The 60,528-nt window shown below is 38.2% G+C and overlaps 2 protein-coding genes across 3 annotated transcripts in view; both read right to left on the bottom strand.

Annotated features, from left to right (window-relative positions):
• Positions 1–998, bottom strand: part of LOC147179308 (putative glutamate receptor) — a 9,152-nt gene extending 8,154 nt beyond the window's left edge. The window contains exons 1-2 of the mRNA XM_086069944.1: positions 853–998; positions 695–770 (exon numbers count right to left, since the gene is read on the bottom strand). Coding sequence (XP_085926070.1) covers positions 695–758 — 64 coding nt within the window. The 5' untranslated portion in view covers positions 759–770; positions 853–998. The remainder of the gene's footprint in view (positions 1–694; positions 771–852) is intronic.
• A 3,030-nt stretch (positions 999–4,028) lies between these two features.
• plch2a (phospholipase C, eta 2a) lies at positions 4,029–49,493 on the bottom strand. Of its 2 annotated transcripts, none has more exons than XM_086068204.1 (23): positions 48,803–49,493; positions 42,755–42,901; positions 39,981–40,224; positions 39,667–39,796; positions 31,965–32,135; positions 29,106–29,199; positions 28,059–28,262; positions 27,049–27,169; positions 22,542–22,713; positions 19,994–20,101; positions 19,132–19,284; positions 18,677–18,775; positions 17,833–17,933; positions 16,742–16,830; positions 16,138–16,320; positions 15,741–15,848; positions 15,308–15,432; positions 15,101–15,185; positions 13,610–13,756; positions 13,429–13,508; positions 12,810–12,887; positions 10,037–10,410; positions 4,029–6,593 (listed from the first exon to the last, which is right to left on the bottom strand). In XM_086068204.1, the coding sequence occupies exons 1-23, from the start codon at positions 49,029–49,031 to the stop codon at positions 5,054–5,056; spliced, it is 4,782 nt and encodes a 1,593-aa protein (XP_085924330.1). In that variant the 5' UTR covers positions 49,032–49,493; the 3' UTR covers positions 4,029–5,053. The 2 variants fall into 2 exon arrangements, with proteins under 2 accessions (XP_085924330.1, XP_085924331.1); XM_086068205.1 differs by having other exon boundaries at positions 4,029–6,582; positions 10,038–10,410.
• Between the last annotated feature and the right edge of the window lie 11,035 nt (positions 49,494–60,528).

Here is a 60,528-nt window from a genome sequence, read left to right as displayed (position 1 = left end):
AGCAAGTGAGCTTCGAGTGTCACAAAGTGTCATCAGCATAAAAGTGGGAAAATATTGGTATTTTCATGGATCAAATTGTTGTGAATTCTGCCATTTAGTTCCTTGTTCAGGAACAAGTTTTGCAAAAAAAAAGTACTTAAAGATCTAAAACAATAATAGAGATAAGTGTGTTGCAAAGTTTATAGAAGGTCAAATTAGGTCCTATGAAAGTTAGAGGGCATTTTGAGGCACATAATAATAATAATAGTGCATCAGATTTATATCGCACTTTTCTAGACACTCAAAGACGCTTTACATTGGATACATTATTCATGCACTCACACATTCACACTGTGGTGGTGTCAAGCTACTTAATTAGCCACAGCTGCCCTGGGGCAGGCTGACAGGAGCGAGGCTGCCGGTGTGCGCCTACAGCCCCTCCAACCACCACCAAACATTCGCACCTTCCATACACTAGCGTGGGTAGCACTGGAGGCAATGTTTGTTCAACCATTAACATTGCATTATCAAAGAGAGCAAGCCATTTTCAATACTTTTGTCAATAATTTGTAAAAATGAAACCCACGTTTGGACCAACCAAAAGCATAGATTGAAAATTAAAGAATTTTGCCAAATTGTGACTTCTGATGTTTCGGCCCGATGCCAGCAATATATAGTTTTCATGGCAACACAGCATTATGAGCACGGGTCTTACCTGCAGCGAACGCCCATCTACAAAGGGCTGCCATGCCGAAAACAACAGCTATGCAGCCTTTCATTCTGACAAAAGCCTGAAAATCACACTTGCATATCATTTCAACATGACATTTGAAAAAAATACTTTTTTCTTTGTGTTATTCATTTTATACTCACCTATGACGCGAGGATTTAACAACAATAAAAAAGAAATCACCAACAAGGAGAAGAACAAGAAGTGTTATGCACAACAGACGGGAGTGGGCGAGTTTAAATGTGGGAGGACAGAGGGAGGGCCTACATAGGGGAAACCTCAAACGTGTTTGTTGAGACAGAGGCTGAACAAAATCTCAAGACAAATGTCGGTGTCTAGTATGGGAATGGGATTATTCGGAAGGGGGATCTGATTTTCAGGCATTCTTGTTTAAAAAAACAAACAAACAAAACTTTCCTTAGGAATGCTTAGGAACCCTGATCTAATGTTGGATTGTTGATAATGTAAACATTATTCAACATTTTTACTATAATAGACATTCAAAGTATATTTTTCCCCCCAACAAATTCAAGGGAGGTCAACCCCCAAAATTTCTTGACAATATTATGTTGTTGTATGTGCCTCCCACTAGTTTAAACGAGATAAGATATGAGTTAAGCAGCAAAATCCACCATTTTTAAAATCTTAGAGGGCGGCCATTTTGCCAGTTGCTGTCAACTAAATATGACATCAGAGTTGCTAAGGGCTCAGATAACCACCAATCATGGCTCTGCTCTTTTCTGAAGTGGAGTCGTGATTGGTCGTTACCTGAGCAACTGTGATGTCATTTTCAGCAGACAGCAAGTGGCAAAATGGCTGCCTCCTGAGAAAGATAAATAAAATAAAAAGGACACAAACAATAATAATTATAATGCTGTGTTTGGACTAGTAATAAAAGACAATTTTGGGGTTGACTTCCCATTTAACAAATCGAACAATCACAGTGTACTTAAATATTCGATTGGCATGATTCTCTATGACTCTTGAAAAAAACAAGTGACTTCTTAAGAGTGTAATCCTGTTTCTCATTTTAAGTACCATTGGTGAAATGTTGCTTTATCACGTCCCGTGAAAGCGATCTTGTTTTTGCTGTGGGTTTTGGCACCGCCCAACAAGTTGATGGCGCTTTAACAATAAGTAGTGACTTTCATCGCGGAGGAGGGGTTGCATTCATTTTTTAAAGACAAAACATTCTGTTCGGCCTGAACCGAAGCGGCAAACAATGAAGGAGGCTTAAATTGAGAACAAGTCACACCAGGCGGTCTCGATAAATACATCCTTAAAAGAGTGTCTGGGATTGTCTAGGAATCCTAATGAAGCTGTCTTTTGTATTTCTTTGCTGGCTGGAATGGAGTCTGCAGCGCTTAAACGAGCATGTTGTGCTTCGCTAAGTCTCTGAGAGCTGAAGAAGAGGCCCGGCAGAATGTGACAGCGAGCCAGAGGAGGCCGACAGCTTTGGAAAGCACAAAGTGACAATAGAGCAGGCTTTGAAGAATCAGTGTCGTGAGAAAGCATCAAGTGGCTCCGTGCCTTTCGGGATGTGAAGATTGAAGCTTCGAGTTGGGTTGGAATTGTTTTTCGGTGCAATGCAGATTGTGATCACACTCATTACAAAAAGGATTTCAAAGGGATTGTCAAAGAGCAGTTAAAATTGATTCGTAAACAATCTGTTTATCTGTGTGTTCAAAAGATTTCCAACTGAGAGCTTTCTCCTTAAAAAAAATTAAAATAACTTCGGGATCATGAGGCAGTGGTTGACGTTGACATCTATTGGGCAGCCCAATGTCTTTATAAAACTAAACAAAAAACATCTCCGCTTCAGTAGGGGGTCTGATGGGTTTTTGCCAAAGGGGGCTTCTGGTAAACGCAACACAGCAGACTTGATAATTAGAGCAGAAAGCACACAAACCAAATCCAAGGTCAAATCCTTTCACATGTCACTTTGCGTAAGGCTCAATTTCAGCTGAGCCTCTGAAGTCGAATGCCCCAGCAGTCCCTCAATCCAAACAAAACTTTTTTTTAGCTGCAAAGTCTCGTGACGCTTCAGCTCTGGAACACCGCAAGTGTGTTCAACAGTTTTTGGAAGCCACCGGAGGTTATCTTCACTAGGGACGGGCAGAGTAGCCAAAAATTTTACTCAAGTAAGAGTAGCGTTACTTCAAAATAATATTACTCAAGTAAAAGTAATCATTAAAAAAAATCACTCAAGTACAAGTAAAAAAGTATTCGCTGAAAAGAATACTCAAGTACTGAGTGACTGCTTGAACATGAAGTCTGATTTATTTAATTTTTTTAAACAATGTCATCAGATAGACAAAAACATAAAATGATGTGCAAATGCTGGCATCTTCAAATCATAAAATAAAAACATAACTTTTTGAGCTTGTTGTGTTCTAACTTCTGCCATGGTGCTAAAGCAGGCATGCGCAATAAGCAGTGTCCTCGTTTGTTCCCCTTTTTTGCTTGTTTCAGAGCTTAGCGACCCACTTACAAGTTAATTGTTTGATTGACGCTAATAAGTGAAGATGACGCTCCCTTCAAAAGCGAACGATGGCAAGGGGGGTGGGGGTTAGGGGATTGAACGGGTCTCTATAAAAACCCGGTTCCCATCATCACGTTGAAGAGCCGCTCAAAAGACTTGATTTGTTCATAGTGTCCTGCTTAATGGTTAACAGTTGAACCTGTATTATTTTATACTTCAATTTATGTTGAACAAAGCCCACAACTTTATTTTGCACTATTATTTATTTATTATCAATGAATCCTAAATTAGAATGAGTTGTTTTATTTTGATTGTAAATTCTTAACTGCAGTGTGACTGTTCTGCCTTTTTTGGAAATAAAGCGAAGGTCTTTCTTTAAAATTATCGGACACTGCTATAAGATACATTTTATGAAAAGTATCTTTTACTTGGCATCGGTATCGGTGAGTACTCAAGAGTCCGAGTTGTTGAGTACTCGTACTGGTATGGGTGTGGAAAAAATAAAATTGGTATCAAACATCCCCAACTTTGACCATGAATGGCACTGGAGAGAAAGTGGTAACTGGCTGCTCAGTACAATCTGGTAGGTCAGCATCAATAAAATACGGAACTACACAATTGAATTTCATTTTCAGAACAGTTAAAGTTAAACGGTTATATGACATCCATTTGGCTCTGCAATAGATTTGAGAATTTCAAAAATGGAAAAAGATCAATTCAAACATTTCAGTTGCCAACCAGTATCATGGGTCACAATTTGTTCACACTCAAAGGTTTCATTTTTTCTTTCCTTTCCGAGTTAGTCACTCATCGGTACTCAATGAATTAAACGTTAAATTATTGTTTGTAATTTATTTGTTTAATTACACATTGTTAAATTAAATATTGCCCCTAAAATGTCTGCACAAGTAACTGACATGTCAGTACAAACAATACAACAGGCCAACAAATAAACGTGCTTTGTTTTAGTATCATGGATTATGCAGAAGAACAAATTACAAAGTGATTCTCTTGGAAACACCAATAAAGTGTCCTACAAAAAGTTCGGGACATTAAACGTCATGATTTAAAAAAACAAAACAAAAAAACAACATCTTAGTAAAATAAAGCTCATCCAAGGGATAAATATAATTATACAGTGCATATAACACATGCAGTCACCTAAAAGGGGCTAAAAAGGAGTAGTTCTCTTAGTGCTGTGACATGCTACAGGTCAAAATCATGAGCAGAAAATTGGCAGCTTGGTTGCATTACAATAAATCACTACACAAACTAATTGTATCAATGAAAACTTGTAAATATATGAACATAATTTGTTTTCTCAGCAGGTAAAGACATTAGCTCATCGTTTAGCATAAAGCTGCACGTTATGTTTCACATGATAACAATGCCATCGCTCTTATAATATTGCTTGATGGATGGATGGGCTACAAATAATAATGATAATAATATGCAGATAAGAATCTCACCGTTATGTTCCTAAAATTCAGATTATACATTTCTGGGTAAAGATTAAGAAGAGATGGCCCTACTTTACATATTGCTACTGGATGTTTTTCCTCCTAAAATACAGAGTATTAGATCAAAGTCATAAAGAGCCATTTAAAAAAAAAAAAAGAAGAAGAAGAAAAAAAAAAGTTAATTTTCACTAAATACATTATATCTATCATTTGCTGCAGATTTACAGGGCTTTTCAATGATTGCTTTGGGAAGAGAAATGTAGTTTCGTATGTCATGATAATGTTTCTGAATCCAGAATCTGAACAAAGCTACCTTTTCGGAACTAAAATAAATAAAAACACTTTTTGGAACTTTTTGAAAAAGTAGATCACTCTGCGTGTGTTCTTTTCAATGTATCCAAGTTAGTAAAGTGGAAGTTTGTAAAGGACCTCCCTGTTTCCAGACTGTGGGGAGGCAGGGAAGTGTCTTGAAGATGTGGCCAGACTGATCATGTTTGGGTTGGCACAGGGACTCCTCGCGATGCAACATGCCCCTTCAGGATTTCCCCTCTCCTCAATGGGGCAAGCACTACTTGCGTTGATGTGATCAGTATAGCCAAAGCTTGAATAGCCTCGACTCAAGCTCTGGAGCCTTTGCCTTTCCTGGGCCTTCTTGGCTCGATTGGCAATGTATCGCACCCTGCTTTGGCTCCTGGAAGATGACCTCCGAATTGTTTGCGGCTCATCAACAGATTCTTCTTGATCTTCACTCGGTGTGTTTGCATGAGCAAAGTCACTCGCCTTAAGTGGCTCCACGTCAGTCAACTTCCGCAGCTGCTCTGTCAGGTCACTGTTAGGTCGGGCTTTTGCCGGGCTGCCCTTTCGAAGATGGCCCCTCGTTGGTGTGACGATGAAGCTCCGACTGATGCCACGGTACTTGCTGTCAAAGTTACAAGAAATATCATCGGATGTGAGATCCCCGAGGCTTTTGGATAGCGACGCGGGCGTTGCGCTTGGAGCAGTTGGTGAAGTCCTGGCCGATGACTGCTTGAGCCCTTCCATGAAGAGCCGGCTCCAGGTATGCCGCCTTTGAGGGAGTCTGTTAGTCAGGGCAACAGGAAATACCGGGCCAGGGGACGCGAGTGGATCTTTGGAACGCGCACTCTGCGGAAGATTTGGGTTCGACTTGCTTCTGTTGACTTGTAGGCTATCGAAGGACATGAGCGCTGAATGGCGACAGTGGGAGGGGACACTTGTTTTGGGAAGATTCTTCCTGGCCAGGTTACTTAGGGACGAGTCAATGACGGTGTCACTAGAAGAGATGCTGGAGGACGAGGACATGCTGTCTCGATGGCTACCCGCCTCCAGCTTGCTCCAAAGGCGGTCGTTCAATGTAGCATCTGTGCACACTTCTGGTACGACCGACTGGGCCCTCGCTCGAACGTGACCTTCGCTTTTTGTTCTTCTTATTGGTATGTATGATGACAGAGTGCTGTCGGTTTGAGATACACCTGCAGGAGTCTCCACATGCATTTCTAATCTAGCCTCAGACTTCACCGCCGCTACATTGTTTGTCTCGTCTGTGAGTGCTTGCAGGTTTTCACTCCGGCTTTTGGTGTGCTCCAAGGATGATCGAGTACTTTGGAATGTTTGGGGATCCTGGGTGCATTCCATCTGGATATTTTGTTCAGCGGAGGTCACCGGGAGAGACAGTGTCCGAGTAAATGTTTGGGGGGTTTTGTTTTCTCGATTCACTGGTTTAGGACTGCCGGCCAATGGATTTGAGTTAACTGTCAAGTGGGATTCAGTTTTTGCTGGAGAGGAGGGTGACCGCAGCAATGTTGAGGAGTGCTGTAAAGAAAATTTGTCCTCAGGAATGGTGACAGAGCAGATGGAATGTGTCTTTGTAGCCTCCCTGGAATTCGGTGGAAGTGGAGCAGTTGGGCTTTGTACTGTGGAACACAAAGAACACAACTGTAAACTTGATTATTTGAATATTCTTTGCAATTATTTGAACTTACTTTAAGTGATCAAGTGCATTTACCTGTGCAGATCAAATATGCTAAATACATTCCACTCTCAAACTATTGGAATAGTGCGGCTTATTGGCTTGCAACAAAACACCATAAATGTAGGTATTTAGCACTGGAATAGAAATAAATAGATTCCAGTGAATACGATTTAATATTTTGTTGCAATTTGTTTTGCAATCGCTGCATCAGGCCTGTGACATCCTGTCATCACCAATCTTTTACATAGTGCTTTTGTAAGCTCTTGCTCGGCTTTCCTCTATGTCTTTATCCGTTGTTGTTTTTTTAATTTTATTTTATTTTGGACACCCCTTTCATCACCTCTTTAGCAGGTAAAATACATGCTCTATATCTAAAGGGTTTGGGGTTCCACAAACCTTCTTCTTTTGCCTGCTTAACGGTTTGTTATTTTATTTTCGTTATTTTGCTTCTTCATGCATTGTGCGTGCAGAAACGTACAGTTTCTGTACACTAAATTCTCAATAACGATATGCATATTTCTAAATAGAACACATATTTTAAAAACGAGACTCCTCTGACATACAATGAAATAGGTTGGATGGACAATGGCATGTCGTCACATATTGCAACAACACCAAAAAACATCACAAGGGATGTTTACAGAAGGCGTTGTGTTGCTTTTATTTGATTGATTTCAATGTCTCCAAATGGCCGAGAAAGATGTCACTTTAACCTAACTTCGGTTTTGATACTAGTCTAAACTATATCTTGTCACAACTGTGGTCTTGTGGTGTGGCTATTGTATTTTGTGCACTGTGATTTTGGGTTGTGCAGCATTGAATATGTGAAAACTAAGATAATTTTTTTTTTTCAAACTCAACTAAACCGTGACAAAGAAAAGCACAAAAGACACTTAAAAGTGAATGGTGGACAGGAGAAAAAAGGTGGGCAAGATGGAGAGAAATATGGGTGAAGATGCACATGAATAGTATATACAGTATTTGAGTTTGTGTGCATTCAGCAGGTTTACCTGGCTCTGGTCATCCCCTCAATTCTGCACTAGGAACAGAGAGAGCGTGCAAAGGGAAAAACAGGGAAAAGGAGTTCAGCAAAAACTGGAAAGAAAAGGAGATGGGGGCTAGGGAACTTCCAGAGAAAAGCATTGATTGATAGAGGTAACAAACTGATCCCAAACAGGGTCGTTCCATACAAAACCACCCAGAAACATCTGAAAATTTGAACCAAGCGGATTTATATTTTAATGAAACTTGGTGTACTTGTTGACAGTGATGAAACAAAAATAAACTTAAAATGTGTGGTTAATTGGAGCATGGTTTTGGGAGCTATGGCCCGCCGAATTTGACATTTTTGGTAAAAAAAAAAAGGGGCGTGCCCTCCTTTGAACTTTTATATCTCAGGAACTACTGGGTCAATCTTCATAAAACAATAGTTGTTGGAAAGGGAATTCAACAAAGGATCCAAATCGGCAATCGTTTAGAAGATTAGTGCATATTTTAGTAACTTGACCTTTTGACCTATAGCTTGACCTTAAAATTGACCTTGTGGATCCACGTGATGTTCTCTAAAACATAAAAGTTTCTGAATTTTCTTGTTTGTTTAGCAGCAGTAAGGAGTCAAAGTATCCATACCCTCCCAACTTTCAGTGAATATTCGATGAATATCTGAGGGAATGGATACATCTTTGAAACTTTTGAAAAAAAAAAAAGACTCAAGGTCACGTGATCCCCAAAGTCAAATTCTAAATGATTACAGATTTGGAATCCTTGTTTCCAACAATTCCTATTTTGTCAAGATTGACCCAGTATTGTAGTTTCTGAAACATAAGGGTTCAAAGGAAAGCGGCCATGCCCATTTTTCATCAAACCCGTGCTCCAATTGACCTTAAAATGTGAGATTTAGTAGTGTCCCATCACTATTAACAAGCACACCAAGTTTCATTAAAATCTAAATCTGCTTGGTTAAACCCACTGGGTGATTTGGTATTGAATGGAAATTAATTTAACAATCATTCAACATTGAAAAGAGATAGTTGCCTGCAAAAGTATAACCCCAAAGCATGTCAAACTTCCCTAAAAAGCTTCCAGAAAACACAATACGGTCACAAAAACTAAGCTAAAAGCAAAATTTAACTCAGACGGCTGCACTGAGATGACCTCTATTCATAATGAATTTAAAACTTACCAGTTGTGTTATCTGTTAGATGTGGGAAGTGTCAGATTGCACATTTTGGGCAAAGACAAACAATATTTGAATCAAATATTTGTGTTGAGTAGGGATTCAGTCACTTTTTTGGACACACTTTAGGAGAAAGCATTTAAATAGATCATTGTTAAAGGGAACTAAAAGGATATGAAATATCAATTTGGACACAGGAATGTGAGGTTTTTGCTTACTATGAGTGCAAACAGAATGATTACAGTACTATTGCCAAAGACACAGGGGGTGGTCTGGGAGGATCTGGGAACTCAAAAATGATCTTCTACACTACTGTATATAGGGCAACTACACACCATCCAAGTGTACACTAGGCCTCACCCAAATCTTACCAGCGAAGAAGAGGGGTGATTTATGACGCAACTCTTCCATTTTCTGGGCGAACAGGGCATTCATCTCCCGCTGAAGCGTGCCTACCGCCCTCTTGCGGCTGTCAAGGACAGAACTTTGAGGCAGCACTGGGAGTGAGTCGAAGCTGCTCAGGCTGCTAAAGCTGTCACAGCTGCTGCTGTCATCACTGAGTGCGAGTCTCTGATTCCCATCGGCGCTTGCGACTGGTATGAAGCCAGGGCCGCACACCGTACCGTATTTGGGTACTGTCGCCTGATGCCAACGGAGGTAGGACCGACAATCTGGTGTGAGGCTCTGCACTGGTGTGACAGCGTTGGGAAAGCGTCTACGGGAAATGTTGCAAGACAGGGCGTTCCTCTGCGATGCATCGGGCAGAGACTGGATGTGCTGGGCAGCCAGCATTTGCCTAGCTTTGGATCTGGGGAATGGCTTGGGTCGTAGGAAAGCCTGAGATGAGTACTGAAATTGGGCCTCCTTAGAGAGGGGAAGTGACTGTGAACATGGCGGAGAAGCTTTTGGCTGGCAATGAGCTGCAGGCTGCGGCTGAACGATTTTCTCGGTTGAACAATTATTTCTTTCCTGGTCGTCTGACAATTTGGACTTTGATTCCTGCCTTTCCTCAACACGACCCTTTCTTTCCGCGTCCAGACTCTCCTTGGAGCCGATCACACATGTGATACAGTTAGAAGACATTCCCAACCGACTCGAGCTGTTAAGCGAGACTCGCGCAAAAACCCCCGGCTTCATATCTGGATCGTGAAAACGTGGTCGGCTGGCACGTTTCAAAGGCTCACTCAAAGGACGGCGATGAGCAAAACGAGGGCTCTTACCTTTACCCTCAGTGTGAAAAGTCCCATTAGTGTCAGGATGTTCCCATTGGCCCTTGGCTTGGCGGGATGCCAGTGAATCGCCATTGCGGAGTTGTGGTGGTGTTGGCTGGTGAGAGGAAGAAGCGGAGGCCTTGTCCTCAGACTCTCGGTCCTCACTTGTGCCTTCCGAGTTGCAGTCTTTGGTGTTAATGGTGACCTCATCGAGGCCCTTCTTGACTTTGGGCTGGCCTTTGGTCGGTGCGCTGGCGGTGCGCCGCAGGAGGTGGGCACCAAACGGCTGCTTACGGCTGTGCTGTGCAGCAGCATGGCTGTCGAGAGAGGCCTGCTTTGGATTTCTGTGAAACAGGCCTTTTATGCCGCTGGCTGCTTTGGCCTGATGAAAGCACAACAAACAAAACTGTCAAACACACGGTGAATTACCAAGTCAAAGAGGATACGGCAAAAATAAATGCTGCCATAATGCAGATAACGCCGGTACGCTGCATTATTGTATAACACACAGTGTTACAAAAGAGTAAACATGCTCATTTAAGGAGTAACTGAAAACATAACATCCACATGTACTTAACTGGGACACAAAACTTCTCACTTTCATTTGTACGACATGCTTCCTCACAGTGAAATGAAATTACAAGTGACGCACAACAACAGTTAACACGCTGTAAAAATGGGGAGTGATTTACTTGAAAAAGATAGTAAAGCGGAAACAGAGAAATATACTTTTTTTTTTTCCTGATGAAAGAAGAGACTATAACCTTTCCATGTTTTATAGCAATAGAACACAATAGTATGTGGGCCTTGCAAAATCAGTCAAAATCCAGTAAAACAGCCAGGAGCGAAGGGGGTTGCTTTAGTGAAAATAGCTGGGAGTGAATGAGTGAATAGAATTATACATTTACATAGCAGCTCTATATGATTGTCAATTTCTCAGCCTTTTGTTGATCCACCTAATGAGCAATGGATACTTAAAGCAATGCATGAAACACTATATTGCATTTGGTGCAAAATGTTACTCTAAAGCCTATGTACAATATAACAATTCTATCAAGTTTGTATATAAAGCAAAGCATTGAACACTTTTTTTTCTCTCCAAATTAATACTTCAGTTGCTAATATTGCACAGTAATTCAGTACAATGTCCTTGAAATTTAAATGTGTGGATGTTTCCTGGGCCTACTAGATGCACAATAAGGTTAAAAAATAACAATGACAAGACTCTCGATAACATTGGGACAATGTGACGACTGTGAAGGTATGCTTACGTCCAATATCAAACAGAATCATTCCAAAGTAAACACTGATGCAAATGAACTTTAAAATCATGTGGGAAGTAGATCCAAGTAGTCCAAGTGTTGACACTGAGGTGACAGTAACAGTGATGAACAAACAACAGGGAAGAAAACAAGTCATATAAGAAATAACTAAGTGACCTAAATGATCTGAATCGAAAGAGTAAGGTTCTTTCAATTTATATAACTTTACCTGGTGGAAACACCTACAGTATGCAAATGATGACTCGGGTATTTTTGTAGGTGATCTTAAAGGGTCTATGAATGCAAGCTGGTCCATTTTTCACTCCCAAACTCAAAACTGTATTTGTTGCTCAGGAAAATGAAATTGGCATTCATTTCCAATTATTTCAATACATTTTGAGCTAATCTGTAAAAAAAAAAAGATAACTGCCCTTTTTTCTTCGGCAATATCGCTACAACATCCCAAGCGTCAAGAAAAGAAAGGCTCCAGCCGGAACACAAAAGTTGTGCCCTTGCATGTACCCACGATACAACGCCAATCGACAAGTTGCATTAAGCTTGCTTGGTACTTGCATTTTCTTTTCTTTTGCTCAATTCTTCAACTTTCACAAGAAAATAACACAAACAACCGAGGAAATAATCACAATCGGCCGGCATTGACGTCAAGTTCAAGTTAATGCATTTTTTAATCTAAAAGTGGTCGTTCCAAATCGGTGACAAAAAAAGACAAAACAAAAAAACACTACAAAAATAACCTAAAACCACAACTGAGTCTTTTTGAGTAAATTCTTACTGCAGACCTAATTTTTAAGTCCAGAGCTAATGCAAGTGGCAGCATTACAGGTGCCCTTTAAAAAGGAAAGGTCAAGTAAGCCATCTAACGAGAAAGAAAAAGAAAAAGAAAAAATAACTCCATATGCTGTTATTTGACAGCTTCACTGTGAGAAACACAGTTTTTTTCCTCTCTACTTTTTTCCCCTGAATGCAAAATTAAATTGAGTATGACGAAGAAAAGGAGAAACTATTATATGGCTATTAGGCTTTTTTTTCATAAATGAATGTATTAAACTGGATAAGTGTAACAAATATCAACGCTTATTAGAGGTTATATGAAACATGGAAACTTATGGGCCTTATATATATATGCAAGCTTTATTCTAAATAAATTGTCAGAGTCAAGTCTATAATGTGACTATTCATTTAAAATAATACGGTATAACATTTGTTTTAATATACCAGATGGATTTAAAATGATGGAATAATCCAATTCGATAGAGAAAAAAAAGAGATGGAAGCTGGCCAGATTTCCGAATTAACTTTTCTGTTCTGAATCAGCTTTAGATGTTTGAGTTAAATACATTGGATCTACTTGATGGATCACGGAAAGTGCAGATAGGTCAAACCTTCAATAACTCATGCGAGGCATGAGTTGCTCTTATGTAAAGCGGACGAGTGGGATATGTGCAGGGCGAGTGTGTCAATTGGGCTCATGCAAGGTGCCGACTGGGTGTCACTACACCTGAGCTTTGAGCGGCAGCTTCAACGTCCCTAAAAATGTCCTGCTTCGAAATGAATGGTTTGGTAAAAGAGTAGTCCACTGGAATTACACACAGACAGAGTGGGGGAGAAAGAGAGAATCAGACGGGAAGAGATGAAAAAGAAATGCAACACGGGCGTGGTGTGAAGTAAGATATAAAGCACAACAAAAAGTACAAAAGTTCTTGGAAAGACAAGGTTCAAACAAAGAACAGTTTTACACGTGACTGGAAACGGCTGAGTGCACTGAAACAGAGGAAGCAACACAATTGTTTTATAGCAACAGCTACATTCTTTCTCCAAATTGAAATTCCAACAACAATACCCGCTGGCCCTGCTGCAAGCCTCCTTGAAAATACATCCAGAACAGTGAGATGTGAACATCAACTATACTTTTATTTCTATGTGTAGTTTATAAAATACATCTGTATGGTTTTAATCTGTACATGAGGCATACAACCCAGGTGGGTAATCAGATCCGATCCACTTGTCCCCATGTCATCCGACAGGGACATTTAAAATCCTCATTTATTAACTTTCAATTGTTTCATTAGGGGGAGGGGAGTTTTAGCAACCTACATGGCTTTCGCAACAATACCTACCTTACCAGTGATGTCATGTACAGCTACATGAACAAAGATGGAAGCCTCCTCCATACCTTCTAAGTACACATGGCGATAACCTGCAACAAACAAAAGTCATTTAGAGAGATTCTCAATACAAACAATACTCAACTCCCAGAAAGACAATTTATACAACAAGCAGGTGATGAGTAAGTCTCACCTGGCATCATGCTGTTGAAGGCGATGGTACGCTGCCCAATGAAGTCTTGACCAATGGGGTCGTGATCCCACACGAGGAAACGTAAGAGGGTCAACTCCGGCATGTGGACTGTAAACACCAGAGTTTCCTCCCACATCGGGTTGAAACCTGCAAGCGAGATTTTGGGTGTTGAAGACACAACAGGAGAGTAAAAGTCAGAAATGAAAAGTTAATAATAAAAATACAGACAAGCGATATAGGGCGGGGAAAGTACAGTCAGGAGAATCCACAGAATACTGTGTAGAGTGGAACACAGCACAGCAGGGATCAATTATTCAGGGTGTGTGTTTTTGTGTGTAGACGCAGGTGAGTCAACTCATCAATAATACATCAGAAGCCATACAAGCAGCCCAACGATGTACTTTTAACGTGCAATAATATAAATTATGATTTCTATTACGTTTCAATTGTCTCTTAGGATTCAGTGAGCAAACATCAGAACAAAAATGTGACATCTCACTTAGCCAAGAGTGAACTTTTGCTGGATGTGTTATTTTGCAGTAGTCTGGCCTGCTTTACAAACAAAACTTCCCCAACTGATGATAAAGTGTGAAAAGGTTTAAGTGGATAACTGTACTTCCCATAAACCAGGGGTCAGCAATCTTTACTCTCTTTAGAGCCATTTTAGGCCAAATAAACAACTACAATAGAAAATATGCACCATCTAATACGTAGAGATTCATTTTCTTCTAACGTTCATCTTCCGTTTTTGGATTTTTTTTATGGAGGGGGGGGGGGGGTTCCCCCCCAAAAAATTAACTTAGTTTTTCATACATTCTTACACTTTTCTGCCTTTCTGCCAAATTTCTGACATGTTTGACAATTTTATAAACACATTATGGTCATTTTCTGCCTCTCTTTTTTTAATTTTTTTTTGCCTTTTTTCTTTTTACATTTGTTTCTGCATTTTTTTATTAATTATTTTGTATATCACGTTTTTGGCAATTTTGTGGACATTTTATGTCAATTTTTGGGATTTCTTCTTGTTATTGGACATTTTATAGATCATTTTAGATTTTTTTCTGCCTTTTAAAAAAAAAAAAATCTGACTTTTTGGACAATTTTGTATACATTACATATTAATTATCTGCTTTTCCTCTCTAACTTGTTTGTTTTTATAATTGTTTTAAACCTTTTTTATTTTTTCATCTACCTTTGATCTCTTTCTGACAACTTACAAATATGGCCTCTGACATTTTTTTTATATTTAACAAAAAAAAAATAATCTAAATAATGTATTAGTTATTTATTTAAAGAATATGTTGTCTAAAAATATATTATATTATGTTAGAATATGTTATCTAAAAAATTTAAATAAATGTGTAAAAAAACAACAACTAATTTCTACATTAAAATTCTTTTTTTTATAGAGATTTACAGGGAGCCACATGAGAGGGACTAAAGAGATGTGGTTTTAGAGCCGCAAGTTGCAGACCCGTGCCCTAAACTCACCATTATCATCCACCACTCGAGTTTGCTCCTTAGCGCAGTCCACGGGAAGGCCAATGATCTCTACTTCCACAAAGGGATCAATGATCTGACATGAGACAGGAACATAATATAATAATTATGTCATTTCAATGTATTACCTAATTGACTGAATGCCACCCCACTACTGATGCAAGCTTAATGTGAACTTATGTATGAAAATATCTCTACCTCTCCTCTGTCCCCCAACATAGAGTCTTTGGGTTTGGGCAGCTGCTGTCCACTGATGATCTTCAGCACCAGTTGTTTCTTCATCTGACCTGGCAGTGGATCTTCCGAATTTGGATTAAAGGCACCTGAAATGTATGTTAAAAAGGGGGGGGGGACTATATAAATATTTATCCTCTTTGCTGAGAAAGCAATTTTCACTAATGCTACCTTGATCCCATCAACTCTACTTCATTGAATCTGCAATGCTGTTTTTTTGCTTTCTGCGTGTATCGCAAAAGATTAAATGCAGAGGTCCGGTTCAATACAGGCAATTGTGCATATGAAAATGAACATATGTATGTGCATAGTCTCTTTTGCTGACTCTCCTCCCACCCCCAACTACACTATGAAAAAAATACTAACATATAAAATATTCCAATGTATGCATGCTCACCTTCACACATGCATCTGGGTTTGAGGATGAAGCCACAGTTGCCATTGCTGTAAAACTTGGCTCTGTTGAGCTGAAGGACTCGACCCTCGGACTGGTAGTTGAGTGCAACTGTAATTCAAATGATTCAATTACTGCTCTTAACGGGATACTCCACAATGTGTAATGATGCCAGTGTTATCATGATTTTCATTTATTACAGCTTCAATTTTAAGATAAGACCATAACATGCCTTTAACTTTTGAATACAGTAATCTGATTGTTAATTGGTGATGGTATGACTTTCATTGGTTGTATACCTGTACAGCCCAATGATGAATCTCATCACAGATGTGAGGTGTAATATTTAATTGTGAGAAGTGTGACTAACAATCTGAAAAATGAAATTAAAAGAGCATACCAAGTTGGCAGCCTGCGTTCCAGAAGGGCTGAGGGTTGAAGTTTGAAGAGTCCACACGATAAGACGAGGGGTAGATGCGTGCGAGCTGCCGCTGGTTAAAGTGGTTGAAGGAGCTGGCTTTCTGCTGCATCACCTGATGGGCTTTCGTTTCACTCAGGGACGAAACCTGCCAGCTGCAGTTGGCTACCATTGATGACACACAACAAATACGTAAACAAAAAAGCTATTTAGGAAGATTGTCCAGTTATAAGCAGCGATTAATTTAATGCTATTGCTTGCAGCATTTTTCACCCCCCAAAAAATCTTCTGGCCACTATAGAATAGTATAGTATTGTGTTCCGACTACTACAGTACTACTATATACTGTAGCATAGTATACTATACTATATAACATATTTTCAAAAATGTTTTAAGGCCAAATAGTGTTGTTTTTCTTTTTTATATTTTTTAATGATTCAATTAGGATTCTGTCTAGGAAGCATTGTTTACTGCATTATGTTAAATGAGATGATATATGATTGGTTTAATATAGGTCAATCAAACAACTGGCATTGTCTGAGTCGAACCAGTAATCTGAGTGTATGAGCAAAAGTAATGAACACACCTTGTGCTTCAATATCATAGAGGCCCACAGAGCATGTGTATTTGACCAGGTCAGACAGGGCTCTGGATAACTTCATGGTTTTCTTCTTTCTAGAGGGTTAGAAATTGGACATAAATGATAAATCAGACATATTTTAATCATGTACAGTATATGCTTGTCTACAACGTAGGAACAATATCTTATGTCATTTTGGCAAAACCTGTTGCGACTCCCTACATTTGAAAGTATATCTGTATGGCCTATTCATTACTTTGTCAGTCATTCATCATTACTTACTGGGTTTGAGATATTTGATTGATTGATTGATTGATTGATTGAGATATTGTGGATTTATAAGGCAGAACGTGACACAAGGAGTATGTAAAACGATTATGTAACCGTTTTGAAGAAACAAGACGTATCCCCATCCCCAAAATTCTCCAGCGATATTGAGAGAGTGCATGTGCTGTGTCACTGAATAATAATTCATGTTTTTGTCTCAATGTTTATGTGTGTGTGTGTGTGTGTGTGCTTTTGTCTTTGCTAGATTGTGGGGCCCATACACCCGTGTTTTTCCAGGTTTAACTACCATTGTGGGGACTGACTTGAAATTGTGGAGACAATTTGGTGGTCCCCACAAGTTCAGACCTTTTTTTGAGGATCAAGACTTGGTTTTAGAGTTTAGGTTTGAATTGGGTTATGGTTGAGGTTAGGGTAAGGAATAGGGGTAAGCAATCAATTTTGATGGTTGGGTTTAGGGGAAGGGGCTAGGGCTAGGAAATGCATCATGTCAATGAGCGGTCCCCACGATGATACAAAGACGGTGTGTGTGTGTGGCCAGAATTTCAGGATTTTACAGAGTTGTGGGGCCCACCCGTCCATGTGGGGCTATTTTGCTGGGCCCCACAATTTTAGACCTCTTTTTGAGGGTCAAGACTTGGTTTTAGAGTTTAGGTTTGAATTGGGTTATGGTTGAGGTTCGGGTAAGGAATGGGGGTGGGCAATCATTTTTGATAGTTCGGGTTAGGGGAAATGGCTAGAAAATGCATTAAGTCAATGAGTTGGCCCCACAAAGATAGTGAAACAAACCTGGGTGTGCGTGCGCGCCTTACTTGTTGTGATGTAGAGGTGCTCGTGATGCACTACTGGAGCTTTCTTGGTCCGTATCTGTGTCTTCCAAGCTTGAGGTCTTCTTCAGCTTTGTTACTTTTTTCTGTTGTGGGAACATAACAGCACAGACTGTGGATGGTCTTCCTTCAACTCATTCATAGTAAACATTTGGTACAGTGAAGCATTTGGCATTTGCCTAGTTGCAGACTTTTTGGGAGTGCGAGCGGAACCTATTCTTTGTTATTTGCTGAAAAGTTAAACTCTTTGTTGTTTTTGTGCTAAGGCCAAAGCCATATATAATATGAAAAAACGGCTTTTGCTCCACGCTCCCCAAAAAATAGGCACTTCAAACCACTCACCTCAAGAGTCATTCATCTTTGAACATACGTTAACAATTGAAAACATGTATTGATGTGTGAAAACGTACATTATACACTTAAATTACATTAACATGATGGCTGAAATATCTTTTTAAAGTGCATCTCGTGGCATCTTGGTGCCAAGCAACTATGTTGAACTGAGGGGTGGAGCTTAATTTTGTCAGATCATAGCCTTATCTATTGTTGAGTAGTTTATTTAGTGTAATATCAGACATCTTTTTTTATATGCCAAAGAGTTTCAGTTAGGCACATATCTGACTTGAGAGACTCAATTAGATGTTGTTGATTCCTCCTCGTATCCTCACATTCTTTTTCAAACATAGTGTTTGAAAAGGATTTCTCATTACAAAGACCACACAGGTGTCACTTTCAATCTTCCAAAATGCTTCATGTCTTCACGTTTGGTTCCTTTGTGAGGGAAGAACAAACACCACTAGAAAAACACTGGAACAGACAAAAAGCAAACCTTGCGTTTTGAGAAGCTGCCCATGAACGAGTGGCCAGTGCGCTTATTGCTGCTGCTGTTAGCCTCGTCAGATGTCACTGCTCCGTCATGCCCTTTGGCCTGTCAGAAGAAGGGAGTGACTCACATTTTTTAACATGGCTTTCGTTTGACATTCATCAGTGCTACTTTCTGAGAGGTGTAATTTCATGAATCACGAATGATGAGTTAACTGCTAATTACTTAATAAAGCTCCAACATGCATTAACTGATAAGCATGTCTTACGGTAATTTAATATGTCTTTATTTGCAAAGTAATAATACACATCATTTTATGCTTGGTTAAAAACAGTTTATTTATTAATGAATTGCATTGTTTTAGTACATTGTTGTTGATGTTTATTTATGTTGTGTAATTCCAATTTAGCCTCGATTTTACCATCTGCCGTAAAACGAGATATTATTTTCATCAGACATACCTCCGGGTCATTTTGATCTAAATGCCTAGTCGGCGGGAGTGCAGCGATGGTGAAACTGTCTGGGTCTTCTCTGTCTCGAATCTTGGACTCCTTCATCAGGTTGTCCAGCTTTTTTTTAGCCATGTTCTCCACTTGCTTCCTGTTGGCAGACATCTGCAGGAGAAGTGAAGACACATAATGAAACAAAAAAAGCAATGATGAAAAAATAGGAAACAACTGTTAGAGCGCTTAATGGGGTCGCTATACTTATATATAGAAATTATAATAGAATTGTTCCTGGATTCAACATAGATGAAGGTGCTTAAAAACACATGCACAGATGACTAGTAACAGATTAAGACATGTTCAAGTGGTTAAAATGCAGTTCTTGTTGTGCGCTATAGACAGATAAATATATACAGTGCATTATATTGATAAGAGACTTCAAGCGGTTTTAATTTAAATACAACAGTGACTGACTAACCTTCCCAAAATATGCCCATGCTGATTGCAGCCACATGATGGCAGAGTTGATCTATAAACCAACTGATTCAAATGTTGAGCCATACTGTACTGCATGTGCTTCAAGTAAACAGGGTGGGTCCGTTTGTAGCATTAATGAATGTATTCAACTCATTGTTACCTAATAAATGTTATATTGCATTAGCAGGTGAATGAACAAGTGGGGTTTCAGAATGTTTTTCACCTTCAACAAAATTAATGCACCGTGTAATACACATGAATTGAACATTAGCACCTTCCATATTCATAAAAGCAAGTACCATTGAAGCGGAACCAGACAATAAAGTTTAAATTCCAGTGTCTCAACCTCCCTCTATTAAACCAAGAAATGAAAAAAAAAAAAGGCATCAGGAAAACATACATCTCCATTCATCAGCTTGCAGTCATCCTCCATCTCATCTGCACTGTCTTCGTCCGACACGTCACCCTCCTCTGCGTTTTCATCGATGTTTGGAGGCAACTTTTTACCCTGATTGAGAAAATGTGATATTTAGAAAATAGTAACGAGAACAAAGTAATAGTATCCTTGCCAAGTGCCATTTTTGTTACTGCAGTAAATACAAATTAGCATCTGGTCAGTGAAAAATAAATAAATAAATAAACTAACCCCAAGAGTAGAGAAATATGAGGAAACATTTAAAACATGTCATCAATAAAATATCACTTCTTGGTTGTGTTTAGGAGGCCATCTTTAACATCCTCATGCTTCCCTTTGGATTTCTTTGTGTGGATTTCAATAATGCACAGTATGTGCTGGATGTACGGAAGTAGCATTTCTCGGAAAAACTTTATGATGCATGCTGAAGAGAACTTCGATACTGCAGCCTCATCACGAAATTTGGGGAATTTTCCCAAGTGCTCTCACACTGATACCGTTACTACTTTTTAATCCTGCTGACTGGACACACACGTAGTGGTTCTGGTGCAGCAGTGGGTTGAGACATTTATTTCATGCCACGTATTGGCACCAAGTCTTCTCTTGACTGCCAAGCATTTGGTGGCAGAGCAGCTTTATTTACTTCAACACGTTACATCTGTGCCCCGTCAGCAGAGGGCTGTTATTTACGATCAAGATCTTTAAAGAGCGTGCTTTGGATCTATTATTTAAGATTTACATTGACAAACGCTACTGCCATTGTGTGGAACTTTTAAATTAAATTAAACCGAAAATACATCCATTGATTGAAATTAACTTAATGACGTTTGATGTGCTACGGGGCAGCACGTTTGCCTGTTCTCAAATGTTGGTTACCGCCTTCCTGTGTGGAGTTTTGCACGTTCTAGCGTCTGTTCTCTCCAGCTACTCTGGTGTCCTTCCAAGTTCCCAAATTATGATAGTTACATTCATGAAAGAGTCTAAATTGACGACAAGAGTGAATGTGAGTGAGAATGTTGTTTGACTTATTTGATTTATGACTGACCACCAGTACAGGGTTTACCCTGCCTCACATCCATAGTCAGCTAAAATAGGATGGATGTAGCAGTGCCAAAAGTTGTAAAAGTGCAGATACTGTGTATGAAAAAAAAACAAAAAACAAGACTGGTAAAAGTATAAGTACTGGATGAACTCCTCACTTAAAGCTGCTCAATGTAGAAATTTGCCCCAAAAATATTTGTACAATAGCCTTCTTCTTTAATCCTTTTCTGACTAAAGCATCTTCTAATTAGCAGTTCACAATGGGTACTCCTGCAGTTTCATTTTTCGGCTACGCGTGGCAGTACAATTCGAAAATCTGTTTGAGCAGCTTTACGTAAAAACAAAAAAATAAATGAAAAAAAAAAAAGACTGAAATGTACAGTACTTGAGTACAAAAGCAAAAAGTAAAAAAAAAAAAATAATGTTTACAGTACGGTTAATTATCTATAATATCCATTTTAATATCTTGGTAAAATGGGAGGGGGCCTCTGCACACACAATAGTTTCCCTCTTATAGGAACTTCACAGCGTTCATAGCGAGAAGGGAAAAAAATTAAGTTACATGTTGCATGCTTTTGTATAACAGCTAGCATTAGCTTTGAATGTTACCATAGCTTTGCTTGAGCTAAGAAACAAAAAAACAAAACAAAAAACAAATCCTAAATTAGCTATTATGAGTTATATGTGCAGCTTGTATGTGTTTGGCTATGAGACTTTTGGGACGTCAGGATGAATGCTCTTAATGTCTGACAAGACAACACATTTGCCAAGAATTGCTCGTGGAGCTGACTACACCAAAACATTCTCTTAAATGACTCAACTTAACTTTATTTATAAAGCTTTAAAACAACCATCGCTGCATACAAAGTGCTGTACATGGAATAAAAATCAGTCATGCAATAAAGACTCTACAATAAAGAATCTGTTGTCGTTGTAGTTAATGCTCCCTCGTTCACATTTCTCCATGTCACTACTGTCCCTGTTTTTTCCTCCCTCCTTACACAGTTAGACCCTAAACTCTCAATAAATCAAATTCAAGTGGCAAGATTATGTTTGGATGAAATAAGGAGCAAAAGTAAAAAGTTGTCAAAAAAATTAAGTACAGATACCTGAAAAATTCTACTTTAGTAGAGTAGAATAGCAAAGTATTTTTACTTTTACTACAACTATCAGGGTTGGTTTTCAGCATCAAAATGAACGAAGAACATACATACGAAGATTTTGTCAGGCACTGAAGATACTATTTATAAAGTGTTGTTCACACAACTTTGCTGGAGGCTTGGGTGTATGATGTGTCTCACTAAAATTATCGATTAATATTGCAATTAACTGTACCTTTTTTTTATTCAAGTAAATTGACTCTTCACAAACTTGACCAATTTGACCAACTTCACTGCTCAGAATCCCCGACCTTTGAAGTGTAGGTTGAAACAGCAAGTTCTGACACTTTCAGGTTGAAGTGCGTTACACTTCACCAACAGACTCGACTTACTTTAACAAGGATCTTTCCCTTAAGCTTTTCTGGTGAGGGTAGCCATCCAGACTCTTCCGCTTTGATGTTGGAAACATCGAGTTTGTCCCCCAGAATATCAATGAGATACTGGGCCATCTTTTTTTGTTGAGGGACACTGCAGTGGTTCTCTATGGACAGGATGACTGGGAAACTGGTCGAAGGAAGAAAATGACACACAGGAGATTGCCGTTATTAGGCTGAAATGCAGGCGAGGACACATAATACGGTCATTTGTTTGGAATGTTGTGCACCTGAGTCCACAAGGTTGATATGATGTAGACATCTATCATCCATTTTGGGGGTATGATATGCACTGATAGTTGAAATATGATAGGAAGTGACAAGTAGCATTGCGCCACTGCGAGAACTGAATAGCAAAGCACCTGACAGTAAAATGTCAGGAGTCTGCTTCAGCAGCTATATTATTATCTTCTTGTCTCTGCTGTGCCTCCACGCCTACTGTAACTAACTTTTGAATCACCAACAGTCATCAGTGTATACAGTGTTATTGTATCATTCAATTGTGTTTGGACCTATTCATGAACAGGAGTTAAGAGAGAGCGAAATATGAAAGAACATATGTACGTAGAAATGTTTTTTTTATTATGCCGAGAGAACAGTTGTTGATTTTTTTCTGCTTATTTCATTACCTGGACAAATGTCTGTCTGTTCCTTTTTAATGTATGATCTATGTGCCACACAATAGATTATTTGCTGTGGTGTGGGCTTATTCACAAGTAAATTGGCAGCTTTTCATTCGAATTGTGCACGTCAACCCTCTGAAGAGACGCTGGACACTAGAAAATCTGATTGCCCTTCCATATTAAAGGAATCCTTATATTTGACTTATTTTGACCGATTTCAGGTGGAATAGTAATAACAATAATAATAATAATAATAATAATAATGCATGGGATTTCTATATGGAGGACCAAAACTGCCAACATTTAAAATAAATGAATAAATAAATAAAACAGTTATAAAAATATAATTCAAAAATTAAATTAAATAAATAAATAAATTAAAATAAAAACAACAAAACAAATACATAAATAAAAAATATTATAATAATAAAAATATAAAAACAAATGTGGAAATAAATACAAAAATAAATATATAAATAGAATGAAATGGCAATCAACAAATAAAAACGCTCTGCTCTCATATTTATTTATATCATGCTGCAGACGCTATCAGCATGAAATCCGTCATGAAATGTTATTCAAATGAGGGGGCAGTCAAAATTATTATGTTGAATAGCATAATAATTTGAATAACATTTCATGACCGATATCATGCTGACAGTGCTTCTTGCAGTGCTTCACCTTCTTAAATGGACTTTCACACTATTCTAGTTAATATTGTTTAGTTAGTATCATAAACTGTGTTAATTGTTGCCCATTCGGCATCTATTGCAGCCTGATCATCCTGGAAGGGGGATTACCACATTTGCGGTCCCTTCTCAAGGTTTCTTATTTTTCCCCTAATGGGATTATTCCTAGACCTCTTGCGGTTCGGTCAGGGGATATCGTTAATATTTATCAACTGTGGGCATATGAAGCCCTGTGAGACTATTTTGTGAATAAGGGCTACATAAATAAACTTGACTTTTTTTAACCTTTTTATTTATTGATTGATATTTAAATCTATTTCTATATTTATTTTTAATCAGTTTTTTTTATGTTTTTTAAATTTTGAATTTATTTTTAATGTTTTTTATTTTTGTAATCATTTTTACTTTAATTTATGTATATCTATATATTTTGTTGTTTTTATTTCCAATTATATTTATTTTAATACATTTTTCAATTATATTTTTATATGTGTTTTTATTCTCACCTTTATTTATTTATTCATTTATTTTTAATCTAGGCATTTTGGTCCACCATAGAACAGGGTGCTCCTGATAATGTTTTTCAAAATACAAAAGGATGTACATCTCAGCAAATGGAGTATTTCTCTGCCTTTCGCTCTAAAAATAGAGCTATTCTGCACATCCTCCAGACTGTGTGCATGTTGATGGGATTATCACCTTCTGATGCAGCTATCTTGTAAAAAAGAAAGTGGGGGTGGGGGAGTCTCTCCTTGCACACATAATTGTTCACGTGTGAGAAGACATGGCTGCACCTCAAGGTTTTGATAGGTTATATCCTGTATCATCTGCGCATACAGATGGAATCAAAGTGACGCAAAACATGGACACTTGTGTGGCATGACGGGTAAAAGTGTGAAAGTTATGTCATTCATGAGCCGCAGCCATCACAGCAACAACCTAACAAAAAGACAGGTAACCATCTGAAATGATGCTCTAAAACTACACTTTTATGATTTTATTGGCTGCATTTGTACCACAAAAACTGATATTCTGAAAATATATAGCTTTAAACTGATTTATTAAACCACCAAGTGCGGTTTATGCTACATTTCATGTTTCTGTATTGTTAACACACCAATATGAAGAAGCTCTGAAACAAAAATATTTGTAATGCTAAAATAGAATTACCATTGTAATTGTTATATACACTATAGTAGCTGCTCGTTTAACCTGACTTCTCTGCCGACAACCTGTGTTCAGTTCACACGCAGTGTCATGAATGTGAGTGTGAATGCATGTCTGTCTCTATGTGCACTGCAATCAAGGATGCAGTTAGTCATGAATACAGCAAAAAAAAAATATATATATATTAATGTTCATCATCAACAACAAAGTAATTTACCATAATCAAAGTTAACCTGCAATGCAGCAAATAATGGCATCAGCAGAAAGAACATTGGGCACCTACAATACAGCGACAATGCTTCTGCTAGACTTTCAACCTCCACAAAATGACATTAACACATCACGGCAGTCCTTGCTGCCCTTCACTGGGTAGCTGTGAATTTTAGAATAGATTTTAAGGACGTCATTTGGAGCTTTAGTTGGTCCATAAACCCAGTCGGGTCTTGAAGGCTGATGGAGCATTTGCGGTTTAAACTCAGCATCTGTGGAAATCTCTACTTTGTGACCTTAGACAGACAGCATCATTATCTATCTGTAAATTGCTTCTAAAAACTCACTTTTATCATCCGGCTTCAACTTAACTGCTGATTTTACTGCTTTGTTGAAGTATGCATAACTTTATTAATTTAAAAAGCTTTTATTGTGGATTGGATAATAGTAATAGTAGTATGAGTAGTAGCAGTGGCAGTAACGTTCCACCCAAATCAGCAGGGACTGGCTCCAGCTCAAACATGACCCTGAAAAGGATGATCATTATAGAATTGCAATGAAATTTATTTATTACACTCATTATAGCCCCTCAAAGGAAGATTTAGCTCACACTGTGCTCTATACTTTCTGGTGCACACCACACTTAGAAGGAGATCACACACATGAAGGCATGCAAGGAGAGATTCAAAGTAAAGAGAGTAGCATAGAGTCTTGCACCACTCGAGCTGGGGTGGCAGGGACTGTGCCTTGCTCAAGGGCACCTCCACAGTAGCCAGCTAGCACACCAGCATCACTCCAACAACTTGTTGCCATTTTATTTTTTTTATTCTTGTCTGTAGTGAGACTTGAACCCGTATCCTCAAAGTCCAAAGAAGACAGACAGACTGAGCTACTGAGGAATGGATTGAGATAACAAATTATGGTTATTTAATTGCATTCCAGGACAGAAAAAGATGTAGTTGAATTCTATGATTCTTAATTGATTTCAAACTTCTCAGAGAAGCGTAAGCCTTTACTTCAGTTGGAAATTTCTCATTCATGCCAAAAATGCTAGGCTGACCTCTACCATTTAGATTTTTTTGGGAAAGAATTCTAAAACATTCTTGTTTTTCTAACGGGTGGTGGACTACATTTGTTTAACACTGAATGTCACAGAGTACTGGACTGAGAATGAATGCAAGTTCCAGATGGGGGCTATTAATGTAATAATACATTTCATACGACTGGTGCTAAAACTTCTTGATGAAAATAAAAAAATATACAATATTTTATTACTGGTACATATTTCTGTGCATCTTAATATTATGTTACACAGTACACAGTTATCAGGATTTTAGGAACCGATATCGATCTTTTCTTTGTATATTGTTTGATTAGACATGGACTATTATTCTTATTACAAATATTCCTATTCATGTGCTACCAGAAAAATTACATATTGCACTAAAATGCTAATACACTAATAATACTATATACTGTATCCCCAAAAATATATAATTCAATGACTGTGAAAGCAAGAACATCTTTCTTTCTCAAGTTACCATCCTACAACCTGTCAAATCAACACTCAATATCGAGTGCCATATTACTGTATGCAGCTGGATTTGTTTACCAAATGCTTATTATAGGCCAGCACACATTTCTTATGAGTTGTGTCATGTTTGACATATTTTTTCTGGAATTTTTAAACCATATATTTGTATATCGGTATATGATTACACACTATGGCAGGTCTAAAGTAGCAACAGTGGAGTGGTTGTGTGTGTTATAACGTACTCATTCTTGACAAAGGCATATTTGTTGATGGTTTCAATAACGTCTTTGAAGAGGATCTTGGAGGTAAGAGTGTAGCCGTGATGAACAATCGGCTCGCCATCCTGACCATCCCAGCAGTCCACTGTGCACAAGAGAGATGTGACAATGAGCAGCACTTCTCTTTCAAATGCATGAACAGCCTATTACAAAACCAAAGCATAAGCCAATATTGCATCAATTTGACAAGTGCTCAGACCTTATCCAGTCCTAAATATCCTTTGCTCCGAGCAAAGGATATTTAGGACTATTTTTTTTAGTGTTCCCCCTCATCATTGGCAACACATTGTACCCAAGGAAGATGAAGGCCACAAACGACACACTACTTTATGTCAATGTTGACACCTTCAGAGCCTTGACAATAACATGACTAGAATATACAGCTTGCCCGGTTTGCTATAAGTATGGTCCGTAAAAAAAGAAATTCCTAGGGCCCAATCAATGTTTTTTTTAGGCCCAAAAAAAAATATTTGACTGATTTAAAAAATATAATTATCCCCCATTTTATCAAAGTATAGCATTTTTCCTTGAAATTACATGAAATTAAATTTACTGTTATTGGTGCTGGCCTTGTAATTGAGTGGGCGGTTACCTTTATAGGTAATGCAAGGTTCACAACGCCACATATTTATCATCCTCTTTATCATAAATCCAAATAGTGAGTGTCAAAGTTTGATAATTGTAACTGTGGCTTTAAATAGGATGATGAGCAAAGGTTACAGTTAAGATCATATTATTATTTCAGTTTTATAATATCAAAAACAAGTGGAACATAATTTCATATTGAAAATAACTCCACAGTTTCAATTAATTCTTCAGAATGATCTTAACTCATCGGAGTATAATGTCTTACTGCACCTGTACTGTAACTTCAAAATGAATACAAGTTATTGTATACATGTGATTGTTAATGCCTTTCTTATTGTGTCAACTGTCCTTCAAGAGTACAAGTAAGGCCAGGAGGAATCAAATACCCTCAACACAGCGGCAGCCGGCCTGAAGCACCCAGGCATACATGTCCACTCTGGACTGGGACATGAGCTGGTCTCCCATCAGGTAGGTGTTGTGTGAGGAAGCGATGAAGTAGTTGCACAGCGGCTGGCTCATGTCCTGGTTAACACCGTAGTGATCCGGGTTGAAGATATCCCCTGCAGGGCTGCGCATGTAATTTGTAAAGCCTGAAAGAAGATTAAAGTGCTGTTAGGAACCAAGTCGATCCACGTTTTGTTTTCAGGCCCCTTTTCTCACATACAGTCAAGTAATCCAACAAATAATAAGATGGAGTTATGGATTTACTCTCATCAATATTTATCTGAAATGTTTTTAAAATCATGTGTGACTTTATGTTATGGTTTATAGATATTAAAACAAACATCGTTCAACACTCAAATAACACTTCTTTAAGATTTATTGGCTACTCTACAGTATGTGGGAGAGCTAATGTACAGCATGCTGCATCCCCTGAGGATAATGTACTGATTTTTCTGTCTCAGACACACCTGGTTAGCTGAATCAAATGTTTGTTTGTTTTATGCGGAAAAGCAGATACGAATAAATAAAACATTAATATGCTACAGTAGAAATCCTTGTTGTCAGATTTCTATTGCAAATGTTCCTGTTTTGGTTGTCCAAGTACAACATGATAAATAATGCCAATTATTTGAAGCATTAGGGTGAAGAACTGAAAGGGGTAAAACCAGTACAAAGTTGGAAAATTAATATTGCATGTTATTAAATGATTAACTATTAAAAACAAAAAAGAACATACTGTATATGAACATGCATGCATTTTGATTCACAGTATATAGAATTTTTGGGATTTTTAGATTACCGTATGTAGATGTATTAGTTTGTCTTTTTGGAAAAAAATATTGTCTCTATAAACCATAATCGTCTAAAAAGAGTTGGGAGAGTTTGAGAAAGTAACAATCCTGCTGGATTTTATGAAAAGACAGAGAGAATTGTCTGCAAAATCTTCCAAATTGCCTAAATATAAGAACAAAAGTCCAGTATATTCTTACCATCAATTCCCAAAACTGCTTGCTTCTGGTTCTCGGAACACGGCTCAAATTTGTTGATAATCTCCAGACAATGGTCTTTGCTGACTTTGATCATCTGTAAAGTATAGAATCCATGTAAAAAATGCATCTGCATGGATGTAGTACCACAATGATGCACTATTTAAAGGAAAATTATCATTTTTGTTCTGGGAAACAAGTTGTACACATGACTGTCCCTCTGCCAATGATCCAAATTTCTCTGCTGTGGAGCGTGAAATGGCATTGTGTATTGATTATTTTAAAGGGGGTCGGGCAATTCTAGGTCAGTCACCATCTTCACAAGACAGGTTCTGCTATGGAAGTGCACAGGATAGTAGCTTGGTATGATATCCGTTCAACTGCGTAGTATATATTTAAATTAGGATATATAATAGAAAACAAGCACACAATCAGGTTATGTGACGTGCACTGAAGACCTTCAAAGATTTCTATGCTGGCCTAAAACTCTATCAAAAGCACTGAACTACATTTTATACTTAAATGCAATTGCATTCATTTATTTCCAACAGTCTTCTGTCTTTATTCCATAGCATTTGTCTTGGCTATGCAGATTCCAGTCATTTGTGAGTTGTTTGTTTTGTCCAATCAACTTTCAGCTTCTGTGTATTGCCATATTAACGAAGGTTTCACAGGACCTTCAGACTCAGGATTGCTGGCCAATGCCAAATAGAAACTGATGGCTCTTTTTTTTTCTTAGCACTCTGAACCAATCAGATTTCAGACTAAGCTGTGATGGTAAACCTGACGAGCACGAGTAAAAAGTAATTTCCAAAGTAGTCAGAAAAAAACCCCACAAAAAAACATGAGGATATATTGGACAACGTCTGTAGCTAGTTGGCTTGTTTAACGCCGGTCAAGGATTTTTTCGCCAATTCCAGACCGGCAACAGCTACCTAGCTAGCTCTGACTACCAACAAGAACAGCAAAAGAGGATAGATTTTGCAAAGGCCTACATCCACATGCACAGTCTGTCTGCCACTGCGTAGAACGTTGTTTGCAGCGTTTTACCGAAATTCTGTTTACAAATTGATAGTACTATAAAATATTCTAATGTGTCTACATAATGGAATCAAGTAAAACAGAACACATACACACACAAAATGGATGGTGAACCATGAAATTCTAACCACAAATTAACTCATTTACTGCCATTGACGGTTATAGACGTAAAAAATTCATTTGAACTATTTTTTTTATTAGCTTAACATTTTTTTCCACTTTTGTTAACAAAAACCTAGATTTTGTTTTACTGTACATTTAGAACAGATACAATTCGTGATTAATCGTGAGTTAATTCATGAAGTCTTGCAATTAATTACGATTTTAATTGCCCGACGCTCCTAATTTTTTTATTGTAATTAATCGCATGACTTCAATAGTTAACTCACGATTAATCATAAATTTGATATCTGTTCTAAATGTACAATAAAAAATAATTATAGGTTTTCATACTCTTGTTAACGAAAGTGGAAAAACATGTTAAACTAATTGAAATAGTTCAAATGAATTTTTTACGTCAATAGCCGTCAATGGCAGTGAAAGAGTTAAGGGCATATATGCTACAAGTCTGAAAATATGAAATCTATGTTTTGTATAACATCTTTCTGACCAATATTTCTGTGTTTCTCATTGTTCTATGCCACAAATTTTTGACAATTAAGGATTTCCTGGTATCACTGAGAATAAAACTTAGGAACACTAAAATTCAGTCAGTTAGTTGTACAATCAGCATTATGTGAGTTGGAAAAACACTGAATTGTCAACCATGATCATTGCTTCTTCTTTTTTATGACAGATTGGGGGAAATGGCTTAAACATACAAATGGAGCCAAATATATATCCTATAAATACAAAATCGCTTCAGAAAATTGCATCAATTATTCACAAATACCAAGCGCCATCTCATGATCATATGCTGAGAATAAGATATCCCCAAACTTAGGAGAGTTTGACATCTTGCTAACAGAGCATTCTCCCTTAAAAATGACTGCATCTTTAAAGAGCCCTGCCAGTGCGCTAATTGGAGGAAGGAGCACACTCTGGCTGTTTAACGAACAACTTGCAGTCACGCTTATTAATTCTTTTGTTTTTTTTCAGTGCAGCTGTATTATTAGAGAAGAGAAAAAGCTTGACAAATTCACCTCAAGGGTGGCAAGGGCACTGGAAATTTCCCTTATTTAGGAGCTCTTGCTGTCTACTGTACATTTACCCACACAAAGCAACTCTTCAGCAATGCAAACTAAAGTCGGTTATACATTTCACCCTACCAAGACCAAGATAAAACATTGCTACAAAGTTAAGAAGACACTATTCACTCAAAAATAGTTGTTAATTAGAATGAGTGTGGAGAAGGAAAGGAACAGCTCCGAATCAGCTCACATCACCTGTCAACTGCGGTGAAGGCAGTTTTGTAACACAGACATTTTTGCTGATAATGGAACTGGCACAGTGGTTATAATAATTCTGAAATGTAGAGAGTTCACCCATTTGCTCATATTCAGCCAAATGACCCAAAATGCTGTCACTTTTCCAATGCTTAGATTAATGGCAGCCATGATGTTTTGACGTGGAATGGATAGCATTGTTCTCACATTCTGCCTCCTAGATGTGCTCTGGGACTAATTTTTGGAACATATTCTAAAATGATATAAAGTACCTAAAGTATCTTCCCCCCCTAATGACATATTAAATTCACTGTAGTTGAGAATGTGGGATGCTAACTAACATGCAAACTCCAAGGCCAAAGTTAGCCTTATTTACATTAAACAGGCCCATTTGTAACACCACTTGCGTCATTTTAAAATATAACAATGTAAGTACCTTCTGCTCTATTTCTAGGAACCGGGTCAAGTCATCCGCATCAAGATGGTCTTTGTGGTTGCTGTAGGTGAGCATGAGGAGGTACAGGTCTCGGCGAGTCGACATCATCTTGTAGAAGGAGCAAAACTCTTCAAATCCCAGAGTTCCTTGGTTGTCATCAGTGTCGGCCTCCTGCAAAACAGGTGCAAACAAAAGAGTCCACTTCATGCATAGTACTTGGTCATATTGTGACAATTCCTGATACTATTGTTCAAAGAGAGGGTCAGTGTTCTTTTCCAAGTCAGCCAGCATGCATTATTTTCAAGCCCCAGTGCTGGAGGAACTCTTTTCAAAAGCAATCTTGTTAGTGAGAACATATCTTCCCACAGATAACGCCGTGACAAATGCTCAGTCGGAGAACTACATTCATTGGACACAAAACTTCAATCTATCCATGCTCTTTCCAATTCATTATGTATGAAGCGGGCACTTAACTTGTTAGCAGGCTTCTGCTCAGCGTTTTAGTTCAGCAGCTAATATGGATTATTTCATTAGTAAGAATTGCTGTAGCTGCCTCTTCCAACAGAGCTTTTCCTTCCCAGCTACATCTACAAGTCCGCTGTGATAAATCATTTAGCTAAGCCATCAGTAGTGAAGCCTGCTTTTTTTGTTGGTCCATTTAAAATACAGCATTGCTACATGCTAAGAATTCAGCCTACTTCAGTGCCAAAAACACCAGAATAATCTGTCTAAAAAACAAAAAAAATCTAAATCAGTCTACCATGTGTGTGTCATAAAAATAACCCCAAAGATAAAATGTGTCTGGCTGTAACAAAGTGAAACACATTTGGGGGAAAACACAGTTGTCTCATTATTTTGTGTTTTTTATGACACAAGCAAGTTGGGACTCTAAAGTTTCCCTCTATATTTAATTTTACAGACTCTCACTGGATATTGCTAGGATGCTTTTCTTTTGACAAGCTCTGCTAATTACTTGATCGTGTTTGTCCAAACAATATTTCACTACAGTCTCAATGGGATTTTCATTTGTAGAAGACAAACATATCAGTGGCGAGCGGTCATTATAAGCTATTAATGCAGTGCATGCCCAAGCCCTTCAATAAAATCATGTGTCCTGTATTATACAATACTTAAAGTATAGTAACAGTTCAACTGTTTTAGTCTTAAATTCCTGTGTAATTTGTCCTGTTTTCCTCGCGGCGAGTTGAGAAGCCGACAGCTTGTTTCGCGCATGCACAATGAGAAATAAAATTGTGTTAGTTCCAAGAGGTTGTTTCTGTACGTGCGCCTTTTGAATGTAAAAAAAGCTGGCAGTAAAGGATCTTATCTGACAACACTTTACAACATTAAAAATATATTTTCACTGACTAATGATCGACCAACTTTCATTTCTAGATAAACAACTTTTTTGTTTTACTTAAATTTTAAATTGTGCCTAACAGCACATTATTTTCCTCTTAGGGAGATTTTAGAGAAATCTCTCCCCATGGATTTTGGAATGACCTTCCGTTAAATATTAGGCAACTTCCCTCTACCCACTCTTAAAACACATCTTTGTTCTTTGGCGTTTGAATCTGCATGCAACTCATCATTGTTTCAATGTTTTATGGTGCCTGCTGTATTTTCTTATTAATTTATTTACTTACCTACTTATGTTATTTTATTGACTTATTCATTTACCCGCTTAAGGTAATTATTAATTTATTTGGTGTTATTTTTGTTTTACCTCTCTTTATTCAATAACTGATTTTTACTCCATGTAAAGCACTTTGTATGAAATGAAATTCCGAGTTGAGTAGTTTTTGGTCTGTGAGACAGTCACGTCAGAACCACAGTTGTGTTTTTGCTGACGTCAACTGCGTAATTGAGTGAGCTGGGTTTATTAAACTGATCTCTAGTAACGGCAACTGTGTCCGGCTGTCTGCATCAAAGTGTGCAAATCATCACGTAGGTTAGACTGCCTTTGAAAAGTAGTCCGATCATGGCTCTAGCTGCAGCCGCTAGCACCGTTAGCACGCTAAAGACGCCCTAAACACTGGCAACAAGCACCGTGCAATACAATGCCAGCGTAATTCAGTCTTCTTATAGTGCCCTTAATTGGCGATCGAACGTGATTTCTGTACTAAGTTGTTTTGTTGACTTTGGTTGCAATAGTTTATGTTGGCAATAAGAACAGCAGACACGTTCCCTAGGACGAGTCAAGTGATCAGTTGCGCCGCCATTGGCAAAATGCTCCCGGGTAAAAACTTCAAAATAAAAGCGTTTCTTGGCATTGCGCTCCACATATTACTTGGTACGAGAAGGTTATTTTGAAGTTGGCCTTCTCTCCGCATTGGCGGTGTTTTGCCAGACGTGTCAAATATTCCCCACATGAAAACTGTTTACTTCGTTGGATTTGTCATTGCGCTCATGGCTCTTACGCCGGAAATCCGGCACCGTGCCGAGCACTTTAAGCCCTGAGAGTGTGTTCCCGTTAAGGCGGCGTAGTCACCACTGTATCAAAATAATAATTACATAATATTTAATGTAAAAAATTATAATAAAAATATCAATATTATCAATAACTGCTTATTTTTTTAAGCATAAACTAACTGGCAGCAGTTATTGTAGTTGTTGGTGAGATTCTTGTCTGCTTGCTGGCTACTTAAGGATGGCCTTGAGTAAAGCACTGTCCCCATCTCCCCAGCTCAAGTGGCGCAGCAATCTTTAAACAAATCTTTCACTCTGAGAGCTCTATTGTTGCAGACAGCACATCTGCACCTCGGCACAAATGCCGGCAGATCCTGACTTTCAGATCAGTGCAAGGCTCGCTGCGGATTTTCCAATTTGGCAAAGCAGTCTGATGTAGCAAAAGGAGTGGCTAAATTGATATATAACTTACACTTGCTCAGGCCATGTCTAACCGCGGCACAGGGTAGACAGCACTGTCAACATATTTCCTTCATAAATATACAAACAGTGGGCATCAAACCCTCTGAATCTTTGGATTATATTTTTTATATAATCGCACTGGGCAGCACAGATATGTTGGGGACACACAAAAAATTGAGGCTGGGCGGCAGGAGATACTAGTACAGGACTAAGACACCGCAATTAAATAGAATAAAATGAGCCACTTTGATCGCAGATCTGCAAGCCTGCGCTTGTCTATGAATTTTCCAACATCAGTTCCAACCCGTGTCCGCAGAGACTTGCATCCGGATATATGGCAAAATTGATGCCTGATTTTCTCCTTTCAGCTAGGCCTGCATGTGTGTGTCTGCTTCAATGTGTGGTGTGCAACACAAAAGACAAAAGTATACATTACAGTGGGAGTGGGAATTTTCCACTGAGGGACACCAATGAGTACAATAAATTCAAATTCAAATAAAATAACGTTGTACAGCTGCAACATTTTGCTTGGCAAGAACAGTACCAGACCAAACGTGTGAGTTTTGTCATCTTAAATTCTGAGTGAGTGATACATTTTCAATTTCTGCAATGTCTGGGAAGCAGTTGAGGTTTTCAGGTGCTTTAGGATGGGACACAGGTTGCATTTACAGTTAGGTCTGGGTGTATTTGAACAATGAATAGAAGTTTTGGGATTCAGGATTTATTCACCATCACAATAAATTTGAAACAAAACAATAAATCAATCAATAAATCAAGTGATTTCAATTACTTTAAGCATGAGATTTCATCAATTATTGTCTATATTCAGCGTGTCCGAAAAAAGTATCTAAGTACATGTCCTTGGCAAACCAAATTAAATTGGCTGGATGTAATTTATTAAAATTTGAACAACATATTAAATACAAAAATTTACACATGTTCAATATGCACAATGCCTGTGACAGGACTGGACATATTGGTAGCAGAGCGCCAGCCAAACACGATGTAGCACGTCTTGCGTAACATTCTCTAGTGATCAGCTGACTTGCATGAGGCAGGGTTGCTTACATGCTAATTTCAGAAAGACGATAAATAGGGTGTGCTATAATTCTTGATATTTGGGGTAGTTTGATAAAAAATAACCCAAAACGTGTCATGGGAGAGAGAAAAATATGTCTTAACTTCTATGACTTATTTTTATATCACTTGAGTGAGTATTGACTACATTGTTAGACTAAAAATGATGTCAGTTTTTTGGGGTCACCATTTAACTCATTCCCTGTCATTGATGGCTATAGACGGCAAAAATTTATTTAAACTATTTCTTTTAGTTATTTTTTTCCACTTCTGTTAACAAGAGTATGAAAACCTGGGAAAAAAATGAATTTTTGACGTTTATAGGCGTCAATGGCAGTGAATGAGTTAAATGAATGCATAAATAAATTCAGAAGAAACATATTTTATTGCTCTAAAAACTAATGGTGATATTTCAAAAAGCTAAAATAGAGGAAACCAATGGCCACTTCTGTCAGAATGATAGGAATAGGAAAGTACACCTTGCAGTGACCCATTTTGAGTGCACTATTTATGCACTGTACTGTGCTTTGCAAGAATCTCTAAGGCGGAAACTCATAATTTAGTAATGTCCATGGGCTGCCCACTTCAGGCAGTCATCGCTGCAAAGGAGTTGTATCCAAGTTTTACAAATTATGGCTAAATTAAATTATCTTTTTTGTCCAAATACTTTTGAGTCCCCCAAAATGGAGGTAATGAGCATAAAATGACTGTAATTCCTAAATGGTTAACATGATATTTTTGTGAAACCTCTTAAGATAAATGTCTACAGTACGCTTTAACCACAACGTGATTGTTTTATTTCACATTAAAATGACGGTGCAGATAAGCAAATAAAATATGCACTGTGTACTTCAAAACTGTGAATAGATTATCGAGGGAACTGGCAGTTATCGTCTTCAAAGTGGGAAAGGGATCAACTCCGCAGGTGCTTCGCTGTAAGTAGGTTAAGCCTAGAAATGAGTTGACATTGTCAACACATAAATCTTCATCAAAACACACAGGGACAGATTGGTCTCTCTTATGTGTTTACCTTGTATTACATTAGAAGCCATCTGTAGCACGACAGCACCATATGGATGCCCGTCAACAGAGCCCTGGACTAAGTCCAGTAAGTAGGCCCGCTGCTCTGTGATCGAAAGGCTAGAACATAGCGCTTAACGTGGCAACGTGCTAATCCTCCTGAAGAGGAGCGCTAGTGGCCGAGTCATGTGCTACTACGGCACTACAGATGTTTGCTATTTAGTCGAAGTGGCTTAAGTGCTTATTCACAAATTTCAAGTTCAAGATCAGTTTCAAATGGCCTCCTAAATCTATTTCATCTCAATGATTTGCTCATGTTAATATATTTTAAAATGTTAAAATATAGTTTAAGATTTGCAAACTTTCCTCGCCTAAGTGTGAAGTCAAACCAATTTTTTTCTTTACAATATGTTCTATGTAGCCCCGCTAGCCTAAACACAGTATCTGATTAATATTGTGTTTGCGGAATATGAATGAAGCAGCAAAATCCATTTGTTTTAATCCATCTCAGTGGGTGGCCATTTTGTCACTTGCTGTCGGCTGAAAATGACATCACAATTGCTCAGGGCTCAGGTAACAAGCAATTGATCTTACCATAAACCACGGCCGCATAACCTAGTAAACCAATCAAGACGCAAGACGTCATGTCTGCCTCGGCACGTGAGTTTTGCTGTGGACAAACAAATAGCAATCCAGCTAACGGTGATGCATTGCGTGGTTATCCAAAAGCAAGGAAAAATGTATACAAATGGTTAAACGCTGTAGTCGCGATTTGTGTAAGAGTGATAACCGTTATCCCGATCGACTAACCGGCGTCCTGTTGTAGTCACGGCTTATGTACGAGAGATAACCGTGTCCGGTTTGTTCCCTTCCCTAAACAACTACGAAGAATGTCTGCGCTGGATCAAACTTTGTGGAAGACCACACGAACAGTTGAATCCCTCCAAAATTACAAGAAAAGTGTCTGCACTAAGATAATGTTCCCCATTGTTGTTTTTATCCAAAGGCTAACAATAGCTCCGGGTAGCTAACTGTCTACGCGTTTGTTGATTATTTACTATTAATGCCAACATTGAAACTATAAGGTAATGAATTCATTCTTACCCTGCTTGACAGGAACAATGTACAAAAACTTCGGTTTTGCTTACAATCAGTCGAAGTGAGTGAAGCGTGAGTTGTCTTTCTCTGACTCGTGTAGTAGCGATGTGTATTTCCTTTGTTTTTGGGCAAAACTGCATGGAGAGGGAGTGAAGATACCCTTCACCAAAGAAATTAAAGCCCCCTCTGCTTGCTTCGAAGAGAAATATGGGCGTCCTAAAAATACCTGACCGAGAAATCACAAGGAAGATCTGACAACTTTGCCATTAATGTGTATGCACTTTAGCTCATCTGGACCGGTAAATGTCGGAGGGGGCTTCTTGTCGCATTTAGTGGGCGGAGAGGGGCGTACCACGGTAAGGTCAATTGCGGCTTAGCTTGCAAATGTCACATGATGATCAAACTCATAAAACAGCCATGATTAGTTGTTACCTGAGCTCTGAGATACAATTTTTTGTTGACAGCAGGTGGCAAAATTTGTAAGATGGATAAAACCGGGTGAATTTTGCTAACCTTGCTCTGCAGGATGAATTCTCGCGGTATTTGAGTTTGCAAATTCCGGACAATACATCTTGTACCCAGCCCGTTGTTTTTCACTGGTGGTTCGGACCATCCGTGGCCGTGATTGGTCAAAACAAACGTGCAAGATGCCGCAGTGTCCAATCAGATCAAAGTATTGTACAGAATGTCCCGCTTTTCCCGAGTAAATCACCGTGGAGCAGTTCCAGATTGATATTGTGGAGAACTCTCGAGTGAATCACAATATCAGTCTGGCTATTGCCAGGTTAGAATTTTGCGTCTTAACTGAAATTCCACAAACACAATATTAATCAGAATGCCGTGTTTAGACGAGTGGTGGCACATACAATATATTATTGTAAAGGCAATTTTTGGGTTGACTCCCCCTTTAAAATGCATTTAAGAATTATACAGCTTATTGTTGTATTGCGCTGAAATTGAACTGATAATCGTCACTCTGCAAGCACAGATGCTTTTTTATTTTTTTATTTCCAATTGGTAAAAGTTGTGAAGGGTACCAAAATAAGCCATAACATTAATAGGTATCAACCATCTAATGCGGTACAAACCAAAAATTTACCAATTTACCATATGGAATGAATGAATGAACACTGCAGCTAGGGTTACAATCATTTTAATTTTAGTCTTGTGAAAATTAAGGTAGAGGTGAAACAACCACATTAATAAAACCCCACTTTATTTGCAGAGATGGGCATTCCATCAATATTGATGGAAGGTCCGTCAGTGACGGACGCCCATTTTATTGACCATTGACCGGAAGCTTCGAAAATTGACGGACTAAACCCTGATGGAAGGGGGTTTTCATCCATCAATGTGATTGTCAATCCGTTAATGACGGACATCCCATTTTGCTGACGGATGACGATTGACGGACATTGATGAATGCTCATTTTACTGAGCAATTGATGAACGACAGACTGGTGGTTCGGCTCAAAATATTGACGATGACGGAAGTGTGTCCCAACTATTGACTATTGACACTCAAAATTCATTGACGTGTCCCACCTCTGTTTATTTGGGGAATTCTGGAAATGTTCTTATGGCATCAATAATAATGCAAAATGAAGACATAAAATGACAACGTTCCCTACAGTACCTTAAACATCTGTTTGACTTTTTGTCGGGGCAGGTTGACGTTGAGTTTATGAAGCAGCTGGAGGACCTCGCTGATGCTTAAGCTCCCATCGCCATTCTTATCAGCCTCTGTGAATGTCTGTTTTAGCCATGTGATATCAAACAGAGTTAAAGAAATTTTGCATCAAGATATAGGGAAATGTACAGTACTGATTGTCAATTCTAGTCAACATCAGTGATTCAAAAGGTCTATTTATGCTTGTGCAATATAGAGTAGATGGTCAAAGCTACTGAACATGCAGCAACAAGTCAGCAAGCACTGGCAACAAAGGATATTGGTCTCGAGTACGCTGCCTCTTGGCCAGGCTGTCCTCGTCACTGATACCAGCAATGAGATATTTTAGGCCTGTGATCCAAGTTCGCGCTTCCTCACCAGTACCAGACACAAGATCAAGGGACTCCATGTGCTCTCCGTAGTACAAGGTGAAGCAACAGTTGGGGTCAAAACTGCCCTCAGCATAACGCTGGAAGATCTCAGACTGCTTACCCTCACCCACTTCCCGGATGGAATCTATAGAGACTGGTGCAGGAAACAGAGAAGAATAACAATGTTATTTACCTGAATGAAATGCTTTTACTGGTGCTGAATATTGCACTCCGTACTGTAAATGCAGTTTACCGCCAACTAAAGAATCCGATTTTTGTTCTCTACATGCTGTATTAGAAAAGCATCCGACCATGAGTCGCGGATAACCACAACATTCATTCATACAACCTGACAAGAATGAAACATTGCTGACATAACCTATCCATACATTATGCATCCGTCTAGCTAAACTTTCAATTTTGCACCATACTAGACACAAAAATAAACTAACCTTACCAGTACATAATATACTTTCAATGAGACACTTGAGCTGCTGCTGCTGCCGTATACGGTATCCCCCCCATGTGGTTTTCACTATGGGTGGAATGTTTTTTTCTCAGTGTAGCTCATAAATAATACAATAACATACATCAGGTCACTGTGAAGTAAGTTGATTTTCATAAGCTGCAGTGGGGTGAAGATTCGACAGTATTAGACACCACATGGTGACACTTACATTGTATCTGCATGCAGTGCCTCTATAGATGAATAACAGGCCTGACTCAATGCCATTTAAAAATTGCTTATTTATATCAGATGTTTACAGTTTATTTATCGTGGATGTTTCTTAAAACGTCAAGTAAAATCACGTAAAAACGTACAAAGCTTGAAAACATGTCTGTTTTGAGAAACAGCATTGCAAACCAGGAGAGCATAAGAGTAAGAGCATTCCATTGTCTTCAAAGAAACTAATAACATTCAACACACCAGTTACTGATACTTGAATATATTTTGCAAAACACATGAATTTCACAAATAGTTATAAACGAGTGTAAAAGGGTTTTGGCTAATTAAAGCTTAAGTTTACTTCATCTTATTAAATCCAAGGTGAGTGAGAGTGAGAGAAAGAGAGAGAGAAAGAGAGAGAGAGAGTGAGAGAGAGAGTGAGAATGAGAGTGAGAGAGGAAGAGAGAGAGAAAGAGAGAGAGAGAGTGAGAGAGAGAGTGAGAATGAGAGTGAGAGTGAGAGAGTGAGAGAGGAAGAGAGAGGGGAGAGCGGCAGAGAGACAGAGAGAGATGAGCCTCCGTAAGGAACGAGTCTATGAAGCTGCTGCTTTGTTCTACCACACGTTAGGAAATGTTTAAAGACAATCAAATGTACCTCATGCACAAAACCTGCTTTTATAGTAAATACAGTGTTCTTCACAAATTTTGCACCAATTGCCAACAGCGTATGCCAACTTTTAGAGTGAGCGAACACTCACTTACTCACTTCCAAAAGACTGCAATCTTAGATCTCCCACAACACGCCCGCCCACAACAGTGTGTGCAATATGTTAGCGTGAAAACTCGATTGAGGATCTTAAATCTAAATCAGGCTTGAAGTTGTATTCACTTCATTCTATTTTAAGTCAATTTGTTGTTCCAATACTCCTCATCTTTGTTACAAATAATGCTCTCCACTAAGTTGTCTAATCAGATCCAGATCACCAAAAATGATAGCACCTCTAAATAAAAAACGGAACTGTTGATCTGTCTCATTTTCATCTTCTGATGAAGCAAGTTTTCATAAGTTTCAGATTTTCAGCCTACAGCAAAAACAAAGAAATTAGCCTTGCTGTTCCAATACTTTTGGAGGGCAACGTAGTTCAAACCTGTAAAGCAGCTACTGCTACACAGTAGGGGTGTTCAAAAAAAATCGATTCGGCAATATAAATGCGATACTACAGCGTGCAATTCTCGTATCGATTTTTAAAGATCGAGTTTTGATGGAAGTGTTCAACAAAATGTCTTAATTAGGGTTCACACTTTAAGCATGGAAGAATGTTATATTAATGGAACAAATTAAGCCTTAAAATTTGATTTCAATGCTGTTTAAACATGAAACAGATTGCAACCTGTTTGTTAAATACAATGGCTCAGAGTTATAAGCCTGAAGTACATTTTCATACAAATCTTACAGTGTACATGTACAAGTTTACTGATTAGTATTTTCTAAATTTGAGTTAAAAAAAAAAAAATCGCAATAATTGACTTTTAAATTTGTAATATTCGGTATGAAATCGAATTGTGACCTATGAATCGTGATACAGATCGAATCGCAAGGCAATTCACACCACTACTACACAGAAATTTAAAAAAAATAAAATAAATACTGTACCTTTTTTTTTTAAACTCTCGACACAAACTGTACCATTTCGCCTTTCCCTCGCATTCTAACATTAAGGTTAACTCATAGAATTGGAAGAGTCGTGCAATATGCTAAACTGTCATTTCTCATTCTTAATTTCAAATAATAATTGACCCGGAGGGGTTATGAAATTAACTATTAAACTCAATTCCCTTATGAACAGTAGTTGATGCAGCTACCCAGTCTATTTTATCCAGACTAAATGAAATGTCAAAGGTTCGAAGAGTGTCGACATATAAAAATAATGGAAATCAGCCAGGCCAGAAATAGCAGTTTTCTCCATATATTTGCAGCAGTATGATTATATTGTAATTACAGGGAAAATGACACTCACTCTTGGCCTTTTCATTCTTGCGCGATGGCCTCCAGCGGATGCAGGATTTGTGTTCGTCCAGATAGAAGAACCGCACCAGTCCCTTGGAGCTGCCACGAAGCTTCACCATCTGGGTACCCTTCTGCATGGAGCTCATACATTTCTCCACTGGGGAGAAAAGCAAACAGACAAGACAGAAGGTTGAAAAGGATGGAAAGTTGACAATTAGAAAAACAATTTGCTCAAAGCACACATGCCATGTTTATTTTTCTCTAGAGGGGAAGTGGATTGTGTGTAATACAATATGAACAATGGGTGGTGCAAGGCAAATGCACACGTTATGTTAGAAGCATCAGTCGTGGCTCATTGGAAGAAGAAAGTGATTGGACAGGCATCACCAGTGTTACAAAATACGGTATCAAATTTACACCAAACTGATTAATGCATAACAAAAACAAAACAAGCCAGACAGCAGTTTTGTTTTGTTTGTTTGTTTGTTTTCTTTTTGTGGGAAACCATCATAATTGACATCAAATGATCAACCACACTGAGAACAGAGTATATGTTCTTGACATTATTTCCGTGTGAAATGGTCAGTAACGCCACAGGAAGCTAATGGTGTAGTATTCAACAGTGGAATAGCTACAAGCCCCAAGGCTGCAAGCATGTGGCCTGCACAATAACTGTCAAGTGTCTGTCAATGTGTAAATACAGTTGCGATCACTTGTGTCGCCTCTGTACCTCCCGGCCACAGTAACAAGGCTAATGCACAAGACAATAACATTTCACAAAATATTATCAAAAACATCCATAGTGAAATTTGTCCAAGATGAAATGATATTCCAATTACAACTCTATTTACATGTTTAAAAAAAAGAAATAAAGGGCAATAATGAAGCAAAACTTCCTTACAGTCACCAGGAACAAGCCAGCTGTAACAATTTCTGAGCAATATGATAACGTCAACATGTCATATTCAGATGACCGGCATGCTAATGACAGTCAGTCCAGCTCCAGAGGTAACAATGCTGTGAAGAATTGGAGCCTTACCTTTTTGCCTAGAGCCTGTTTTGGCAGCAAATTATTTGGGCCTAAATTAGTATATTGTATTGTATGCATTAGTATGCCTACATTTATTCGCAACATTGCTTACTACTAAATACAAGCAGACAAAACAATTAATAAGATTGAATTTCTTTGCGTGCATTCTTTCTGACATGAACCTCATCCCAAATCAATTGGTGATTCATCCGTCATTGAGGATAGTCTGGTCAAGTGACACAGATCTGACCTCAGATATCCCTGTTACATTTCCTGGCACAACCACAGCGTGTTGAGAGAATTAATACTGAATCTAACCCAGCGCCCAGGGCAAATTCATTACGGGGTGCCAAGCGAGCCCACATGCAGGCTCCATTACTCACACATATAAAAAAAAAAAATTGCCGGTGTTAACTGAAAAATTTGCGGCCAAGGCAGGAGGGTACCCAGGGGGCAATGTTGCCAATTTCAGCCATGGCCTTTGATTGATTGACCATCTATGAGCTTGAAAGCCAAAGATGAGAAAAATGCTTATGTCAAAACTTAAATTGAATGTTGCTCCTGTGTGTCATGCCCCATTTACTGCACTTCTGCTCATCATAATGGCAGAAACTCAATGATCATATTTCCCAACAAGTTTGCCGCCCAATACGTGCAATTAACAATGACCCCGGGTGGCGTATAAAAAAAATGCAGCAACACTCTACATTTTGTAGCCAGAACCAATAAAGAAAAAAAAAACAATCCACAATCAACTCTACACTATGACAGTATGAACTTGTTGAATGTGTTATTTCAATAATTATTCAAAGAGCAACAGCCGCAAAACAGAGATAATGAGGAAAAACGTAATTTGACATTGATTGGGTTTCAAAGTAATGTTGAAGGATGAGGAGGCATGATACATAATCAAATAAAGAGATGGTGTGTGCGCGCTATATGTGATTGAAATGTAATTAATTGCAAAGTAGAAAATTACATTGTTTTAATAGATTTCCACCACAACTGCTGTATCAGTAATATTTGTAACTTTAAAGCTGCTGAATGCAGAAAATTGAATTTCGAATTGCTACAACCACCCGTGGCCCAAAAAACTATCCACACAACCCGTTCTTCATGTATACAATACACACATGACGTCACATCTGCAGATAGAGAGCGGGAAATTCAAACCTGAATCCAGTCATAACACTATTGCCCAGAGGCTTGCAGGAGTATCCATTGTGAAAAGTTAAGGTGTTAATCTACTAATAAGAAGATATTTCAGTCATAAATGGCTATTGTAAATATATTTTTGGGCCAATTAATACATAGAGCAACTTTGAGTGAGCTTTAAGGAGTTTTTTTATTTGAATATGTTTGCTTTGATTTTTGAGCATCCAAAATTGTTACGCATCCAAAAGTAGCTCGATACCACTTATTTTCACACTGATATCAGTGTGAGTACTCAACTCTTGAGTAGTCGACAATACCACCCATACACATACAATTTTCACACACAAAAATGACGGATAATTTTAGAGAAAGACCTATATATTCCAAATATAGTATTGTTTCCTTAAAATTGCATGAAATTAACACCAATTTTCTTTTCTTCTAATTACTACTTCCTGATCATAAAACAGGCACAAGAGGGCGGCCCATACTGTCGCGAGTACCAATACCTTGAAATAAGGCCTCATATTGGTCCAATACCAACACTATCAGTACTCGCCCATCCCTATCCCAAATTGTAACTGATTACAAGATTAAAATTTTCAATTTATTTAAGATGATCCCAATAACCATGATCAATTTGGTCACTGTGATGAGTGAATCCTAATATTGACTTCCATACTGGCTGACTGCATCTCTTTATGTTTGGAGACTGTAGCACAGCTGGTTGTTTATCTTTTGGGTAATAATCCATGAAATGATTTACTGTCAATTCGGTTGGGATCTGAAAATGGCATGGCATAGTCTTCAGTCAGAGAAGAAAACTCCCTTTTGACATGTCCAAACCTGCCCCGCCACGGCCTACATGACGTGCCCACAGCTCATATCCATCATGGCCTCTCACCAGAAATGAACATGCTGCTAGACAAAACAACCATCTTGAGAACTGTCAATCTGCTACTGTGTGATGGCTTCAGTGGCATTTAAAACTAAAGCAACAGCATTTTTTTTTGACTAAGCCACCAAAATTTTAGCCCATTAGTACTTTGATAATGGTAGGCTTCCCCCCCCCCTTTTTTTTGTGTAAATTTGCATTTTGGCTCAAATTTAGAACATGCTTAATTGCCGTTATCATGTTACATTGATTCCCTGTGATGTGACATGATAATATTACTATGACACTACATAAGTGTAACTTTCTTAACTCATTCACTGCCATTGATGGTAATAGACGTCAAAAATTAATTTGAACTATTTCTGTTAGATTAACATTTTTTTCCCCACTTTTGTGAGAGTAGGAAAATCTAGAATTTTTTTTGTACATTTAGAACAGATATAAAAATTGTGATTAATCGTGAGTTAACTAGTAAAGTCATGCAATTAATTACGATTAAAAAATGTAATCACCTGACGCCCCTAATTTTTAATAATCTTTTTTAAGTATAATTAATCGCATGACTTCACAAGTTAACTCACGATAAATCACATTTTATATTTGTTCTAAATGTACAATAAAAACAAATCTAGGTTTTCATACTCAAAAATGTAAACTACTAGAAATAGTTTAAATTAAATTTTGACGTCTATAGCCGTCTATGGCAGTGAATGAGTTAACGTTGTAGCTTATTTTGAGTAAGTCATCATTAACTATATAAACCTAATGGAGGAATCATCATATTAATACGACAAGTCAAATAATCTGGATTTTAGAGGCCAATTGTGCTTGACTGCCTAATATAAGTACACCTTAAAAGCATATTAGCTACTTATCAATTTCAAAGATAGACACACACAAAAAAAAAAGGTTTGTCTGGTCATATGCTTTAATGCCAGCCCAACACATGTACACCTACTGTAAAGCCATCATATGCCATTAAGATTAACAGGAATGTATTCATTCATCTCCTGGTCAGCTTCTTGAGAAGACACAGTTTCCATATAAAGAAATGACCTATATCGAGACTTAAGTATTTGAATGGCATGAAAGCAGAGCAGCTTGAGGCCGCAGCTGTCGTGGCTGCTAGAAGGACTGAACAATTAGGAAGCAGACACTATGTAACTTGCTGAGGCTAAAGTCAGGTTAGTAGTTTGGTTGCATCTGTGATGGGATGATGCCATAAGTTTGTTTCTCCTGCCAAACTCACAGTATGGGTCAAACAGACCTTGTTGTGTTACACTAGACCGTCAGGGCACCAGGTTAAGCTCTAGGGATTTGCCTGCGGGCCATATGGCGCTGCCCCAAAGCACACGCAGGTGATCTTGCGGTAGTGACGTAAAAAGAAGCGAGCCCAATGACATACTGTAGGTAATATACAGTTCAATAACATATAGAAAATACTAAAAGAGAGAATACAATGGTAATGACCTACATCAAGGCCTACACAATTTTAGTATTTATGATATAAGAATAGTCTTAATGGACAAAGTTGGGTGGTAGTTGACCTCTTTTGAGTAACCGTGCTGCCAACAGAGAGACAGGCCAGCAGGCAGCTTGTGACCTGGATTGTTTACACCGTGAATTACAGTCTTATTGGTGTGCCAAACATGGAACATTGGGTCACAATGCACTGTATTTCTTTATCCATCAGAGGAGTTGCACTCAATCTGCTGTAAAAGAATGATTTGCTCCTCTAATGATTTTTCTTTGTGTAATGAGCATTTACGGAATTTTGGTCAGATAATATGGCAAAATATGGCATCTATTGCCAGACATCTTAGAGACAGAAAATTGACAGTCACACCATGAGAAAGATGTAACCTAAATGTAAAGTAAATTCTATCGGCCATAAAATGAGTTTGATGAACAAGATAGACCTACCATGAAAAAGAGACCACAGAAGGCACGGGGGGTCTATGATTTTCGAATTGTGTACATCAACATAAGAATCTGTAATAACCTGGCACAAAAAGACATGCTCATTTACCACCTTCCCGATTGATTTCATTGGAATTGTATATTTATGACATAAAAGTGTTTTATATGTATATTCATGCTAGCAACACATTTCCTATTAACGCGATTATAGCAACACACTGTTAACCAATGAGTTCATATTTTTAATTTTGGATGGCTAAAAGTTAAAAAAGATATTAAGATAATTTAGTCTGTAAAAGCTAACTTCAGAAACAGTACGTGCTGATTTACAATGACAATGCAACTTCCAGTGGGTGTCAACAGGCCTATTAACTCATTCACTGCCATTGACGGCTATAGACGTTAAAAATGCATTTGAACTATTTCTAATAGTTTAAATTTCTTTCCACTTTTGCTAATAAAAAGTATGAAAACCTATCATTTTGTTATTGTACATTCAGAACAGATATAAAATGTGGGATTAATTGTTAGTTAACTAGTGAAGTCATGTGATTAATTACAATTTTTTTAAAAAATTATCGCCTGACTCCCCTAATTTAAAAAAAAATATTTAAAATGAGGGGCGTCAGACGATTACAATTTGTAATCGTAATTAATCGCATGACTTCAATAGTCGACTCACGATTAATCACAAATGTTATATCTGTTATAACTGTACAAAAAAAATATATTCTAGGTTTTGCTAAAAAATGTAATGAAAAAAAAAGTTAAACTCATAGAAATAGTTCACATGAATTTTTTACGCCTATAGTCGTCAATGGCAGTGAATGAGTTAATCATCGCCAAAAATCTGAATTTGTGTAAATAGAATTTAGTTATATTGTGAGTAACATGCAAGAGCTGCCGATAATGGCAACTGCTCAATTTGGGTATGAGAAGCTCGGGTTTAGGAATGATGTGCATGAAAAGCATTTAGAAGAACAAATCTAAGCTTTGCGCAGAATGCAGATGTCTCTGTAGACAAGGTGTGATCAAACCAATAATCATTCCTGGCTTACCCATGTAGCCAAGCCTCCACTTTGAAAAGGCTACAATGCTTCTGCCTATCCAGAAGAACTCATCCACCACATATGTTGACTCTGATTCAGCCACATCCTTGTCGTTGACGGAGAAGGCTCCTTTAGTTGGAGGTCCAGGGATGTCAACAGTTGCCACAGCAGCTGAGCACATCAGGGCCGAAGACATTGGGCCAAAAGACAAGAGGTTGTTCTTCTTGTGGGCACTCATTGAGAATTACAGAAATTTTAATATTTAATATTATTCTCTCACTTGTCAGTCTGTTTTATTGAGTCTCTTCAATCGATATCTCGTTTTCCATCCGTAGTATCACTCACTGGTTGGGTCCCATTTTCAATGTATAATCCAAAGAGGGGGGGTGGGACCACAGGAAGACTGCCTCTCACTGACTGGTTGGAATCAACAGTTGGTCAATAATCCTGTAATGTTATTGCTTCAGCAACCTTGCTTATTGCTCTGCCATCTCCTTAATATTCCTCAATTGCAAAGACCCACAAAAAAAAGAAAAATAAGCTCCAGCGGTTTGTTTTTAAATCTGCAATTTATCTCCATTCTGTGCCATTATTTCTTTCAAGAGTGCTGAAATTGCTGAGGTCTTCTGAAAGTGGCAGCAGTGTCAGGCAGGTAGAAGAGACGTGGAAGCACAGCACACAAATTGCAACTGCAACATGTGTGGGGTAGGTGGAAATCCTAAATCCCTTTGGAGCCATAATCCTAGTCTAAGAGATTTGCTAATGGTGTGGATTGAGACAGACTGACCCACAGAAAAAAAGATGGTAAAGAGGCAAGCTCTGAAATAAACGATTGTTGATTAAAAAAAGAAAAGCTTAATTTAAGGATCACAAAGTATTTGCTTTCAAGGTCTGTGGACATAAAGAGCATGTGAGCCAAGACACAACTCTATATAATCCATTATTTGAATAAACTTGGAAAGACAATAAATCTTTTTCACACTTTAAACACCAGTCTGCTCTTTTTTCCAATGTGTCTTCATGTTCATTAACAGTATTTTTCCAGATGTTGTCAATCAAAGGGTTTGTGTAACCGCAAATAAATGAATGTGAGTGAGTGATGATATTCAAGTCCACTACTTTCATATTTGCCTTGCCAGCTCAAACCACCACAGCACACACAGTGTCACGAGCATCAATTGTTGACTGAAACAGGTCAAGGTCTGATACGGTAGTCTGAGCACGGTGAATGGTGTCAAAATATATTAAAACTCTGGACTCAAGACTACTACAAAACAGGTACAACAAAATTGCAAGATAGGAATTGGAAATGGACGGCTTTATAACAAATAAAGTTGGTATAAGGCTATTCACAAAATCAACCCCGAAAACAATAACGGAAAATAAATAACCCGCCACATTACTGTGTATTGTCTGACCAAAGATCCAGCAGTAGTCGAACAATTTCCTCTGCATTCTATCAATTTGTCAGATTGTTTCAATCTTCCGGCCAACTCCTGGAAGAACCCAATATGACAGTTTCTCATTTCTCACCATTTGAGTTACTTGAGGCCCGTGCTCCTCCAGTCCACAAAGTTTCATAGAAATTGGCCAACTTTTTTTGTTTGTTTTTTGTGTAACACAGATGCGTGCGCACACACACACAAAAATATGACTTCCTTGCAGAATATAAATGGGCTGAATTTAGACTACACGATTTAAGTGACCTGATTCTGATTTATTTTCTCCCTTGTGGACGCATACATATGGCATGGCAAAGCAAGTAAAAAAAAAAAAAAAAGGAAAGAAGAAAAAATTTAACCAATAACAACAAGTGGCATCTTGTTTTAAACTAAAAATGTTGCTGTAACATTCTAAACATGAATGAGGAATCGCAAAATCAATCAGTTGTTTTAGTTGTAAAAGACAACACATTCATTAACAGCAAAGTGAAGGACTAACAATAATTTCAAAATCCACACTGGCTTCTTGGTGCTCACATGGTACAATATCAGAAATAGTTTCATAATATTAACTCTCAGTCCTCTGAGGACACTTCTTAACTGGTACAAACTTAGAAGCTAGGGGAGATTTTCATGCTTGTTTGGCCAGCGAGTGCGACCTTTTCACATGACTGAAGTCCTTTACCCTAATCTCACCAACCTTTTCCAGCTCCTGCTTTTCTCTGGTAGCAACAACACACAAGGCACACGCGAACCTCTATTCTAGACAGCCAGCCAGTTTCTATTTGACATCACACTCTTTAATGGCTGTTGACTGTGTTACTTTCACGTTTCACTCTAGTCTATAAAACATCATTGTGTATCGAAGTTACAGCAGCATTACTACACAGTATGCAGTACACACGTATATTTATTTATAACAATTACACACACAAAAGAACCATAACACCCGAGTTACACTAAGTCACCAACTAGCTCTGTGTGTTCTCTACTTGGAAAATATTAAAATAAAGTATATTTTTATAGTAATAAATAAATAAATTAATTTTGACAACTGTGGGCACTGTAAGCAGAGTGCTGCATTCACATAAGGTGCTCACCCGTGCCTTCCTGCCAACATCAAAGCTGTGTAACACTTACAAAATAAATATCTGATAAATGTGAATCAATTATTCACAATGCAAGCGCATCTTACTTCTGGTCAATACGCTCCTAATAATTATTGTACTCACGTACCCCCCACCTGTTAAGTGGTTTCCAGGTGCTGTGACTCTGCAAATGACTCTGAATACAATAAGAGACTTGTGGTGTCCATGATGTCACCCGTGTGTTTCTGGAACTGGCACATTGGCAACATTGACAGCAGCAGCAGGGGTCTTAGCACCCGTTCACATGCCAAATGTCAATATAATTCAGACAGTGCATCATCACAGAACAAACATAACAAACAAGGTCCCCGCAAAGGCAAAGCAAGTTTAGCTGACACTAATTAAAGAATTTAAAAAAAGAAAAAGAAAGGAGGGCACACTTTGTAGAGTGCAAATACCACACTAGACAGACATTTCATAAAAAAATATAGATTTCAATAGCTCGTTTAAGACATTCCATATTTGTGTTGTATGTACCCATAAGCAGACTAAAATGAATTGTCGCCAAATTGTATAAAGTGTTAAGAATTGTTGTCTTATGCACACACCTTCAGCATTTTAAATTTCATAAATGTTCAGAAATGGATCCGCAGCTGGATCGTGATCCAGAGTTAATAAGTTGGGCCTTGCCCATCAAACGAACATTTTGGACATATTCATCCAACCTCTGGGCATACCAGACGAGATGAAGACTAATTATTACAGCCTCTCATATGTGATTTTATGAAACACACATAAACACCCCCTGTAGTCAACTAAACTGCCACGGGCAGAGTGATGATTCAAATGAAAATTCTGCACACAAATAGAAGTCTCATAGATCCCTCGCAATCAAATCAGAACATCATCAGGGCAGCATGATGACAGGATTCATCAAGCACACTGCTTGTATCAGCAATGCTCAAAGTAGACTGTAAGTGGGACACGACTAGTATTTGCTCACCTCTGTCCAATTACGGATTCTGTCACCAGCGAGCGCTAAAGAAGGTTTTACCTTCCCACTGTGTTATCTATAATTAAAGAGAGGTCCGGACTGACCTGAAATAGTGTGGAATGATCCGGATCAGCAGAGCCTTCCTGGAGCGAGAGCAGGCTGCAATCCATTCGGCTGTCACTTTAGTCACTTTTTGAAAACACACTAGCTAGCCAACAATCACTCAGTTGCCACCGTCATACGTACTCATTCTTCGTCTTTTCATTCTGAAAACGTGCCGTAGTAGTAGCCAATTAGAACAGGCAGTGAGTGAACGAATTCCTACAGCAGATTGAATTAATGCTGCATTCATTATTTTGGCAAGTGTTCGTGGGGATTAAAAAAAACAAACATATGGGCAAGGAATTTACAGACAACTCACCGTGACCACGATTGCCTTTTTTGCTTTTTCCACTTCGACATTTTGAAACGCTGTTTTCAAAAAGTAGGCCAAAATGCGATTTACTGCCCAGTTTTCGGACTTTTGGCCAAGTGATGTATTTATGAATTTTCGACGGCTTGTCGTTGTGAATCCAATGACGCGTTGACTCGTATAAATTATGAATGTGTCGCATATTGAATGAATGCAACGAGGTGGAACTCCCTTCACTTTCACGTACATCCTGCGTAAACGCTGAGTAGCGACGTAGCGTTTCATGACGTCATGAACATGGACGCGCACGCACGTGCAATTCCCAAGAATGCCGCATTCGCGAACACGAGGGAAATGAGAAAATTATTATTTAAAATTGTTACAATTATTTTTATTTACTTCTTTATTTGTCAGGGACAATATACATCAAACATAGTTACAAGCTTGCAGCTGATGTGATGCATACAGAGTTTATAGGTACAGTTGTATGTTTACAAATAAACAATACAACCAATAAAAGTAACACTCTCACATCCACACCTACATTCAATTTACTCTTTGTCTTCATTTACCAGAACTACTGATATAAATGAGAATAAGGGAGAACGTGCAAACACCCAGAATCAACCCCAATACCTAAAAGTAGGCCAACGCCCAGGTGATTAATTTCACAGCGTTCTTTCCTCATCAGCGGTTATTTTCGAGTCCTTCACTCCACCCAATTGACCATTAGTGAACCAATAGCCAAAAACTGCCTTCAAATCTGATTGCAGTTGATGAAGAATGGAAATGTCCGATGCGGGTTTGTCAAAGTTGTCAAAGTTATTAAATCCTCTTCTCTTTATTGCCCAAAACAATTACCTCAGTTGTGTTTTAGTTTAATGGGAGAAAATGTTGATTCATCGAGTTAATTAATAGCACGTTAATTGAACTATTGTGACTTGGCTGACATAGTTGCGTATCACCTGCCGGATAACCAACATTAGCGTTCTGAAGAATTTGATCCAAGCGTAGCATATACCGGAAGAACAAAAGAGGTTCAAGGCCTGACCCTTGAGGGACCCCACGTGTGATGGCTGTTTGATCAGATTTAAAACTTAGAATGGTCACAAAATAACTAATTTCTTCCAAATTGGACCTGAACCATTTTAGGACTGTTTCATTTAGACATACCCAAATTTCCAAATAGTCAACAATATGTGATCTATTGTTTCAAAGGTTGCAATGTGATCCAATAAGACTAAACGACACCTTTCCTGCATCATTTGTTCAGTATTATAAAATTGTGTACTTTAATACCAGCTGACGCTGTACTGTGATGAGGTCAGAAACCTGATTAAATTGATTGAAAAGTCAATTTGAGTTCAAGAAATTACTGAGTTGATGTAAAACAAAAAAAAAACACTTTCTCAACAATCTTGGTTAAGAAGGGGAGGTTTGAGGGGTCTATAATAAATAATATAATAAAACTTCTAAAATAATTCTCTCTTTAAGAAGTTGCTTGATGGCAGCTACTTTCATAGGTTTAGAAAAACACACATGACTGAACTGAGCAATTGACAATTGATTACACTGGCATAAATAAATAAATAAATAAAAATTCAAGTGCCAAAGATATTTTAATGGTTTGTGGGTAACTTGGGGCCACTGACTCCGAAAATGATCTGCTTCTTTGAATTGGCTGTAGTTTTTGGGATAGTAATATTTTTGACAATGAATTGATTGATAATTAATGTGATTTGACAGTTTACAAAATATATTTTGTAAACTGTAGTGTTTGTGCTTGTATGTCACCTGTCACCATTTGCATTTATTTACATGTACTGGTAATATTGCCTAATTTTCAGAATTTTTGCTTGATTTTCATTTAAAATATGATTTGCATATAGAAGGCTCCTTGCAATGAGAGGGAGAGAGGGGGGGAGGGAGAGAAAGAGAGGGGGAGGGAGAAGGGGGAGAGACAGAGGGAGGGAGGGAGGGAGTGAAGGAGAGACCAACAAACTCTCTCACTCCCTCTTAGCGGCTATAAATAAAACAGCGAGGAACATTACATCAACCTCTGCATGAACGCAGGACATAATATCAGGGGCAGACCATCTCCATCTGTGACAATGTGCTGTCCTGTAATTATTATATTCATCATAATTCAAAATCATTTTAGATAGCAGATTAGCAAACTAATGGATCACCACGATCATGATAATGTGATATGTAACGATCGATCACTTTCTAATTGGTGGGGGAAAAAAAGGCTTGGCCAAAATATTTAGTTCTTTCCGGTGAGAGCAAGGCTATTTCCGCTGGGCTTTTTGAGCAAGTGGTGAACAACTTGTTTCCATTGTTCTAGGCACTGAATGAGCGTAACTGTGTGTGCAGTTACCAAACCATGTAACAGTGCCAGATGGCATCGTGGCACAGAGAAGGCAGAGGCCTGCTGGTTGGCTCTGCAGGGGAAGGATCCCAGCTTGTGTGTGTCAGTGAGTGTGGTGGTTTCAGTGCAGAAGATTAGCTTCTGCAGAATCCCGTAAAACTGTCTGATGTTTTAGGAGACGCACATTAGGTGGCCAATTGAAGGCAGGGGCAGAAGGTTCTGCTGCGTAAATCTGCTCTCAAACTGCTGTTGACACTTTTGTCTAAAAACGCAGTATAAAGACAACAGGGGTTCTTCTAGTATCTTGCCTCAGACCACACATATACAAACGCCTAAACAGAAACATAGACACAGGACAGATAATCGAATCTCACATTAGACATTTCATTGTGCATGTACACTTGTCTACATCATGTGCAGTATGACTTAAATCCAATTTAATTATCCACATCTATTAATATGGTTGCTTCCATGATGACCTTTATCAGATAATGGTCATAAGAAATTAATGTTTACATAGTGGTGTCAATTGTGAGCCTGATTTGGTTACATCAGACAGCAAAAGTTTTCATGACAGTAACTATCCATTTTTTTGATATAGTGTAATGTTTGTCCTCATTAGGGTCGCTGCTGAGCTGCTACTGCACGATCCTAACCCAATACATCAGCAACCACTGCAACCCAATAATTAGTGTTGGTCTGGCCCAAAATTGGTGCTGCGGCAGTATTTATGGCCACGACTGCTTTATGTATGGATCGGACTACTCTCCGGATCAGGGGACGCACAAAATACAAAGCAGTGGAGTAAATATAAATGTTTATCGAGCTGATTATCTTCCTGTATTTGTCTCAACTTTGAGATGTCTGCTCCAAATACTCAAAAATATAAAACATTTTCTTTTTGAGAGGGGCGTGGGGGATAGGCCACCACATTTACATGTGCCGAAATAAAACTTGTCTGCTGCAAGATAAAATTGCATATTTTTCTTTTTCACTTTGAACTGATTGGTTTTGCCTAAAAAGGTGAAATTCAGAGGAAAAAAATGATAATCATGATATTTCTGAAAAGTCACCATTTAAAATGAGATAAGACGTCTCACTAGGAGATTTTCAAAAGCTCTTTTCAGATTCGGAACTCTCTCCAACCAGTATGGCCGTGAAGAACAGAATTTGTGCAAGTCAAGTACACACTTTTCTATTCCCAACCGGCAGCCATTCTCTATTCATTTGGCTTGAAATTTTTATTGTACGTAAAAATGATAAATGTTGACAAAGATGAAAAATCAATCAATCAAAAAATCATCTTTAAAATGCTACCCAAGGTGCTTAACAATTAAAACATCCATAATACAATAAAAAGAAAAAACACCCATGGATGTCTGTAAAGAGGACCAGACGTAGTATGTCGGGGTAGTGGTTAGGCTGTCTGCCTCACAGTTGAGAGATTCTGTGTTCAAATCTCGCCTCAAGCCCTCTTGTCAGGAGTTTGCAATTTGCATGTTCTCCCAGTGTTTGAGTTTTCTTCTTCTTCTTCTTCTAGGTTGCTAGAAGGAATCTAAATAGTCCATAGGTGTTTATTTTATTTTTTTATTTTTTTATTTTTATTTTTTACTATACTTGGCCTACAATTGGCTGACGACCAGTCCATGACCCTAATGAGGACAAGCTATTTCCAAAACGGAGGGATGATGGACCAAAAGCAATTCTCTAAAACAAATGAATATTTAATGATTATGGTTAATTTAGTCTACAGCTGCCCAGATGTGTCAACATGTAGAAGATGCTAATACAGAATTTAAAAAAGGCCTGTTCAATGCCAAACAAGCCAGCATTTAACAGGAAACATAATATGCGATGTAAAGTCAGAAAGTCCCACGACCCTAAACAGATTAAGCTGTAGAAGATGGATGGATGGTGTGTGCATGCATTTTGTACAAATAACTCAATGATTATGTATCTGCAGAGCTAATAATGTCCTACATGATAGAATGGCAGACTGTAATGTCAGATTTGAGATAGAAGACACATCATATTATGAGTTGATGCTTGGTGAGTTTTGAGAGAGAAAGTAATAAAAATCAACAGAGAAAATGATTAAATAACTTGAAAAGTGAACACAAGGGGCCCATTTGAGAAGCCAGGGAAAAATGTACTTTTAATTGGTAGGGGATCGATACAAGGTTGCTATAATTGTGTTTTGCACATTTATTGGTCACCATTGCAAAGTCAACAGGATGTTGCTGGAGACAGGAAAGCTGTTGAGTGGAAGGCCACCGAGATGTGAGATGAACAGGAACAGTCGGCCATGTGTGAGCACCGTCCCTCTGCTCTGATAGCTTTCATTCACACATACGACTAATTGCGTGCCATGGCAAATTCTATTGACCCACGCATCAATCATTTTACAACTCCTTGCAAGTGAACGTTGCTTCATTCTGCCGGCCCTGCAGGCACATCTCCAATGACAAAAAGAACGTTTTGACATTAGCTTCCATGTAGAGGCCTTGTGATGTCTGCACGTGGAAGAGAAGGAAGTGCAAATGCTTCTTCTAATCAAAATCAAAATGAGATAAGGAACCATTTGGCATTTCATCGGTCCTTTGACATTTAAACTGCAGTCTCGTGTATGCAGCAGCCTACATGCTCTCATGGCACCCAGACATGAGTCTTTGCATTTGAACATAGGACTAGAATCATCTTTTTTGTCATGTCCTGTTTCTCTGCCTGACTGTCTTCTTGGGGATTGTTGGTGGGTGGAGTCTACTGTGTCGCACCTGCTGTCAATTATCATCAGTTGGGTTTTTAGACATGGTAGAAGCAGGAGGAAGACGTCACATATTGTGTTGCATTTCTCATTCCTCGTATGTTGTCGTGTTTAACCTGGCTGTATTTAATATATTTTATGTTCCCATTGATAAATGTAAATATTTCTAACATTGTGTGTTCTCTTGTGTAGTTAGATTGTGTGTGTTTATGTCTGGGTTATGCAACCTCCTTCCGCTCTAGCTAAACCCACCTCTTTGAGTTTGTTGTATTTGAAAGTTGTTATTTTATGTTGACCTTTTGTTTGTTACTTGTTCTTGTTTCTAACCTAAATTCTTTGGTTGAATAAATTGTGATTGTTTGCTGTATTGTTTGTTTTTGCTGAGTCTGTTTTGAGGTCCAATATTTGGCATTTACATCATATTCACCCTGTTCTTGCCAAAACCCACAAAATAGTTTCAGGGGAATAACATTAGATATTGATCAAGCCTAACTGGCACAGCTTTTCTTACACATAAACCCAAAAAGAAATGCACGTGCAAGGAAGATTTGAGCAACTTGGATTAATCAATTATCACAACAAGCAATAACTAGCAGCAACATGTTACGCAGTGCATACACCAGTAAGAGAGTCACATGAATAAAGTATGACATATGTGCTGTATGTCCTTGAGCCTATTCAGTTTATTTCCACTTGCAGAATCAGCAAGCTAGAATTTTTAAAACGCATCCTCACAAAAACACACTGGTAAGTATTGTTGAACTTTTCAACCTTTTCAAAACTTTTTAGTACGTGAGCAATTTCACTAACTTAGATTGCTGCCCATGAGCTACAATTTCAATGTAGCCATCAAGTTGCACAAAAGACCGATATTGATATTTTTTTATCTGTGCCATATCAATTAGAAAGAACCTGAAAACCCAAAAGTATATTTTACATATTAAAATACCCCCAACATAGACACATGCACTAAACAAGTAATTTGGGTCTTTACCTGATCCAGATCTGTTTGCCATCGTGGCCTCCTTCAAGTTTTCACATCATTTTAAAAAGTGAGCCTGTGGTATAATTCTTCTTTGCCGGGTCAAAAGCAAAATTCAAAATCAGAGATGAGGGGTCTCTTATTGTACTGCACATGATGCCACCGAACTGCCAGGACTACCCACCGAGAGCTGTCGTCAGTATTCCCTTCAACGGCGCTGCACTTGAGGTCACAAAACATGTCTCATAGTCAACCGATGCATTCCTGTCACAGAGCTGCTAATGAAACACCAGCATGTGTGGAGGCTTATGGAGCCACGGCTTCCAGGTATCGCGGAGCCTATATTCCCTTTCTCACACAGAACTCCTATACTTAAAGCTGAAATATTACCTGATTAAGCAGTTCTCAAGAGAGAGAGCGTGGCAACTTTATTCTCGTAATACAGTATTGCGGCTTTTGACTCATGTTAACACTTCAGTTTTGAAACATTACTATTTCCCGTACAACTAGATTGTTGCAACTTTTGTAAGAAACCTTTTTTTTATTTTTTATTATTAGTTTAGGAAATTTGGGTTGTTCTTTTTGTGTTGAAGAAAAGTCTAAGTAATTAAGATGTTCATGAAGACCGGTGACAAGATGCAGTCCATGGACATAACAAATACAACTTACATAACTTATAGATACATATTAATAGATATGGATACATAGTTCTTTTTTTTTGTCTCACCCGTTTCAATGCAGCCAAAGTGTAAAGAAAAAAAAAAAAAAAGGCAAGATGAGTGATTACAGTATCTTCACAACATGACAAAATTAAAAGATTTTAGCAGCTGCTAAAACAATTTCTGTTGGATTTATTTGTCTATGCTAGTACTGTCAAGCAATTAAAAAATTTAACTAATTAATCACATATTTCTATCATGATTAATTAATTATGATTAATCACATTTTTCTACTTCTTCTACTAATATGCTATGGGCTCTTTGCACAAAGCCACTACTTCCTGAACTCAATACCACTCTTTCATTGCCTGTCTTTCATGATTGGACAAACTGATTAATCCAGGTGTGTCTGACCATTGCCGTTGTGGTTACTGTGGTCAGGCCCACCTGGATTAATCAGTTTGCGCAATGATAAATACACACTGTACATGATACATTTTGTATAACGGATAAGAGCAAAAATAAAACAAAACGATGGTAGCATGTTCACGTAACAAACACATAGGAGCCAAAGCTGAGATTCAAGCTAGGCAGACACCCGCTCTAAATTGAATTTGAACTACAACCACAACCATAGAGAAGACTTCGATACGCCTCTTGTATTTGGTCTCATTAGTCAATGAGGATGAACGTAATTGCAGCCAGTGACTACATTCTTTCACTGTTGCCTTTTTACATCTGTGTCACAGTTTTGAGATTCTGGGTCCATGTTGGCAAGTTGCTCCAGCTTCCTCCCACATTTTAAAAACATACTGTACATGTTTGCATGTTAATTGAAGACTGAATTTTCCACAGGCATGATGTGGGTTGTACCTTTGGAATGGCTGGTGACCAATCCAGGGCTAGACTAGGTCAGGGGTAGGCAAGTTCGGTCCTAGAGAGCCGCAGTCTCCCTCCTCGAACACAGCTAAGAGGCTCCTGCAGAACGTAATTATGAGCTGATGATTTGAAACACCTGTGTTG

This window comes from Leptonotus elevatus, chromosome 2 (assembly GCF_054856555.1).
Source record: "Leptonotus elevatus isolate MCC_2025b chromosome 2, RoL_Lele_1.0, whole genome shotgun sequence".
Lineage (NCBI taxonomy): Eukaryota > Metazoa > Chordata > Actinopteri > Syngnathiformes > Syngnathidae > Leptonotus > Leptonotus elevatus.
This window is presented reverse-complemented; position numbering and strand designations above follow the sequence as displayed.

Coding starts and splice junctions, on each gene's coding strand:
- plch2a (XM_086068204.1), bottom strand. CDS start 49,031: ATGAGTGCCCACAAGAAGAACAACCTCTTGTCTTTTGGCCCAATGTCT. Junction 32,136..39,666: donor AAGTCAAACAGATGTTTAAG/GTACTGTAGGGA, acceptor CCTGTTTTGCAG/GAGGCCGACACTGATGACAA. Junction 18,776..19,131: donor TAGATCAAAATGACCCGGAG/GTATGTCTGATG, acceptor TTCTTCTGACAG/GCCAAAGGGCATGACGGAGC.